Raw genomic sequence first — 72,089 nt, 5'->3', positions numbered from 1 at the left:
CTGCATTAACTTACTGTCTGGCCGCGAACACTTGGTGTGTTCGCAAACGCAAGCAATTACTGCGGCGTTACAGTGAGATGTTCGCAATCGGGCCACGAGGTCAAGTGGTTCGGGATGATTTGAGCGATTCATCTCAGCGAATGGGCCTCAAGTACTTGACACCTGCTAACGAATGTGGCACCGTACCCTGGTGGCAGTGTAGCCAGGAAATGATGATCTTAGCAAAAGTCCAAAGGTGACTCTGTCTCTGAAGGTGAATATTGCACCTGTGAGATAATTAATCAAAGATACTTACCGCAGCACAGAGGTGACATTACCAGCCGCAGGGGATACTAAGGGCTTGGACTGAGATGGCAATGAAAGTGACAATGGCAATTTGTATTAGAATCGCCCGTAGTGTCACTAAATGCTTCATATAGGGAAGATCTAAATCGAGCAATATTTCTGTGTTTTCAACATTCTTCTCAATAGATTACCTATTCAGCTCCCTTTTAACAGTGCCAGTTGTCTCCAAATTAAGTATCATAGAACCCCTACAGTGCAGAAGGAAGCCATTCGGCCCATCGAGTCTGCACCGACCACAATCCCACCCAGGCCCTATTCCTGTAACCCCACACATTTACCCTGCTAATCCCCCTGACACAAGGGTCAACTTAGTATGGCCAGTCAACCTAAACCGCACATCTTTGGACTGTGGGAGGAAACCGGAGCACCCGGGGGAAACCCACGCAGACACGGGGAGAACGTGCAGACTCAACACAGACAGTGACCCAAGGTCGGAATTGAACCTGCGACCCTGGCGCTGTGAGGCAGCAGTGCTAATCACTGTGCCGCCCCTCTAGAGATATTTGGTAAAACCACCAAAGCAACTACCCTTTAAAAGCAGAGAATTTGAGGATGAGATGTAGAGGGATCATAGAATCCCTACAGGGCAGAAGAAGGCCATTCGGCCCATCGAGTCTGCACCGACCACAATCCCACCCAGGCCTTATTCCCGTAACCCCACTTTTACCCTGCTAATCCCCGTGACACTAAGGGTCAATTTAGCATGGCTAATCAACCTAACCCGCACATCTTTGGACTGTGGGAGGAAACCGGAGCACCTGGAGGAAACCCACGCAAACACGGGGAGAACATGCAAACTTCACACAGACAGTGACCCGAGGCCGGAAGTGAACCTGTGACCCTGGCGCTGTGAGGCAGCAGTATTAACCACTGTGCCACTGGGGTGGCACAGTGGTTAGCACTGCTGCCTTACTTGTTCTTTAAAAAGTTGTTTTGCCTCAATGCCGTGATTGGATTGACAATTCTTGTTATCTATCCCGGTTTGAACCTATGTTCCCCCGCCAACACCATCACCCCACTCTTCCATTTCTGGACAGTAGCTCCCATCTTTGCGCCCATTTTGGTGAGGAGAGTCAGTGTCTGTCTCCAGAGGTCACGGGCAAACATAGAGAGAGATGTAGAGTAAAGTTTCCTGCCCTAGAAATATGCCCTGGCTCCCATTCTTAGAATGTCTCAGGCCCATCTAAGTGGCATTGCAAATTAGAGGCAGTTTTGCGCTCTGACCATGCACACTAGAAACTAGAATGAGACTGTCCGAACTCACTCAAAATAAAATGCTGCAGGCAGCAAACCACTTCTTTCATGTTTATGACTGCATATATTAATGATTCAGAATAGGGAACTAAATACAATACCTCCAAATTTACGGATGACACAGGTGGGAGAGTGAGCTGTGAGGAGGATGCAGAGTTCTTCAGTGTGATTTAGACAGGCTGAGTGAGTGGGCAAATGATTGGCAGATGCAGTATAATGTGGATAAATGTGAAGTTATCCACTTTGGTAGCAAAAAGAGGCTGGATAGACTGGGACTTTTTTCTCTGGAGCGTAGGAGGCTGAGTGGTGATCTTATAGAGGTTTATAAAATAATGAGGGGCATAGATCAGCTAGATAGTCAATATCTTTTCCCAAAGGTAGGGGAGTCTAAAATTAGAGAGCATAGTGTTAAGGTGAGAGGGGAGAGATACAAAAGGGTCCAGAGGGGCAATATTTTCACACAGAGGGTGGTGAGTGTCTGGAACAAGCTGCCAGAGGTAGTAATAGAGGCGGATACAATTTTGTCTTTTAAAAAGTGTTTCGACAGTTACATGGGTAAGATGGGTATAGAGGGATATGGGCCAAACGCGGGCAATTGGGACTAGCATAGGGGTTAAATAAAGAGGCGGCATGGACAAGTTGGGCTGAAGGGCCATGCTGTAAACCTCTATGACTCTATCAAAACAGGAAGGCAGATTACTATCTGAATGGCCATATATTACGAGAGGGGAGTTTGCAATGAGGTCAGGATGTTCTCATACACCAGTCGCTGAAGGTAAGCATGCAGGTGCAGCAGGCAGTAAAAAAGCCAAATGGTATGTTGGCCTTCATCGCAAGAGGATTCGAGTACAGGAGCGGGGAGATCTTGCTGCAACTATACAGGCCCTTGGTGAGACCACACCTGGATTATTGTGTGAAGTTTTGGTCTCCTTATCTAAGGATGTTCTTGCTCTAGGATGAGTGCCGAGAATATGTACCGCACTGCTTCCTGGGATCGAGTCGGTTAGGATTGCAATGGCTGGAGTTCAGAAGAATAAGGACAGATCTCATCAAAATCTATAAAATTCTAATAGGGTAGATGCAAGAAGGATGTTCCTGATGGTTGGGGTGCCCAGAACCACGGGTCATGTCTGTGGATGCAGGGTAGAATGTTTAGCACAGAGATGAGGAGAAATTTCTTCACCCAGAGGGTGGTCAGCCTGTGGAATTTGCTACCACAGAAAGTAGTCGAGGCCAAAATATTGAATGTTTTCAAGAAGCAGTTAGATATAGCACTTGAGGCAAAGGAGATCAAAGGATATGGGAGGAAGGTGGGATCAGGCTATTGAATTGGATAATCACCCATGATCATAATGAAGGGTGGAGAAGGCACAAAGGGCCGAATAGCCTACTCCTGCTCCTATTTTCAATGTTTCTATGTTTCTATTCCAATTCTTGGCCTTCAACTTTGAAGATCTTTTTGTACATGCGCTGTACTTTCAACGCATCAGTATGCACTAGATTCGAATCCAGAGGTGAACATTAAGCTTCAAACATCCAATGAGGCTCGGAACCCCTGGTCAGGCAGGAAGGTGTTCACTTATCTGCCTCTAATTTTTCCGGTCAATCTTTCAATGGAGGCTCCTGCAGAGCTCAGTCCATGCAGGAAACCACAGAGACATCATCAAGGTAATCGGCGCAAAGGCCACGCCCCCTTTTTGTGGAACTAGCTGCCATATTCTGGGAAGTAAGTGTTGAACTGTCACTAAGCGTCCTTGAAAAGATACAGAGAGAAAGTAAGTGGGTAAGAGAGTAGGAGTGCCGGAGAATAGGGTGGCTGGTGGTAAGTGGGTAGAGTGGTAGATTGGTAGGGTGGCAGGTGGGTAAGATGGCAAGTGGGTAAGGTGGCAGTTGTTGTGGGGTGTTGAGTATAGTTCGGTAGGTTTGAAGAAGTCTTTGTAGCTGTATGTCGGTTAACTGTAAGTCTTCAGTTTTTTAATTTATTTACAGAATGTGGGTGGTGCAGGCTAGGCCAGCATTTATTGCCCACCTCTCACTACTAGAGCCATTTACCAAGATATAGCACAAGTGAGGAGCTGCCCATGTTTGAGTCTGTAGTGGCTGTATCAATACCACACTGACCCTGGGTTTGGGTCATGTGGTCTCTTACATCATTGAATGGGCAGTATTGTACTTAGTCCCACATTAACTTAAAAGTATCAGATCCTTATAGTACACCTCGCCCAAGTCAATACCCAGTGTATTTAGTGTTATCCTACTTTACTTCATGTCTTACATTGTTATTATTACATTCTCAGTATAGCTGCATTATCACTACCTCAGCCATCCACCTTCAAATCCTTGAATTCAAAGGTTCAGATGGTGGTTGGGGAGGGGTGGTGGATGGTGGGACTTACAACCTTCCCCTATCTTGTTCTCACTACTGTCAGGAGAGTAGTAGACAATGGAAGACAGAGACTAGATTAGACTAGACTAGATTCCTACTTTCTCTCTGTATCTTTTCAAGGGTGGGAAGAAATCCATGTCCAAGATCTGGACAATATCCAAGCTTGGGCTGACAAGTGGCAAGTAACGTGCGCACCACACAAGTACCAGGCAATGTCCAGTGCCAACAACAGAGAATCCAACCATTGGCCCTTGACATTCAATGACATCATCATCACTGAATCCCCCACTGTCAACATCCTGTGGGTTACCAGAAACTGAACTGAACTAGCCATTTAAATATTGTGAAGGAACTCATCAAGGCTCCTTAAGTGGCATCTACCAAACTCATGACCACTGCCATTTAGTGGTAGTGATAAGGATTAAGGATTGTAAGGATCAAATAAGGATTAAGCTTAAGGCAGCAGATATCTGGGAGAACTGCCACCTTGAAGTTCCCCTCCAAGTTCCAGAAATTGGAAATCTGTGGTCTGAGAATCCGCAAGGGTAAGTATGAGTTTCTTCCAATCCTCTGTTGAGTATTTGAGACATATAATTGATGCCACTGGCCTTCACAAATCTCCTTTGAAGATTAAGACTCCAACAGAGGTACCTGCACCACTGAATATTAACCAGTTGTGATCCTTCCTAAGAATGTTGAAGTATTACAGAAGATATGTCCCAAACTTGGCAACAATTCTGAAACCATTACATAACCTCTTGTGCCAGGACAAGACGAGGGAGTGGTTGGATCAATGCAATAACGTCTTCACACAAGCCAAAGAAGCATTATTTCAATCTAAAGTTCTTACGCATTTTGATCCTACTTTATCTACAGTTAGTTTATGATGCAGCCCCATATGTTGTGTGAGTGGTGGTCTCCCACATCATGAAAACAGGTGAAGAAAGACACATTGCTTTTGTGTCTCAAACCTTGAGCAAGGCTCAAGATGGCTTAGTGGTATAATCGCTAGATTATTAATCCGGAAACTCAGCTAATGTTCTGGGGACCCGGTTCAAATCCCACCATGGCAGATGGTGGAATTTGAATTCAATAATCTGGAATTAAAAATCTATTGGTGACCATGAAAACCATTGTTGATTGTCGGAAAAACCCATCTGGTTCACTAATGTCCTTTAGGGAAGGAAATCTGCCATCCTTACCTGGTCTGGCCTACATGTGACTCCAGAGCAACAGTAATGTGGTTGACTCCCAACTGCCCTCCAAGGGCAACTAGGGATGGGCAACAAATGCTGGCCAGCCAGCGACGCTCATGTCCCACAAATAAAAAAAAACTATGCACAAATTGACAGGGAAGCATTAAGGATCATCTCTGGAGTAAAGTAATTCCATCAGTTCCTGTACGGGAGAGAATATACATTGCTGACAGACCATCGTCTGCTTACTACCATGTTTGCAGCACACGCAGGAATTATGTTGCTAAAAACAAGTAGAATGCAAAGATGGGCATTGCATTTTTCTGCACATACTTACACCATTAAGTATCGACAGTCAAGTCTACATGGTAATGCAGATAGCCTTTCAAGATTGCCACTGCCAGTTAGTTCATCAGACTGCTCAAGCAGGAATATCTTCTACCTGGAACTAGTAGACAACACGCCGGTCACTTCTAGGCAAGTGAGAGAATGGTCAAAGCAAATCTGTGCTCTGAGAAGTGATGGATATGGTTTTATGAGAAAAGGCTCACTGTGCCACCAAGGTGAAAAATCGAAGGCTGAAAATAAAGCCAACTAAATTAAGCCAAAGAAAATCAACCACCAAGTGACACTTCATCCCAGAAACTGAGCTGTTCTCAATTTCATTCCAATTGCTTTGACGTGATTCAGCCCAGAGGCTCCCCATCTGATTTGGACCCACCAGGGGCCTGTTCCCCACCCGTTCTTTGGTTGTCACTGCCTCCCTCCAGCGATACTTTATCCCAGAAATGATGCTGTTCTCCAAAGTGAGTGCTTCATTCCGATGGTTTCATACTCAGACGCAGGACTTGCTCGCACTTGTGACCTCCCACCTTTCCTGCTGTCTCCCAGGTGGGGGAATTGAGAGAGGATCTCCATTTCTCATAGAAAGAAGCACCAGGCAGCATTTATTTTAAAGCTCGCTCTGTGTGATATCACTCTCAGAGGAACTTCATTAAAGTAAGCATTCAGAAATTCAGAACGATATCATGGATCTACAGGCTGGTAGCTATAGGCTAATCACCTTCCTGTCTGGAGACCTGGCAAAACAAATTAGGTGTCAGTCAGGGTGTACATGTAAACACATGTTTATTCTTCGGTTTCCTGAAGTCATTAATCTTACAGAATCTATGCATTCTGGCCCTGTAATCCCTGTTCACTCGCCTTTGCATTCAGTCTCTCCATCCCTCCTCACATATAGCTGTGAAAACACAAAGCTCATAGATTATTGTGTATTATTGGTTGTATCACAGCTTGGTATGGCTCCTGCTCTGCCCAAGACTGCAGGAAACTACAAAGGGTCATGAATGAAGCCCAGTCCATCACGCAAACCAGCCTCCCATCCATTGACTCTGTCTGCACTTCCCAATGCCTCAGAGAAGCAGCCAGCATAATCAAGGACCCCACGCACCCCGGACATACTCTCTTCCACCTTCTTCCGTTGGGAAAAAGGTACAAAAGTCTGAGGTCATGTACCAACTGACTTAAAAATAGCTTTTTCCCTGCTGCCATCAGACTTTTGAATGGACCTACCTCGCATTAAGTTGATCTTTCTCTGCAACCTAGCTATGACTGTAACACTACATTCTGCACTCTCTCCTTTCCTTCTCTATGAATAGTATGCTTTGTCTGTGTAGCACGCAAGAAACAATATTTTTTGCTGTACACTAATACATGTGAAATAATAAATCAAATCGATTATTGATGGCACAAAGCATCAGATACTTGTTTAGCAACATAAGAAAAGGCAGCCATTCTGCCCCTTGAACCTTTTCCACCAGACAATTTATAAAATTCCTACAGTGCAGAAAGAGGCTATTCGGCCCATTGGATCTGCACCAACTCTCCAACAGAGCATCCGTCTCAAGTCCTATCCCCATAACCCCATGTATTTACCTCACTAATCTACAAGACTCCAATATGACTCATTAGTCGTGGAGCTTTGCTCTTAAAAAGGGCATTTGAACCTTGAGGACAGTACTTGGCCGAGCCTGGCTCTCCAAGGATTGAGCAAATCATTAATAGGGTGATCCTTCAGTTGGTCCAACAGAGGATCATTAACTCCTCCCACCCACTTTAACACCCCTCCCATAATGTTTCCTTCAATAGCTTTTTCGAACTGCGTTTTTACTTTTCAGACTCCAAGGTGGTTCGATTACAATTTGGGAGTTATCCCAACCTCCACCTGTCAACCAGCAAGTAGCTCCCATCGTCCTCCCCAGTCACCATCTTCTAACTCCCCTCCTTCCTATGACCATTCAGCATCCCTCTCCCCCTCTTTCCCGTTATCTTCGACCCCATTTTTATTTAAGCTGGTATTCCTTTAGCCCCCGTTTCCTTCAATGTTTACCGCCTCGTGCCCCTTGTGAACCTGACTCCTCCCATTCCCAAGCCAGAAGCAGCCTCATTTACAAAGATACCTCCCTCCCAATCTCTCCCCCTCACCCCCCACCACCCCCACCATGACATCATCCATTACCCACCATGGGACTTGAACTTCAACCGTACCAGGCATAATAAGTCCTTGGAGGCAGAAGTCCCTTCACCAAAATCCCTTTATTTACAAGTCTGACAACAGCATACAGAGTGCTTTCCATTAGCAGTCTACACTAGGAGTGCCAGAGGAACTGACACTCCTGGTTAAGTACAAAGCAAGAAGCTCCCTGATTGGCCCATCAATCTGGCCCTTAATCGGGGAGTTCATATTCTAACAGGCCCACCTCAATTGCCCAATTAAAGTTGTTGCACCAGGCAACTCAACTCTTCCAGAAACATGGTGGTGACAAGATTGGGAGCCATTTTACCCAGACCTGCCATGACTTCCTTTGGTCTTATGGTTAGGGAGATTAGCCAGGTAAATATGTGGAGTTAAGTGGATAGGGCACCGGTGGGATGCTCTGTCGGATAGTTGGTGCAGACTCGATGGGCCGAATGGCCTCCTTCTGTACTGTAGGGATTCTATGATTCAATGAAAGTCTTTGTTGTAGTCATCCCATTTCTATACATGGGCACTCAAATTAGCAACAACTTTGCCTCACTACTGGTGGAGGGGGCAAATTTCCCCGTTCCGCTCATCACGGGAATTGTAGCGGGCAAGGGGCGGAACACGGAAAGGTCCCTTGACCTCGGGCAGGATTTTCTGGTTTCAGGGAGAGCGTGGCCGGAGAATCCCACTCACATCTTTGTCCCAGTTGATGATGATGATGATGATGACCAATGAAAATAGAAATGCTGACTTATCATTGGGATTAACCTCTGTCTAGTGGGTGGCACGGTAGCATAATGGTTAGCACTGCTGCCTCACAAAGCCAGGGACCCTGGTTCGATGCCTGGCTTGGGTCACTGTCTGTGTGGAGTTTGCACATTCTCCCTGTGTCTGCATGGGTTTCCTCCGGGTGCTCCGGTTTCCTCCCACAGTCCAAAGATGTGCGGGTTAGGTGCATTGTCCATGCTAAATTGACCCTAGTGTCAGGGGATGTGTAGGTTAGAGAAATTAGCGGAGTAAATATGTGGGGTTACAGAGATAGGGACTGGGATAGGGATTGTGGTCCGTGCAGACCCAATGGCCTTCTGCACTGTAGGGATTCTATGTTTCTATGTTACAACAGACAGTGACAAGAGGTTGGAGATAGAAAGCTCCAAAGGTTTGAGAACTCTTTGCACAAACTAACACACTATGCTCACCATGGTGCATGTCTTAGATTACTCAATATTTTATCTCAAAATATGAATTTCTAAAAGAAATCTGTCTAATTGTTTGTTTGAATCAATGCCATTAGTTCCACCCCGTCACTCACGGGTCGCCACAGATTGCCCAAGATAAGTTGATTTAATTTATTGTCACATCATAGAATCCCTACAATGCAGAAAGAGGCCATTTGGCCCATCAAGCCTGCACCGACAGCAATCCCACACACCCAGGCCCTATCCTTGTAACTCCATATATTTACCCCGCTAATCCCACTGACAACAAGGGGCAATTTAGCATGGCCAATCCACCTAACCCGCACATCTTTGGACTGTGGGAGGAAAACTGGAGCACTCAAAGGAAACCCACGCAGGCCCAGGGAGAGTGTGCAAACTCCACACAGACAGTGACCTGAGCCGGGAACTGAACCCAGGTCCCTGGCACTTGAGGCAGCAGTGCTAACCACTGTGCTGCCCCTAAAAATGTGTTGGTTTACAGTGAAAAGTATTGTTTCTTGCGCATTATACAGACAAATCATACTGTTCTTAGAGAAGGAAAGGAGAGAGCATAATATAGTGTTACAGTCATAGCTAGGGTGTAGAGAAATCAATTTAATGCAAGGTAGGTCCATTCAAAAGTCTGATGGCAGCAGGGAAGAAGCTGTTCTTGAGTTGGTTGGTACGTGTCCTCAGACTTTTGTATCTTTTTCCTGGTGGAAGAGAGTATGTCCAGGGTGTGTGGGGTCCTTGATTATGCTGGCTCCTTTTCAGAGGCTGAGGGAAGTGTAGACAGAGTCAATGGATGGGAGGCTGGTTTGCGTAATGGACTGGGCTACATTCACAACCCTTTGTAGTTTTTTGCGGTCTTGGTCAGAGCAAGAGCCATACCAAGCTGTGATACAACCAGAAAGGATGCTTTCTATGGTGTATCTGTTAATGTTGGTAGGTGGAGGCTCAACACCATGATCGATTGGCCTCCTGACACACACAATGTGAGTAATGGCCTTCAGGGAAAGCATGGGATGGGGTGGAGGGGCTCAATTCAAGATGAAACTTCGATGATGTGGTCTATTCTGTAGCATGGTTTACGAAGCATGGCTTACAACTGAAACTCTAAGCCCAGCTTGAGGCAACGGCTTCAGTGGAAAGGCCAAAAGGAGGAAACATTAGTTTAATGAAAAGCACGATGTAAGCCAAAGGAAATGAATAAATCCACTCACAAACTGTATTCTCTACAGCTCAGTGTAAACAATGACCTGTCGAAAACCTTCCGATGACACCCATCCACAATGAAATTCTGCATTTATCATATAGTCTGAAATGTCGGTCCCCTTTAAAAGCTGTGCCATCTTATTCCCAACCCAACTAACTCCACAGGTTGCTATGGGCAACGCTGTGTTACTATTACAAGATGAAAAATGCTATTTTGGAAAGGTAGCGCACAATAACAACAACAGTTGCCATGGGGGTGAATACACTCTGCGTAGATCTGGCTCCCCAATGATAAATGCCTTAATTGTACCTCAGCATATCTCACTGCTCTCAAACATCATTATCTTCGCACAGAAGCCCTGTGGTGACGATTATTGTTTCAACAACCTTGCTTCAGGGCACTTTGAATTTTGTTATTTTCATAAATTACTTATGAAAAGTTTCATTAGCAATGTCATTTGGAAACTAATCCTTTCTTTCATCAAGGACACGCTAAGAAACATAAAAAAAGTGCAAGAAATAGAAGCTGCAGTAATTCATTCAGCTCTTTGATCCATCTCCACCATTCAACAAGATCATGGCTGATCTTCCGTGTTATCTTCACTTTCCCTCACTGTCCCCGCTTCGCTTAATTCCTCCTCACATTCAAAAACCCTACTACCTCTGTCTTGAATATTCTCAATGGCTAAGCAGTCACAGCCCTCTGGGAAAGGGGATTTCTAGAAATTTCTCCTAATCTCAGCCTTGAACGTTTGATTTTCAGAGACAATGGGTGAGATTTTACGGCCATGCTCGCCCGAAGATCGGAAAATCCCCCCGAGTTCAACAGAGATTTCTCTTGTCGGATCCTCGCCCGCTCCAATTCCATGGTGGGGGAGTTGGTAGACTTATGGCCTATGGGCGGGATTTTCCATCCGCGCTCACCTGAAGGCTGGAAAATCCCACCCCAGGTCAATGGAGCTTTCTGTGATCTGCACCACCTCCCCCCGCCCCCCCCCACCCACCCCCGCTCGCTCCGATCCCTGTGGCGGCCTGGATGGAAAATTTGGCCCAGTGACCCCATGTTCTAGATGCCCCAGCAAGAGAAAATATATTATCAGCATCCACCCTGTCAGCCCCTTTATTTGATTTGATTTATTATTGTCACATGTGCTGGGATACGGTGAAAAGTATTGTTTCTTGTGCGCTATACAGACAAAGCATACTGTACATCGAGAAGGAAAGGAGAGAGTGCAGAGTGTAGTGTTACAGTCATTGCTAGGGTGTAGAGAAAGATCAACTTAATGCAAGGTAAGTCCATTCAAACATCTGACAGCAGCAGGGAAGAAGCTGTTCTTGAGTCGGTTGGTACGTGACCTCAGATTTTTGTATCTTTTTCCCGAAGGAAGAAGGTGGAAGAGAGAATGTCCGGGGTGGTGTAGGGTTGATTATTCTGGCTGCTTTTCTGAGGCAGTGGGAAGTGTAGACAGAGTCAACGGATGGGAGGCTGGTTTGCGAGGAATATCTTAAAATTAGATCAATTCTCATTCTTTTAAATGTCAGAGAATATAGTTGTCATTGGGCCATCTCCTAATCACATGACTAGCCTATTGGATCTTCATTGTGCTCCTAGTAGACAGGCCCTTAAATGCAGGCCCCAAAACTACAAAAGTGGTTATTGTTTCTTTCCAATGTTCCTCCTTTTCTCTCCCGCTCTCAGGAAGATGTTGCAGGCACCTGTGTTCCACAGTATGTTCATAAATAGCGAGTGGCTGGGGCTATGAGTACTGGTGAGCACTAGGCGCAAGCCTGATTCCATTCATCCACAAAACCTGCACATCTTAAAGAGGCCGCTGTTCAGGGAATGGCCAATTTACCATGGCCAACACACCTACCAGCACATCTTAGGACTGTGGGAGGAAACCGGAGCACCTGGAGGAAACCCACGCAGACACGGGGAGAACGTGCACATCTCGCACAGACAGTGACCCAAGGCTGGAATTGAATCTGGGTCCCTGGCGCTGTGAGGCAGCAGTGCTAACCACTGTGCCACCGTGCCGCTTGTATGCATTCCTGCTCCAGTTCACTATCAGTGACCACTGCTCCGAAGTTTACCCCTGTGGAGGACGTGATTGGGGAACAGCTGTGATGTCCCATGGTAAACTCAAAGAATCAAAGAATGGTTACTGTGCAGAAAACCTCTTGTCCCATCATTCTCCCACCTTCTCCCCGTAATCCTGCACATTTTATGGGGCAGCAGGGACCCGGGTTTGATTCCCGTCTTGGGTTACTGTCTATGTGGAGATCGCACGTTCTCCCTCATGTCTGCGTGGGTTTCCTCCAGGTGCTCCAGTTTTCTCCCACAGTCTGAAAGACCTGCTGGTTAGGTGCATTGGCCGTGCTAAATTCTCCCTCAGTGTACCCAAACAGGCGCCGGAGTGTGGCGACTAGGGGAATTTCACAGTAACTCCATTGCAGTGTTAATGTAAGCCTTACTTGTGGCACTAATAAATAAACTTTACTTTACTTCACTTTACTTTTATTTTTCCTTCTCAGGTAAGCCTAATTCTCCTTTGAAAGCTTTGATTGATTTTGCCTCAAACCACACTCTCACTCTGTCAACTTTCCGTACTTACCCGTGAGGAGAATGGTGAGTTCAGAGGGCGACCTCTATCCGAAGGGCTACATCTCAAGCTGAGCCTCACTTCAGGGGCAGAATTTAAAACCCTTTCCCTGTGAAATGTTTCATACAGTCTAAAACCGGAGGCAATTCTGTGATCAATTTAACGACAGACTTTGCAACAATATTATTTTATTGCTTCAATCAAAAGAAGGAACACACTGTATTTATATGTTCCATGCTATCATCTCTTTCTCTAAGTGCGAATTGAAACATAAAACTCTCAATTTCCTCCCAAACGCTGGCGCCCACCCCTGAGATTGTTCCTCTTCTTCAGAGGCTCGTTAATATTCATTGACATAGGGTGACTCCATAGAGCCAGTTAAATTCACATCCCCATGGTTACAGCGAGCTCTCTGCTTCTGCACATCAACCCGCTGTGGTGTGAGTGACATGCATTTTGTCAGCTAGTCAGTCGCTAGCCTCTTCAGAAGCAGGCAAACCAGCAGGGCCACTTATAGGGCCTGGAGCTAAATTGCTTTGAACTCCAACAGGCCATGAACTGCCGCGTTTTCTGCTTCCAAGCTGCTTATTTACATTGATTGTGTGGCAGGTTAGGTCCCTGCAGGGCCAACCCTAGCAACTGACAGCGGACACAGAGTAAATTTTATAAGATTATATAAGTTTACATTTATCAGCGTCACAAGTAGGCTTACGTTAACACTGCAAAGACGTTACTGTGAAAAAACCCTAATCGCTACACTCTGCACCTGTTCGGGTACACCAAGGGAGAACTTAGCATGGCCAATGCACCCAACCAGCATATCTTTCGGACTGTGGGAGGAAACCGGAGCACCCGGAGGAAACTCATGCAGACACGGGGAGAATGTGCAAACTGCACACAGTGACCCAAGCCGGGAATCGAACGCAGGTCCCTGGCGCTGTGAGGCAGCAGTGCTAATCACTATACCACCATGCCACCCCGTACTGGGCAAGCAATGGATCAGCCCTTGTAAGTCCCCTGGCTCAGAATATCCTTCAGCTTTACTCAGTCCACCATGCTGACCTGATTTGATTTGACTTATTATTGTCACATGATTTGGTATACAGTGAAAAGTATTATTTCTTGAGCGCTATACAGACAAAGCATAACCATTCATAGAGATGGAAAGGAGAGGGGGCAGAATATAGTGTTACAGTCATAGCTAGGGTGTAGAGAAAGATCAACTTACTATGAGGTAGGTCCACTCAAAAGTCTGATGGCAGCAGAGAAGAAGCTGTTCTTGAGTTGGTTGGGATGTGACCTCAGTATCTTTTTCCCGATGGAAGAGGTGGAAGAGAGAATGTCCGGGGTGCGTGAGGTCCTTTTCTGGCTGCTTTTCTGAGGCAGTGGGAAGTGTAGACGGAGTTAATGGATGGGAGGCTGGTTTGTGTGATGGACTGGCCTATGTTCACAACCCTTTGTAGTTTGTTGCGGTCTTGGACAGAGCAGGAGCCATACCAAGCTGTGATACAACCAGAAAAGATGCTTTCTGACTTCCCTGGCAGTTCGAGGCACGTGTCACAAATAAGCCAAATGGATAAAGCAGCAAGGAACTGAGACGGAAACAAACTTCAAACTTAGCTCGTCAACAAGATCATAGGTTTCCAGGAACCACATGTGGCCAAATTCTACTTTGTTCTATTGAGAGGACGGTGAGTAGAAAAATTAACTTCCCAAACCCCCCCTCCTGCCGCCTTTCCTCCCTCCACAGAGGCTGAGTGAGCTACTGAATGTTTGCAGATATTTTCATTTGACTTGCCTTCATTCTTATTACACGGGCTGCAGAGATTGAGATAGAAGATCGGCTATGGTTGTATTGAAATGGAAAGGGACAGGATGATGCCAGCGAGAACTGGGAATTTGGCACTCAGCGAAAACTCCATTCACTGCAGCGGGACCGGTGAATCCCAGTCATGAGACCAAAGAATCCCAGCCACGGGACTGGAGAATCCCAGCAGCATAATCTTCCACTCTCGCCAGTGGCGACCCTCTCTTTTTGGTTTACCATTAGTGATGAGTTCATGAGTCTGTGTTTATTACGTCGGGTTTAAGGATTATTAGGAGTTTTGGAGGGAAAGTCGGGAGACGGGAATTACCAGTGGCGGGATCTTCCCATTCCACTGATGTCGATGAGATTTTGTGTGCCGCACATCCTACGCCGCTGGCGAACGCTTGGCAGAGGGTCGCCACTGGCGAGAGTGGAAGATTATGCTGCTGGGATTCTCCAGTCCTGTGGCTGGGATTCTTGGTCTCATGACTGGGATTCACCGGTCCCGCTGCAGTGAATGGAGTTTTCGCTGAGTGCCAAATTCCCAGTTCTCGCTGGCAGCGGTGGCGTACAAGACCAGTGAATTCTGGCCTTTATGTTTTTTTGCAAAGTCTGCAGTTGTAGGCCCAATTGACCCATGAAATATGGTTCTGGATATTGTAATGACTTCAGTCAGGCCATTGAGATTGGCCTATTGGAGTATGAACTCCCTGATTAAGGATCCAATTGATGGGTCAATCAGGGAGTCTTTGCCTTGTGCTCAGTTACTCTGACACACCCAGAGGTAGACTGCTAACTGCTAGCACTCTGTATTGCTGTTGGAGTTTGTAAATAAAGGGATTTTGGTGAAGGGACTTCTGCCTCTGAAGACTGATTACAGATACAAGATTGAGAAGATTATTCAAAAAGCAACAGTAAGGTGATACCAATTTTGTTTTAAGTTCTGTAAGATCAGAGAGAGAAGGGAAGACTAGGGGAGATTTAAAGGTCTCCGGTTCCGATGTCCTGTGAAACATTGCAATAGATTTTCAACTCGCTGCTTCAGTGTACAACCATGTTGTGGATTGGCTGACTAATATAATAACCATCCAGCTTTCGTCTGTATTAATAGAAACCATAGAAACCCTACAGTGCAGAAGGAGGCCATTCGGCCCATCGAGTCTGCACCGACCACAATCCCACCCAGGCCCTACCCCACTTACCCTCTAACCTACGCATCTCAGGACTCTAAGGGGCAATTTTTAGCATGGCCAATCAACCTAACCCGCACATCTTTGGACTGTGGGAGGAAACTGGAGCACCCGGAGGAAACCCACGCAGACACGAGGAGAATGTGTAAACTCCACACAGACAGTGACCCGAGCCGGGAATTGAACCCAGGACCCTGGAGCTGTGAAGCAGCAGTGCTAACCACTGTGCCACCGTGCCGCCCTTGCAATCCTGGATTGCAAGACCATCCCAATGAGTAACAACAGGCAAGGGCCTGATCAATAGTGACTATCAATAAACAAATTGCAGGCTTCCTTGTGCACAATCATCGAAAGAGTTTGTTGTTGTGGGCATTAGTATATCCATAAGCCAGTTGAAAGGAATAACCTTGTGTGAACACAAGAACATTCCATCAGGCTTTTCAATGTGCCCATCCCTTCAATTAGATTATAACAGATCTGTGTCTCAGCCGCATTGCTTCCCTTACTACACTTGCCTAACAAAACTCTAACAATTCCATAATGGGACATGGAATGCATTTCATGTCACAGACCAGGATTCTACATCCCCATCACAACGGGAATGGGGCTGGAAATTGCATCAAGTTGTTCACTGACTTCAGTGGGACTGGAAGATCCCACCAGGGCAGTAAAATTCCACCCACAACCATTTTGAAATAATTTGTTTTTAATTTATTTATTAGTGTCACAAGTTGGCTCGCATTAACTCTGCATTGAAGTTACTGTGAAAATCCCCTAGTTGCCACACTCCGGTGCCTGTTCGGGTACACTGAGGGAGAATTTAGCATAGCCAATGCACCTAACCAGCACATCTTTCGGACTGTGGGAGGAAACCCACGCAAACACGGAAAGAACGTGCAGACTCCACACAGTCACCCAAACCAAGTATCCCCATAACCCCATGTATTTACCTATGCTCATCCTCCCTGACACTAAGGGGCAATTTTGCTTGGCCAATCATGGCCAGACACCATGCAGACACAGGGAGAATGTGCAAGCTCTGCTCAGTGACCCAAGCTGTGAATCAAACCCAGGTCCCTGGTGCTGTGAGGCAGCAGTGCTAACTACTGTGCCATCCATGTTGTGACGATACTATGCCTTTGAGAAATGTACATATGTTATGCTTCTTGTAAGGGGTATGTTTAAAATTCAGCTCTGTTTTATACGGTGCCGCTTTGTCTGCATCAGGCAGCTCACCTGCTGAGAAGGCAGGCTAATGATCAATTTTAGCTCGAGATGTGTTTGTTTTAATCTGAGTTCATGTATTTTTGTTTATTTTGGTTACTCCCCAGAGGTTTCAGAGTAAGGTTTTGATTAGGCTGATTGACAGATCAGAGTCATGTGATTGGGAGGGGGGGGGGCTGAACTTGCAGGGAAAACACACTATTCACTTCTATTTTAAAGTTTCTGTTTGGTCCTGAAGGAAGCAAAAGGTGTCTTCTCTCCTCTTTCTGGAGGCTGCTGCTTGGGGCTGTCAGAAGACAGGTATTCATCTGTCTTTGTCTCTCTGTCTCTCTCTGGAGGCTGTTTGGGTTTCAGAAGCAGGTCTCTCTCTCTCTCTCTCTCTCCAGAGGTACTTAAAACACTCTAAAACTGTTAATAGGTACAAGCACATAAGCCTGGGGTTTGCTAACTGATTTTGAAGAGGAGTTTAAGTCTATAAGAGGAATATTGCTTGAATTGGAATGAGGTTAGCAGTTAAGAACCGTATCTTGTCATGTTTAAGTATTTCAATTGGTAGAAGTTAAGTTAATTCATTTGTTGTGGTTAAGCTGTATTGTTAAATAAAGTTTGTTTTGATAAAAACTTCCTAGTGTGTCAATAGAATCACACCTGGAGTGAAACACCTCATCCTCGCACTAATGCCAAAATATAAAAAAACTGTTAGGGTCTTGTCAGACTTCATGACATACTCTGGGTTTCTGCTCTGGTAACCTAACAAAATGCACGAGCTAATTGGCTGTAATTAATTTAGAATCATAGAATCACTACAGTGCAGAAGGAGGCCATTTAACCCATTGAGTCTGTACCGATCACAATCCCACCCAGGCCCTATTCGCATAACCCATCATATTTACCCTGCTACTCCCCTGATACTAGGGTCAATTTAATGTGGCCAATCAACCTAATCCATACATCTTTGGAATGTGGGAGGAAGCTGGAGCACCTAGAGGAAACCCATGCAGTCATGGGGAGAATGTGCAAACTCCACACAGTGACCTGAGGCCGGAATTGAACCCAAGTCCCTGGCACTGCGAGGCAGCAGTGCTAACCATTGTGCCACCGTGTCGCAAAAGGGAGAGCTGACTGGTGGTGATTTAGCTTGAGGATCACCACACTTCAGGCAAGAGGTTGAGAAGGTGGGGCCTTCATGAATAACCTCAGTCAGTACGGGAATTGAACCTGTGCTGCTGGCGTCACTCTACACCACAAAACCTGCTGTCCAGCCAACTGAGCTAAACTGACCCCCATAATCTAGCTTGGCCAATCCACCTAACCCACAGCAGACACCACACAAACACTGGGAGAATGTGCAAACCCGCTTTGGCAGACACCCATTATAGGAATAAATGTTGAGCAGGACACGAGGATCCATTGCCTGCTCCCCTTTAAACTGTGCCATGGAATCTCGCAGTTACCCAAACAGGGCACCAGCTGAACATCTGTTGTGAAATACAGCACTGAAAAGTGTCAGCCTGGATCATGGGTTCAAGTCCTGGAGTGGTACGTGAAGCCCTGACATTCTTCCCAAAGGCAAAAGCGCTACCACTGGGAATAAGTTGACATTAATTGGTGCTACATGCCACGGTTCTCTGTGTCTCTGCAGTGGAGTTGCATCTATTTCAGCCCCAGATTATCTGTTCTGTCACAAGCAATGGACTCCACTGGCTGGCAAGGTCTTTGATGATAATGATTGGAACATTCTTGACTTTGTATTTGGTGGCCTGTGATTCTTTTGTCAACTCGTTTTGACAGATGAAAATAATGGGTTAGCATCAAGCCCTGAAACAGAACATCCCGACCAACCATCTTCCACGGGAATTAACCCTTCAGACCGCCTGTACATTTGCAGTAAACTCTGTAAAGAAAAATGGACTGCAACTGAACTATTAAAGAGTGAGCCCTTCGAGCAGTATGGGAATCTAGATCAAATACTGCCGTGAGTCCTGAAAGAGAATGGAATTCATCTTTACATTGTTCTTTTGTGGCTCTGCATTGCTACTTTAGTGTGGAACACATTGCACGAAAGAGTAGAAACATATCTGAAAAGAAAGTGTAGATATATTTGCAAAGGAAATTGTTGCAGAGCTAAGAGGAGAGAGTGGGGCTGTAGGACTAATTAGATAGCTCTTCAGAAGAGCCAACACCAGCAGAATGGGCTGCATAACCTCTATCTGTGCTGTATGATTCTTTGTGCTCGTTACATGCTTTGTAATAGGATGTGTTCACATATAAAGCAATCGCACAAAGCCTGCAAACACAGCTTAAAGAGTAAATTTGGGACTATTGGATGCAAAAGAGTGAGGAAGTTACTGGGTGGAATTTTCCCATTATGAGACCAAGCCCCGTAGCAGCGGCAGGAATGTAGAGTATTTCCCGCTGCGGCAGTCTGCAGGAACACACACCAAATCCAGGCGCCACGTTGAAAAGGTGCCCAACATCACTGATCCACTATCGAAGAAGGTGGACCTCCTAAAATGGAAAGGGATCTCTCCCGATCACTCTGAGGCTGGAAGATGGACCTGCTGAGAATGAAGATGGATCTTTAGGAAGATTCTGTAGCTGGAAGATGGACCCCCTTCAAACACCTAATTTGGAAGGTCCATCTGCAGATGCTCCCCCAACCCACTGCTGTGGTGCTCCAGGGTTGCAGGCTGCCTTCATCCTGAACTCCAGAGGCAGCTGAGTCCTGACATCTGCACGCCATGCTGTTCCAGCGGTGTTTCATGCTGGCACGTTTTCCACGGAGAATCTGGCGCCGGGTTTGGGCACCAGATCCAGCTGTAAATTCACACGCGTGAAACTGATTTCTACCCTTCCCGCCATTTTCTCCCCTCATTAAAACTGCCAGTGGGAGCTTGGGAGAATTCCATCCATTGAGGTAGTTTTAAGTTTGTTATGTTGACCAGGTTAGGGCACGTAAGTAATTGCTGCAGGGAACTGGGTGTTCCACTAAGCCATAACTGGAGTACTGTGTGCAGTTCTGGTCACCACACTCTTGGAAGGATGTGATTACACTCGAGGGGGTACAGAGGAGGTTCACCAGAATGTCACCTGGGGTGGAGCATTTGAGCTATAAGGAGAGACTGGATAGAATCATAGAATCCCTGCACTGCAGAAGGAGGCCATTCAGCCCATCAAGTCTGCACTGACCACTGTCCCCCCACCCGGCCTATTCCTGTAGCTCAACATATTTACCCTGATAATGCCCCTGACACTAGGGTCAATTTAGCATGGCCAATTCACCTAATCTGCACATCTTTGGACTGTGAGAGGAAACTGGAGCACCCGGAGGAAACCCACACAGACACGGGGAAAACATGTAAACTCCACAAAGACAGTCGCCCAAGATTGGAATTGAACCCGGGTCCCTGGCGCTGTGAGGCAGCAGTGCTAACCACTGTACAACCACTCCACCCTGGCTTGGATTGTTTTATCTAGAGCAGAGAAGGCTGAGGGGGGACATGACTGAGGTGTGTAAGATTATGAGAGCTATGGACAGGTGAGTAGGAAGTAGCTGTTCCTCTTGGTTGAGGGGTCAGTTACAGGAGGGCATAGTTCTAGGGTAAGCGGCAGGAGGGAATTTGAGAAAAACCTTTTCACTCAAAGGATTGTGGGAATCTGGGATGCACTACCCCGGAAAGTAGTGGAGGCTGGAAACCTCACAACCTTTAAAAAATATTTAGATGAGTACTTGAAATATCATAACATTCAAGGACACAAAAAGAGAAAATGCTGGTGAACCTCAGCAGGTCTGGCAGCATCAGACATGCTGAGATTTTCCAGCATTTTCTCTTTATGTTTCAGATTCCAGCATCCACAGTGTTTTGCTTTGATCATAACATTCAAGGATATGGAACAAGTGAAGGAAAATGGGACAGCGCCCCTTTGATGGTGGGTATTGTCAGTGCAGACACGATGTGCTGAAGGGTCTTTTCTGTGTTGTATGACTCTGTGACTCCATAACAAAGGTCTTCCAACTCCAACAATGGTCTTCCAAATAGGCAGCACAGTGGTTAGCACTGCTGCCTCATAGTGCCAGGGACCCGGGTTCAATTCCCAGCTTGGGTCACTGTCTGTATGGAGTTTGGACGTTCTCCCCGTGTCTGTGTGGGTTTCCTCCAGGTGCTCCGGTTTCCTCCCACAGTCCAAAGATGTACGGGTTAAGTGGATTGGCCATGTTAAATTGTCCCTTAGTGTCAGGGGGCCAGCTAGGGTAAATGCATGGGGTTATGGGGATGGGGCCTGGGGTGAGATTGTGGTTGGTGCAGACTCGAAGGGCTGAATGGCCTCCTTCTGCACTGTAGGGATTCTATGAGTCTATGAACTCAGGGGGAGTGGTTGGGTTCAGTTGAGATTGTTGGGTTGAAGATCTCTCCTGTCTCTGGACCATCGGGGTTTAATGTAAATCAGTGGGGTGCTGGCCCACAGTGCAAAAATCTGGCCCAAACTGAGGACCAATTAGCAAACTCACTCAGAGGTGGTTGGTGGCACCAATGGAGCTCCAGTCACTCAGCAAAGGGACCCTCATAAAATCCTACAGTGCAGAAGGAGGCCATTCGGGCCAATCGAGTCGGCACTGACCACAATCCCACCCAGGTCCTTTCCCCATAACCCCATGCATTTACCCTAGCTAGTCCCCCTGACACTAAGGGGCAATTTAGCATGGCCAATCCACCCAACACGCACATCTTTGGACTCGGGTAGAGAACTGCAACAACTGGTCCAGCAGTGGTCAATGCTCGCATAACATTGGGTGACCAAGCTGTTTTATTTCTCACTTGTAACATTTCTCATCTTAGAGGGAACTAGTATTGCAAAATAACTATGAATATGGAGAATTCATACTCCGAGAGGGGACAGTCTTCCCTCAGCCAGCCACCACCCTCAACCTCTCGTCCGCAGTTGGACAACTGCCTATTTCCTTGCAATGAAGCAATGTTTGTGCAATGTTTCAACTGGAGAATTAAAGAGTAAAACTGCAGAAAATTCTGACAAACTGATATAATGCAGGTTGGGTAGAATCCTCTTGCAATCAGCAGGGGGTTTACTGTACAAGAAAGTCTGCTGCTATGGCTTTGCAATTCCTTTCATTTCAATGTCAGGAGAACAAAAGATGAGAAAAATTCCCTCACCCCATCGAGTTTTTATCCGACTGGTACATTAATTCTCCCATTGTGGCATCTAATTGTATTCTCAATGAACTCTATTACCTTACTTGGTAGATTATTTCAAATGTATTGTGAAGAACGTTTTCCTGGTACTTATTTTAAATTTACTTCTTACTCATTTCCATTCATTCCCCTAGTCTTACTTCCAGGCACTTTTCGATTAATTTGGATTTATCTATGCAATATAATATTTTATAGACTTCAATGAGACTTGCCCTTAACCATCTGTATTCCACACAATGAAATCTCAGCCTAGAAGCTGATGGTTTTTGGATAAACACATTTGAGGGCAAATCAAGTAGAATCATTGGTCCAGGCTCTTTCCATGGCCTTCTCCTTTAGTACCCTGTTGATTATCAGGTCTTGGGAATTCAGGCCCATTAATTTCTTACACATTTACCCTGAATTAGCACAACATCACACATCTGGTCTCATGCATGTGTGATGCTACTGGACCTTTAAGAAATGCATTTAAAAATAAATCATGTTCTCTGCAGTTATAAGCAGGGACCGAGCTGTCTGCTTAGCAGTCCTTCTATTGCTGCTTAAATGGGGTTTTGTTTATTTTTACTCTGGGCCTCATGCAGTGTCCAGGATTGTTCTAGTAAGAAGTCTCAAAACACCAGGTTAAAGTCCAATAGGTTTATTTGGAATCACGAGCTTTCAGAGCGCTGCCACTTCATCAGGTGAGTGGAGAGGTAGGTTCACAAACACGGCATATATAGACAAAGACACAATTGCAAGATAATCACAGATTGTAATGTGAAGAATGGTTGGAATGCAAGTCTTTACAGGTAATCAAGCCTTTACAGGTACAGACAGTGTGCAAGGAGAGAGGGATTATTGCACACTGTTTGTACCTATAAAGGCTTGATTACTGCATTTGTGAACCTACCTCCACTCACCTGATGAAGGAGCAGCGCTCCAAAAGCTCATGATTCCAAATAAACCTGTTGGACTTTAACCTGGTGTTGTGAGACTTCTTGCTGCGCCCACCCCAGTCCAACACTGGCATCTCCACATCAGCATTGTTACGGTTCGGAATTGTTGAAGAAAGAATGATGGATAGATCAGGTGCCTTTGGGCAGTTTATAAGTTTCACTTTCCATTTGGGCCGATAGCTGCTGCTTTAGTTCAAAGGTGTTTTACTTCAGGCTGGATGCAGTGTTCTGTCTCTCTCTCCCCCTGGTGCTTTGGGGTGTGAGTGTGTGTGTGTGCCAAAGGACTAAGTTCCAGCATCATGTGAGCATTCGTATTTTCTGTGCTAAACCTGTGGGAGGTGTTTGTCTTTGGGATTTGTTTGGTTGAAGCAGTATTTAGTTAAGGTTTATTATCATGGTTTTATTTTCTTGTTTGTAATTGGTAAAAGTTATTGCTAATTTTCTTTGTGTGTGTTAAATGTAAACTTTGTTAGATAAAAGCTCCCTAGTGGGTCATTTGAATCATATCAGCCTGGAATTAAATATTTCATGCTCACCCTCGCCAAATTTGAAGTGCAACACTTATGGTCCAGGCTGACTTCACAAAATATCTTGGAGTTTCTGACCTGGATTATAACACATGCACGCATACAAAGGATGGATACATAGAGCTGTTGTGGGGAAAGTCACCACTCGGAGATCAGACTTGAGATTCAACATGTAGTTTATTAAATCGAAGCTTCGGGAGGATCTCTGGGCAGAGTTCCTCAATTTGGCTTGGCGGCAAGTGCATTTATATACGTTAAAACTTCGCAAACATCGGCAGTTTCGCATCAAGCCGTAGGCGGTTACATACTTTGGCCAATTGGGCCCCTTGACAATAGTTAGTTATCAATGACTCCCAATCACATTTTGTTGAAAATACCTCACTGTTCCAGTTCCCCTTTTCATGCCATCTGCCCCTGAGGTACCTGACTATTTCTGTCCTTTGCTGTCTGACTATTCCTGCTTGCTTTGCACTTTTACACTAAAATGAGACAAAGCTCACCCCAGCTTGTCACTAGTCAGGGCTCGAGTGTTTGTGGTTAACCACAGAGTGCAAAGTCACATACACAGCATTTCTTGTCTGAAAAAGTTTTACATTCACAATAATGGCTTGAACAGTCTCAATTTTACTCCAACAGAGCGATATTATGCCTTTGCAGCTTACAGTTAATTTATCTCTGATTCACTGTTTACAGTCTCCATTGTGGCAGGCCTGTGGTTTCTTAAATGATCTTGGTAATTTAAAGTTAAAGTGAGGGTTTTGCAATGTGAAGGGGGGGGGGGTCGCAGCAGATTGTGATGACTTTTCTACTCGAATAGCTAGGAGGTTGTTTCCCAGGTGAAATCTGAAACCGGAAAAGGTTAATTACTTTGGCTGCTTTGGGCGGCACAGTGGCATAGTGGTTAGCACTCACAGTGCCAGGGACCTGGGTTCGATTCCCGGCTTGGGTCACTGTGCGGAGTCTGCATGTTCTCCCTATGTCTGCGTGGGTTTCCTCCGGGTGCTCCAGTTTCCTCTCGCAGTCCGAAAGACATGCTGGTTAGGTGCATTGGCCATGCTAAATTCTCCCTCAGTGTACCCGAACAGACGCCAGAGTGTGGTGAGCAAATGGTAAGTTGGTCTTCATAGCGAGAGGATTTGAGTACAGGAATAGGTATGTTTTGCTGCAATTGTATAGGACGTTGGTGAGGCCACACCTGGAATATTGTGTGCAGTTTTGGTGTCCTTATCTGAGGAAGGATGTCCTTGCTATAGAGGGAGTACAGCAAAGGTTTACCAGGCTGATTCCTGGGATGGCAGGTCTGTCATATGAGGAGAGACTAAGTTGGTTAGGATTATATTCATTGGAGTTTAGAAGAGTGAGAGGGGAACTCATATAAACTTATAAAATTCTAACAAAATTAGACAGAGTAGATGCAGAAAGAATGATCCCAATGGTAGGGGAGTCCAGAACTAGGGTCATAGTTTGAGGATAAGGGGTAAAATGTTTGGATTGCCATGATGTGGAGATGCTGACGTTCGACTAGGGTGAACAAGATGAGAGGTCATAGGACACCAGGTTATAGTCCAACAGGTGTATTTAAAATCACAAGCTTACAGAGCACTGCTCCATAAGAAAGCTTGTGATTTCAAATAAACCTATTGGACTACAACCTGATGCTGTGTGACCTCGCACATTTTAGGATTGAGGCGAGGAGAAATTTCTTCACCCAGAGAGTGGTGAATGTGTGGAATTCACTCCCACAGAAAGCAGTTGCCATCGTGATATGGGATGCATTTCCCATCCAATATCATTGTGAAGAGGTTATCTTGTCATTATCACTTTGCTGTTCATGGGGCATTGGTATGCGCAGATTAGCCACTACATTTCCTTCATTACAACAGTAACTATATTTCAAATGTACTTGGGGACAGCATGGTGGCACAGTGATGAGCACTGCTGCCTCACAGCGCCAGGGACCCGGGTTTGATTCCCAACTTGGGTCACCGTCTGTGTGGAGTTTGCACATTCTCCCTGTGTCTGCGTGGGTTTCCTCCGGGTGCTCCGGTTTCCTCCCACAGTCAAAAGATGTGCGGGTTAGATGGATTGGCCATGCTAAATTGCCCCCTCGTATCAGGGGGATTAGCTAGGGTAAATGCATGGGGTTATGGGGAGGGGGCCGGGTGGCATTGTAGTCGGTGCAGACTCGATGGGTCGAATGGCCTCCTTCTGCACTGTAGGGATTCTATGTGTTCTATTCTACTTCATCGACTGTGGAGGATTTGGGACTTCTTGAAGGTGTTATTTTCTGGAAGTCCAGAACTAGAGGTCATAATTTGAGGATAAGGTTTTGAGGGGAAATTTCTTCACCCAGAGGGTGGTGAATGTGTGGAATTCACTGCCACTGAAAGTAGTTGAGGCCAAAACGTGTGATTTCAAGAAGAAATTAGATATAGCTCTTGGGGCTAAAGGGATCAAGGGATGTGAGGGGAAGGGGGGATCAGGATATTGAATTTGATGATCCGCCATGATCATAATGAATGGTGGAGCAGGCTCGAAGGGTCGAATAGCTTACTCCTGCTCCTATTTTCTATGTTTCTATGAATCTTTTACACCCACCTGAGGGGGCAGTCGGGGTCTCAGGTCAGCATCATATCAGAAAGACAGCACCTCCAGCAAGGCAGCACTCCTTCAGTCTTATACTTGGAGTGTTAGCTTCTCTCAACGTAGAGTCATTGAGTCATAGAGGTTTACAGCATGGAAACAGGCCCTTCGGCCCAACTTGTCCATGCCGCCCTTTTTTTTAAACCCCTAAACTAATCCCAATTGCCCACATTTGGCCCATATCCCTCTATACCCATCTTACCCATGTTACTGTATAAATGCTTTTTAAAAGACAGAATTGTACCCGCGTCTACTACCACCTCTGGCAGTTTGTTCCAGATACTCACCAACCTCTGTGTGAAAAAATTGCCCCTCGGCACACTTTTGTATCTCTCCCCTCTCACCGTAAACCTATGCCCTCTACTTTTAGACTCCCCTACCTTTGGGAAAAGATGTTGACTATCGAGCTGATCTGTGCCCCTCGTTATTTTATAGACCTCAGTAAGGTCACCCCTAAGCCTCCTCCACTCCAGAGAAAAAAGTCCTAGTCGATCCAGCTTCTCCTTATAACGCAAACCATCAAGTCCCGGTAGCATCCTAGTAAATCTTTTCTGCACTCTTTCTAGTTTAATAATATCCTTTCTATAATAGGGTGACCAGAACTGTACACAGTATTCCAAGTATGGCCTTACCAATGTCTTGTACAACTTCAACAAGATGTCCCAACTCCTGTCTTCAATGTTCTGACCACTGAAACCAAGCATGCTGAATGCCTTCTTCTCCACTCTGTCCACTTGTGACTCCATTTTCAAGGAGCTATGAACATGTACCCCTCGGTATCTTTGTTCCATAACTCACCCCAACGCCCGACCATTAACTGAGTAAATACTGCCCTGGTTCAATCTACCAAAATGCATCACCTCACATTTATCTAAATTAAACTCCACCTGCCATTTGTCATCCCACTGGCCCAATTGATCAAGATCCCATTGCAATTGAAGATAACTTTCTTCACTATCCACTATGCCACCAATCTTGGTGTCATTTACAAACTTACTAATCATGCCTCCTATATTCTGCTCCAAATCATTAATATATTTGACAAATAACAGTGGGCCCAGCACTGATCCCTAAGGCACACCGCTGGTCGCAGGCCTCCAGTTTGAAAAACAACCCTCTACAACCACCCTCTGGCTTCTGTCAAGAAGCCAGTTTTGTACCCATTTAGATACCTCACCCTGGATCCCGTGAGATTTAACCTTATGCAACAACCTACCATGCGGTACCTTGTCAAAGGCCTTGCTAAAGTCCATGTAGACAACATCAACTGCACTGCCCTCATCTACCTTCTTGGTTACCCCTTTCAAAAAACTCAATTATATTTGTGAGACATGATTTTCCACTCACAAAGCCATGTTGACTGTCCCTAATCAGTCCTTGCGTCTCTAAATTCCTGTAGATCCTGTCTCTCAAAATACCTTCCAACAACTTATCCACCACAGATGTGAGGCTCACTGGCCTGTAGTTCCCAGGCTTTTCGCTGCAGCCCTTTTTAAACAAAGACACAACATTTGCCACCCTTCAACCTTCAGGCACCTCACCCGTGACTATCGATGATTCAAATATCTGTGCTAGGTGACCCATAATTTCCTCCCTAGCCTCCCACAATGTCTTTGGATACACTTCATCACGTCCCAGGGATTTATCTACCTTGATGCACTTTAAGACTTCCAGCACCTCTTTTTCTGTAATATGTACACTCCTCAAGGCATCACTATTTATTTCCCCAAGTTCCCTAACATCCATGCTTTTCTCAACAGTACTGATGAGAAATATTCATTTAGGATCTCACCCATCTCTTGTGGATCCGCACATAGATGACCTTGTTGATCCTTAAGAGGCCCTACTCTCTCCCTTGTTACTCTTTTGCCCTTTATGTATTTGTAGAAGCTCTTCGGATTCTCCTTTGCCTTATCTGCCAAAACAATCTTGTGTCCCCTTTTTGCCCTCCTGATTTCTCTCTTAACTCTACTCCGACACCCCCTATATTTTTCAAGGGATTCACTTGATCCCAGCTGCCTTTGCATGTCATTTGCTTCCTTCTTCTTCTTGACCAGGGCCTCAATATCCCAAATCATCCAGGGCTCCCTACTTCTGCCAATCTTGCCCTTCACTCTAAGAGGAATGTGCTTACCCTGAACCCTGGTTAACACACTTTTGAAAGCCTCCCACTTACCAGACGTCCCTTTGCCTTTCCACAGACTCCTCCAATTAATTTTTGAAAGTTCCCGCCTGATACCATCAAAATTGAACTTGCCCCAATTTAGAATTTTAACTTTTGGGCCAGACCTATCATTCTCCACAGCTATCTTAAAACTAATAGAATTATGGTCACTGGTCCCAAAATGATCCCTCACTAACACTTCTTTCACCTGCCCCTCCATATTTCCCAAGAGGTGGTTAAGTTTTGCCCCCTCTCTAGTCGGGCCATCCACATACTGAATGAGAAATTCCTCCTGTATACACTCAACAAATTTCTCTCCATCCAACCCTCTAATACTATGTCTGTCCCAGTAAATGTTGGGAAAGTTAAAATCTCCTAATATTACCACGCTATTTTCTTGGAGCTATCTGTAATCTCTTTACATATTTGCTCGTCAATTTCCCGCCGACTATTTGAACTTGGAACCTTGCGACCCAGATACAAGCATGCTATGAATTGAACACAGCTGACACAGTTGGGTAAATCTTTAACATCACCACTACTTGGGCAGTAGACAGTCTGAGCAGATTGTCGACTTATTACAGAGCCAGCTTGATGTTCATACCTTATTGGTTTCAAGCAGTGAAGGTGAAAATCATTCATTGATTTATTTTTTTCTGCATCCTTTTTACACAGATGTGTCTTTATTCATTGCAATGGTCAAAATTGAACACAAAAGCCTCAGCGTGGTTCCGCCAATGTACTCGAGGTGAAAGGGGCCAGTTTTACGGGGTCAAATCATTTGAATAACCAAGAGAGAAAATGCTGGAAAATCTCAGCGGGTCCGGCAGCATCTGTAAGGAGAGAAAAGGGCTGACGTTTCGAGTCCAGATGATCCTTTGTTGAGCTTTGACAAAGGATCATCTTGACTTGAAACGTCAGCTCTTTTCTCTTCTTACAGACGCTGCCGGACCTGCTGAAATTTTCCAGCATTTTCGCTTTTGGTTTCAGATTCCAGCATCTGCAGTAATTTGCTTTTATCCCTTTGAATAACTAGCCTAATCTCCCAATATAGCCGAGGCCTTGCAACAGCAACGAGTTCAATTGACGAATGCGCAACATCCAGCTGACACCTCAAATCAAAAGACACATGACCGCTTAAAGATAATTATTGGTTTTATAAAGCTTGAAAATTAATTGTAATTATTTACCAGATTTTTCCAAGACTCGGAATGTTGAAACCAGCAACAGAGAGAAGGAAAAGTGACAAGAAAAATAAATGTTGGAGAATGAAATGGAATCTCTGGGCACATGATGGATCAGTTCATCACTCAACGATGATATCTATTGCTTAGGAATTTCGCCACATGGAACTGATGTGAGGACGTTGTCCTGTTCAGTACTTTAGGCAACTTCTTAGAGGACATACCTCTCTGGCTACTTAAAGACCTCAGCCAAGCTTAAAGGCCCTTGTAACTAATGAATGGCATGACCCCATCTCTAGTGAGAAGCCTTTGTTGTCCTTGCAAGATATGGATCTATTAGAAGGCCTCCAGGCTGCCTGAAACTTTGAATTCAAGGACCTGAAGGGGAGAGCTAGGGCAGCGATAATGGCGTAATACTGAGAATGTAGTAATAACAATGTAAGACATTAAGCAAACTAGTATAATACATTGGATAAAGACTTGGGGGAGGTGTAGTCTAAATGTCTGGCACATATAGAGTTAATATTCGACTGGGTTTAGTACCACCCACACAGTGATGTAAGAGAACACATGACCCGCAATTTGGGGCCAGTGTGACATTGGACAGATCCGTATGTACCAGCGAGCATGGAACCAGCTCTTAGCTTATACCTATCACTTTATGTTTGTAAATCGTTCCAGTGGACAATAAAATCCCACAGTTAACCTGCTAAAGATTACGAAGACTTCATTCAACCTACCGAGGTGTAAACAACATTAGCCAACCCTCATATTTTTATAACACTCCACATGGCAGGGAGCGGTTAAAATCCAGTGCATTGGCTATTCTACCAGATCACTGGCATGAAATGTTGGCCAGAATTTTCTGCCCATTCGCGCCTTGCCGCTGCTGCCAGCGGGGATGAAGAATTGGGCGCTCAGCTAAATCTCCCTTCGCCACATCGGGACCAGAGAATCCAGCTGGCGTGAACAGCAGGGAAATTTCATCCGTTAACTCTGTTTCTCTCTCCACAGGCGCTGGCTGACAAAGCAAGTGTCATAGAAATCATAGAAACCCTACAGTGCAGAAAGAGGCCATTCGGCCCATCGAGCCTGCACCGAGCACAATCCCACCCAGGCCCTACTCCCATATCCCTACACATTTATATGCTAATCTCTCTAACCTACGCATCTCAGGACACTAAGGGGCAATTTTAGCATGGCCAATCAACCTAACTCGCACATCTTTGGACTGTGGGAGGAAACCGGAGCACCCGGAGGAAACCCACGCAGACACAAGGAGAATGTGCAAACTCCACACAGACAGTGACCCAAGCCGGGAATCGAACCCAGGTCCCCGGCGCTGTGAGGCAGCAGTGCTAACCACTGTGCTACCGTGTCACCCAGATGGATTGGAGTGTGTCTAACATTTTCCAGTCTCAGATCATTCAACACCACGGCATTTTGCTTTTTTTGGTAAAATATTTTTTTGTGCTGGTTTTGAGGGAAAGGCGGAGGTAACTGAATTTAATCTTTTGAAACAATTTAAGGAGGTGACCTCCACAATAGGCCGTCATTTTGGGAACATTAGCACGAGTGAAATAGTCATTTTTTGAAAAATTCATCTCCACTCCCCTCCTGGGTGTTTGGCTTAGAATATGTATAAGAGACAGAGAAAAATAAGTGGAGAACTGTTATCACACATTGTATTTCAAAGATAATTGAGAGAGATCCAGTTTGTTACCATATCACGACATGCCATCTACCCAGTAAATTACAGCAATTATATACAGCAATGAAAAACGAATTCACCATAATTTGTGATCATTAAACTAATGATAAGTGAGTTATGACTAAATTAGAAACTTTAACAAGCTGCGAGGAACATGTTGACTTAATTCTGAAGATTTCAATGTATCTGAGATTGCGGAAGTCTGGGGAGCAGTGACTGAAATTTAACAAGAATGTTCATTAAAGGAAGGAAGGTTTCTATAACACAGGAACTAGAAGCAGGAGTAGGCCATTCAGCCCTTTGAGCCTGCTCCACCATTCATTTTGATCATGGCTGATCATCAAATTCAATATCCTGACACCCGCCTTCCCTTGATCCCTTTAGCCCGAAGAGCTATATCTAATTCTTCTTGAAATCACACAACATTTTGGCCTCAGCTACTTTCTGTGGTAGTGAATTCCACACATTCACCACCCTCTGGGTGAAGAAATTTCTCCTCACCTCAGTTTTAAAAGGTTTACCCCTTATCTTCAAATTATGACCCCTAGTCATAGCCTGGGCGGCAAGGTGGCACAGTGCTCAGCACTGCTGCCTCACAGCACCAGGGACCCGGGTTCAATTCCGGCCTCGGGTCACAGTCTGTGTGCACGTTCTGCCCATGTTTCCTCCGGATGCTCTGGTTTCTTCCCACAGTCCAAAGATGTGCGGGTTAGGTGGAAAGTCCATAGTAAATTGCCCCTTAGTATCAGGAGGACTAGCAGGGTAAATAAGTGGGGTATGGGGATAGGGTCTGGGTGGGATTGTGGTCGGTGCAAACTCGATGGGCCGATTCAAAATAAAATGGCTGAGTGAGGATGGGTTTATCATAGAATCATGACAGTGCCATTTGGCCCATCAAGATTGCATCACTAACAATCCCACCCAAGCCCTATCGCTGTAACTCCACGTAGTTACCCTGTTAATCCCCCCGATGCTAAGGGGCAATTTAGCACTTTAACCCACACATCTTTGGACCGTGGGAGGAAACTGGAGCACCCAGAAGAAACCCACACAGACACATGGAGATTGTGCAAACTCCACACAAACAGTGGTTAGCACTGGTGCCTCACAGCGCCAGCGACATGGGTTCGGCTTGGCTCACTGTCTGTGTGGAGTTTGCACTTTCTCCCCGTGTCTGCATGGTTTTCCTCCAGGTGCTCTGGTTTCCTCCCACACTCCAAAGATGTGAGGGTTAGGTGGATTGGCCAGGCTAAATTGCCCCTTGGTGTTAGGAGGTCTAGCTAGGGTAAATGCATGGGGTAATGGGGATAGGGCCTGGGTGGGATTGTGGTCAGAGCAGACTCGATGGACCAAATGGCCTCCTTCTGCACTGTAGGGATTCTATGATTCTAGTTCTGGACTCACAGAAAATAACACCTTCAAGAAGTCCCAAATCCTCCACAGTGGATGAAGTACTTTTGAAGTATAGTTAGTATTGTAATGAAGGAAATGTAGTGGCCAATCTGCGCATCCAATGCCCCATGAACAGCAAAGTGATAATGACCAGATAACCTCCTGATAGTGATACTGGATGAGAAATGGATATTGGTCAAAACTCCCTGATTCTTCTTCAGAATAGTGCAGTGGGATCTTATGTTTCCCAGAGGCTGTGTTGCTGGCCTGATGCCAGGGTTAAGGACATATTCTCATGCCTGGAGAGGAACTTGGACTGGGAGGCCATGGATCCATCTGTCATGGTCCACATAGATATCAACAACATAGGTAGGACTAAGAAAGAGGTTCTGCTGAGGGCTTCTGAGTAGCTAGTGGTTAAACTGATAAAGCAGAGGCACAAAGATAATCAAGGTCAGAATTATCACCTGAGCCAGGAGAAAATTGGCATTGGACAACTAAAATCAGAGGGATTGGCGTGGAAGATTTACCGGGCACTGGCACCAGTATTGCAGAAAGCGGAAACTGTGCCATTAGTGCTGCCTTCACTGGAACCAAGCTAGGACCAGTTTCCTGCCACATCATATTACCAGGGCTGTAGACAGGGCTTTAGACTAAACAGTGGTGGACAATGTTGACGTGAGGGGAGATTTGGAAAGTTAAGGAGAAGGGGCAAGCCAATACTGCAGGATAGTGATACGAGTAATGATAACAAGAGTGTGACAGAAAGGGACAGAGTGGACAAATATAAGCATGCACCAGCAAATAAGGTCAGAATTGGGAAAATCTTTATCTGAGTGCATGCAGTATCCACAACAAGATGGATGGACTGAGAGCACAAGCAGAAATAAATGATTATGATATTATAGCCGTTACAGAGACATGGGCTGAGATTTTCTGGCCCCTTTCCGGCAGATGTGGGAAAGCCAGGCAAAAGTCCATTGACTTTGGCGGGAACGGAAAATTCCACACATGATTACCAAGTGACTGTGGCTGCGAACTGAATGTTGAGGAGTATTGGACTTTTTGGAAGTACATGAAGAAAGAAAAAGGATATGGGGCAGCTTTGTTAATATGAGATCAGTACAATAGTGAGCAATGATCTTGGTTCAGAGGGTCAAGATGTAGAATCAATTTACATGGAGCTAAGAATTAATAAAGAAACTAAGTCATTGTTGGCAGTTGCTACACTGTAAGATACAGTACAAATCAAAATACAATGAGGATGTGTAAGGTATTGCAATAATCATGGGAGATTTTAATCTTCATATAGATTGAATGACTCAAATTGGCAGGGGATACACGAGAGGATGACCTGATAGAGCATATTTGGAACAATTTCTTAGAAAAATACATTCTGGAGACAGCAGGAAGAAGGCTATTGTAGACATGATAATGTGTGTTGAATCAGGATTAACTAATGACTTCATAGTAAAAGATCCTATAGGTAAGAGTGATCATAACATGATAGAATTCCACCTTAAGTTTGACGGTGAGAAATGTGGGTTTGAAAATAATGTAGACTATTGGAAAATGTGAGTTTGTCCATTTTTGCATGAAGAATAGAAAAGCAGAAAAGTGTTCAAATGGAGAGAGACTGAAGAATGCAATGTTAGATAGGGATCTGGGTGTCTTTGTACATGAATTACAAAAGGTTACCATGTGGGTCCAGGAAGACAAATGGAAATTTATTGCAAGGGAAATGGAGGCAGGTACAATGGCTACATTTATAATGCATTTGGATAAATACATGGATGGGAAAAGATTAGAGGGATATGGGCCAAGCGTGGGTAATTGAGATTGGCTGGGAGGGCACCATGGTCGACATGGACCAGTTGTTTCCATGCTGACTCTATGGGCGGGATTCTACAGCCTCACTCAACCCGAGACCAGAAAATCCCACCCGAGATCAACAGACATTTCCATTGTCCGCCCCTCGCCCGCTCCGATTCCGTGACGGGCGGGGTGGGACAATTCCGACATATGACCCTATATAAGTAGGGAATCTTGTTACACCTGTACAGGCCATTAGTGAGACTGTGCCTAAAGTACAATGTACAATTTCTGTCTCCTTACTTAAGGAGGCATATACTTGCAGCGGAAACAGGCCAGAGAAAGTTCATTAGTCTGACCCTGGGATAAGGGTTGGGCCTGCAATCTTTGGAGCTTAGAAAAGCGAGAGGTAATCTTATTGAAAAATATAAGATTCTGAAAAGACTTGACAGGGTGTATCCTCATGGGGAAATACAGAACTGGGTGCACAGTTTAAAAATACATGGTCTCCCATTGAAGATGGGGATTAGGAGGAATGTATTCTCTCAGAGGGTCATTAGAATTCTCTTCCACAGAGATTGATGGAGGCTGTGATATTGAAAAGACTCAAGGCTGGGTTAGACAATTTTTTATTCAAGTTTGTATAAAAAAGCCCACTAAAATCTTCATGGAGACTATTCCCAAAAGGCGAAAAACAGGTGATGAATGAGCATCGCATTAATAAGATGAGGCTGTTTGAAAGTCTGGATTTACCACAGTTTTTGTCCTGATTGCCATAATTGGAACATGCCTTGAGAAATTGAAAGGTTCTGAAATATTGGTGTTCAGAGCAGGAGTCAGCCATTTGGTCCTTCAAGCTTGCTCTGACACTCAATATGACCCTGGCTGGTTATGGTCTCAGCTCCACCTTCCTGTCTGTCCCTTCCCCATAACCCTCAGCACCCTTTCGTCTCTCAAAAATCTATCTAAGTCAGCCTTGAATAAATTTAAGGTTCTCCACTGCTCTCGAGGGAAGAGAATTCTACAGACTAACGACCCTCTGAGAGAAAAGAATTCTCCTCATCTCTGTCTGAAAAGGTAGGCCTCTTATTTTTTAAATCGTGACCCTCAGTTTTAGCCCTCCCCCGCCGTAACAGGAAGACCATACAGTCCCCTAAAGATCTTGGGTGGCATTTTAGGTCCTCGCTCAACCCAAGACCGGAAAATCCCGCCCAAGGTCAGCAGACATTCCCATTGTCCGCCCCTCGCCCGCTCCGATTTGTGTGGCGGGCGGGGCAGTAGATTTTCCGGCGCTTATGCTTCAATAAAATCTCTTCTCATTCTTATAAACTCCAATTGGTGCCGGCCCAATCTGTTCAACCCTTCTTCAGAAGTGTTAGTAGCGTGGCCCTTGAAGGAGGGTAGGGCCTGTTCCGAGGGCCATGTGACTGCCGAAGGCCTGATGGATCGCTCTGGCAGGAAGCTGGGCCAACCGGAAGGAGGGTGCGGACCACGGATTGACGAGGGGCTGGCGTTTGGAGCCTGGGAGTCCAGAAAAGCAGTCATACTTTCAGTCTAGTCTTATTTGCTGTGCATGTATATATAGACTCTGTTGGCAATAAAACCTTTATGATAAAGGTGCATCGATCGCCCTCGATCTATGACAATAAGAGAAGCCTCTCACCCCAGGAATGTGTCAACGTTCTGCAAACTGCTTCGAACACAATCATTTCTTTTTTCAAATAAGGAGACCAAAACTATACACAGTATTCCAGATGTGATTCTCCCCTTCCCGCTGCGTTAATCCCAACACTGCATTGGGATCGATGGGGGCAGGAGGGAGGCCAGCAATCCGGGCGGGCTGGGGAGGGGATCTGCCGGGAGTAAAGGAGGGTGGGTATGCTGGGTGGGGGAGAGGTCTGCCAAGGGTGTTGGGGGTGGGGGGCAGCACTGCGGGGGTCCCAGGCTAGCCAGCGATCGAGCTGGCCACAAATGGGAAGTTGACAGACTGGTGCCAGTGCGCATGCGCAGAGCCCCACTGGTTTCAGCTTCCTGGGGGGGAATAGGCCCCGCTCCCTGAAATCTACCGATATACACGTTGGTGGCCTCCGCATTGCACAGAGTGTGGGAGATTCTAGTGTGAACTCCCACAGAAGAAACCAGCATGAATTACTCCAATTTTCCTGCAAATTTAACACGTTTGGAGGAATTCCACCCGTGATCTCACTCAAGGCCCTGTGTAGTTGCAGTAAAACTTCCCAGCTTTTATATTTAATTTCTCTCGCAATAAATACCAGCATTCAATTTGTCACCCTTGTCATAGAATCCCTACAGAGCAGAAGAGTCTGCACTGACTCTCTGAAAGAACACCTTACACAAGCCCACTCCCCCACCCTATCCCTGCAAACCCACATATATACCATGGCTAATCCATCTAACCTGCACATCTTCGGACACTATGGGGCAAATTTTCCCATTCCGCCTGCCACGGGAATGGTAGCGAACGAGGGGTGAACCAGGAAAAGCTCCTCTGACCTCAGGTGGGGTTTTCTGGTTTCAGTTGGAATGCATCTTGAGGGGCAATTTACCATGGCCAATCAACCTAACCCACACATCTTTGGACTGTGGAAGGAAACCGGAGCACCCTGTGGAAACCCACGCAGACGCGGGGAGAATGTGCAAACTCCACACAGTCACCCAAGATGTACTTCTGAGGCTTTATAAAGCACTGGTTAGGCCCCATTTGGAGTACTGTGAGCAATTTTGGGCCCCACACCTCAGGAAGGACATACTGGCACTGGAGCGGGTCCAGCGGAGATTCACACGGATGATCCCAGGAATGGTAGGCCTGACATACGATGAACGTCTGAGGATCGTGGGATTATATTCATTGGAGTTTAGGAGGTTGAGGGGAGATCTGATAGAAACTTACAAGATAATGAACGGCTTAGATAGGATGGACGTAGGGAAGTTGTTTCCATTAACAGGGGAGACTAGGACGCGGGGGCACAGCCTTAGAATAAAAGGGAGTCACTTTAGAACAGAGATGAGGAGAAATTTCTTCAGCCAGAGAGTGGTGGGTCTGTGGAATTCATTGCCACAGAGGGCTGTGGAGGCCGAGACGTTGAGCGTCTTCAAGATAGAAATTGATAAATTCTTGATTTCTCGAGGAATTAAGGGCTATGGGGAGAGAGCGGGTAAATGGAGTTGAAATCAACCATGATTGAATGGTGGAGTGGACTCGATGGGCCGAATGGCCTTACTTCCGCTCCTATGTCTTATGGTCTTATGGTAAGACCGGGATTGAACCTGGGACCCTGGCGCTGTGAGGCAGCAGTGCTAACCACTGTGCCACCATCACTTGCTGTAACTGCAGACTAACTTTATGTGATCCATGTACCAAGAAACGCGGATCCCCTTGTACCATCGAGTTCTGTAATCTCTCTCCATTTAAGTAATATGCTGCTTTCCTATTCATCCTGCCAAAGTGGACAAGTTCACATTTTCCCACATTATATTCCGTCTGTCCGTACCACCTTGCAATCACTCCACCTCCTCTTACTTAATTGCAGCCTTCACACGTGATAGCTGAAATTTTCCAGTCAGTGAATTCCAGCCAAAATGTTAGAAAAATATCCAGCCCTATTTCTTTTCCATTTATTTCCTACTTTTTCTTTGTTTGTCCAAGACTGAGATTGATAGACTTCAACAGATTAAACCTTCAAGGGATATGGGAAAATGGCGGTGTTGAAATAGAGGATCAGTCATCATATGGGTGGCACGGTGGCACAGTGGTTAGCACTGCTGCCTCACAGCACCCAGGGACCTGGGTTCGATTCCCGACTTGGGTCACTGTCTGTGATGAGTCTGCACACTCTCCCTGTGTCTGTGTGGGTTTCCTCTGGGTGCTCGGGTTTTCTCCCACAGTCCTAAGATGTGTAGGTTAGGTGGATTGGCCAGCTAAATTGCCCCTTTAATGTCAGGGGGGGTTAGCAGGGTAAATACATGGGGTTACGAAGATAGGGCCTGGGTGGGATTGTTGTCAGTGCAGGCATGATGGGCTGAATGGCCTCCTTTTGCACTGTAGACTTTCTATGATTCTATCACCTCACTCAGTTGTGCAGTGGACCAAAGGTCTGACTCCTGCTCCCATTTTTTTATGTTCTTACGCTCTTTACGTTTAGGTTAGTTAGGTAAGAAAGTTGACAGGGTGGCAGGGAGAAAGTAATTGTTAAAGGAAGGAAGACTTGCATTTATGTAGCACCTTTCGCACCCTCAGGAATTTTCAAACCACATTACTGCCAATGGTAGTTATGTAGAAGTGTAGTCGCTGTTTTCATGTAGGATACAGGACAACCAATTGTGCACAGCAAGCTCCCACAGACAGCCATGTGGCCTGCTGCCACAATCAATTTTTGAGATGTTGATTTAGAGATTAATATTGGCAGGACACCGGGGGATCTTTCCTGCCCTGCTTCTGAACAGGCCATGGGATCTTTAACATCCACCTGACAGGGTAGAGAGTGCCTCGATTTAATGCCTCATCCACAACATGGCATTTTCAATATGCAGCACTCTCTCAGTACCGCATTGGAAAGTCAGCCTAGTGTTTTGTGATCAGACCCACAACCCTCTGACTCAGAAGCATGAGTGCTACCCACTGGGTCAAGGCTATCACCAACATTGTGACTGTGTTGTAACTGAGGAGGGGCTGTAGACTAAAGATTAAGAATAAAGGAAAGAAAGACGTTTACACTGAGAGTTATTGGAACATGGAATGCTTTTCCACAAATGGTTATTGAGGCAGAGAGAATAATATCATGAAAAAGCAAATCGGATAAGCATTTGAAAATCTAATAAGTCTGCGGAGGCAGAAATCCCTTCACCAAAATCCCTTTATTTACAAACTCTAAGAGCAGTACACAGAGTGCTCGCAGTCAGCAGTCTATCTCTGGGGGTGCCAGAGGAACTGACACTCCCGGGTAAGTCAAAGGCAAAGACTCCCTGATTGTCCCATCAATTGGATCCCTAATCAGGGAGTTCATACTCCAATAGGCCAACCTCAATGGCCAGATTGAAGTCATTACAGAAAAGAAATAGGGCTTTGTGGAATAGACGTGGATAAGGAATTAAAGTAAGGAGCTCCAGGTGAAGTTAATTCTGGCATCAAAAGGATGGGCCAATTTTCTTCTGACAATGTTATTCCATTTTAAGTATCAGAGACAGAAGTAGAGGCGGGTACAATTTTGTCTTTTAAAAAGCATTTAGACAGTTACATGGATAGGATGGGTACAGGGGAATATGGGCCAAATGTGGGCAATTCGATCTCGCTTAATTGTAAAAACTGGGCCGAAGGGCCTGTTTCATAGAATCATAGAATCACTACAGTGCAGAAGGAGCCCATTCGGCCCATCGGGTCTGCACTGACCACAATCCCATCCAGGCCTTATCCCTATTACCTCATTCATTTACCCTAGCTAGTCCCCCTGACACTAAGGGGCAATTTAGCATGGCCAATTCACCTAACCTGCACCTCTTTTGGACTGTGGGAGGAAACCGGAGCACCCGGAGGAAACCCACGCAGACACGGGGAGAACGTGCAAACTCTGCACAGACAGTGACCCAAGCTGGGAATCCCTGGTGCTGTGAGGCAGCAGCATGTACCACTGTGCCACCGTGCCGTTTCATATGCTGTAAAGCCCTATGACTACAACTGGGAGAACCATCTCCTTGCTTCAGTTGCAGTGAGTTGATTGGATGAAGAATGATGGACAGAAGATACATCTCTCCCTCCCACTCCCACCACTGCCCCTGCCCCTGGAACCACAACCTCAGCGGGTGCCACTTTTGAACAGAGATCCACAGAAATCCTGAAGCAAGATTGAAGTAAATAATGAAGGTTGGGCACTGGGTTATGCTGCATTCTACGGTGAGACAAATAGTTGGCAATTTTGTTAGCACATTTATGCCAACTTTGATGCTCGCAGTCAATGTAGCTTCTGATCACATGCAGGGAGGTTGAATCTATAAAGAGCTGCTCTCTGCTGGATTGCGATGAACTCCTTTATTCTGCTTGCAATGTTGTACTGGAATGATTAAATTGGTGCAGTGCAAATTAAAAGCAAGCTTAGTTGCTGCAACGTTTTAATCCCAGCAATTTTATCATTTTGTTTTAACTGGCGGACCTCTGTATGCTTCTCTGTGGGATAGTTGTTGTTGCTCTTCCCTTGAATGGACTCCAAGTTCATTCAAGCAGCCGACTTGTTGATTACTGTGACACGAAGGCCCAAGGTAATGTGACTCTACTTCAGTATGGAGCCTCCCTCAATGGGATTGCACGGTGGCACAATGGTTAGCACTGCTGCCTCACAGCGCCAGGGACCCAGGTTCGATTCCCAGCTTGGGTCACTATCTGTGTGGAATTTGTACATTCTCCCCGTATCTGCGTGGGTTTCCTCTGGGTGCTCCGGTTTCTTCACACAGTCCGAAAGGCGTGCGGGTTAGGTGGATTGGCCGTGTTAAATTGCCCCTTAGGGTCAGGGGGACTAGCTAGGGTAAATGCATGGGTTATGGGGATAGGGCCTGGGTGGGATTGTGGTCGATGCAGACTCAATGGGCCGAATGGCCTCCTTCTGCACTGTAGGATTCTACGATTCTATGAATGCAGATGACCAAAGAGGTCAGCGGTCTCCTGACTTGGGACACTGGGCATGATCCTTGAATTTGTGCTCCCAATGGCTGGGGTATCACACAACCAGTGGTGCCTCATAGTTTTGCAGCAACATATTTGTGATAGTCAGCTGTGACTCAGTTGTCACACTCTCGGCTCTTGAGACACTGGCCAGAATTCTCTAACTTCGCTGGCGGCTGGGATTATCCAGTCCCGCCGCAATGAATGGAGATTTGGCCAAGCACCAAATTCTCCATTCTCGCTGTTAGCAGTGGCGGGAGATCTGAGAATCCCAGACAAGGTTTTTTGGGTCCACGTCAGAGACTGAATGCTGCACTGTCTTTCTGATGAGACAGTCAAACAAAGGTACTAAGGTAAAGGCAAAATACTGCGGATGCTGGAATCTGAAGCAAAAACAGAAAGTGCTGGAGAAACTCAACCGGTCCAACAGCATCTGTGGAGAGGGAATTGAGCCAACGTTTGGAGTCTGGATGACCCTTCATCAGCACTCAGGTCATCCTGACTTGGAATGTTGTCTCTATTCTCTCTTCACAGATGCTGTCAGAACCGTTGAGTTTCTCCAGGATTTTCTGTTTTTAAACCAAGGTACTTTCCGCTCTCTCTCAGATGTCAAAGATCCCACGGCATGATTCAAAGAACAGCATCCAGGAAATCTTTACCCCTCAACCAATCCCTAACACAGATTATCTGCTTGTCATCGTGTAGCTGTTTCTGGAACCTTGTCTTACTCAAATTGTCTTCCACATTCGCTACAGTACAACAGTGATGGCCTTCCCAAAAAGCATTTTGTTGGCTGTGAAGTGCTTTTGGGATGTCCTCAGATTGTTTTTTATTCATTCGTGGGACATGGGCGTCGCTGGCTGACCAGTACTTATTGCCAATCCCTAGTTGCCCTTGAGTAGGTGGTGGTGAGCTGCCTTCTTGAATCGCTGCAGTCCACGTGCTGTGGGTTGACCCACAATGCTGTTCGGGAGGGAATTCCAGGATTTTGACCCAGCGACTGCAAAGGAACGATGATATATTTCCAAGTCAGGACGGTGAGTGGCTTGGAGGGGAACTTGCAGGTGGTGGTGTTCCCATTTATCTGCTGCTCTTGTCCTTCTAGATGGAAGTGGCCGTGGGTTTGGAAGGTGCTGTCTAAGCATCTTTGGTGAATTGCTGCAGTGCATCTTGTAGATAGTACACACTGCTGCTACTGAGTGTCGGTGGTGGAGAGAGTGAATGTTTGTAGATCAAGCAAGCTGCTTTGTCCTGAATGGTGTCAAGCTTCTTGGGTGTTGTTGGAGCTGCACCCATCCAGGCAAGTGGGGAGTATTCCATCACACTCCTGACTTGTGCCTTGTAGATGGTGGTTAGGCTCTGGGGAGTCAGGAGTTGAGTTACTCACTGCAGTATTCCTAGCCTCTGACCTGCTCTTGTAGCCACTGTTGTGAAGTTGTATGAACTAAGGAATAGCATGATGGGAAGATTGGTCAGCTATTTGGTACAATATAAGAACGGCTGACCAAAGCTATTTCAAAATGCCAGACCCCTGTAAGACTTGATAAGGCTGACTCCGCATACTTAAGCCTGTATGAATAAGACAAGATAAGGTCAGGGATGAAGGAGTCACCGACCTTTTTCTGTTCCATCAAAGGACAAGATAAGGGTATGAATGATGAGACAAAGAGTTCTAGGAGGTCAGCAAGTTATGACATGATTAATGATATTGCTTATGATTCTATTACTAATCGAATTCCTGAATATGCTCTGGTAACGCAAACTGTTAACGATTATGAATAAATACTGAACTGATTCTTTGTGTAAGTGCGGACTTGAGGAGGAATTAGCAAGTTGTACCAACTGCTCTCTGAACTCAAGTTTTCAGCCAAAACTGCATGCAGTCTTTTGTAAATAAAGGCTAGTTATTTTGTCTGAACGAACTTTGTTGAGTTTTTCTATCACAGTCAAGAAGCAGGAGAATTTCCACTTCAACAATGTGTTTATGTGGCGAGTCCAGTTGAGTTTCTGGTCAATGGTAACCCCAAGGATGTTGACAGTGGGGAATTCAGTCATGGTTACGCCATTGAATGTCAAGAGGTGGTGGTTAGTGTCTCTTGTTGGTGAAGGTCATTGCCTGGCATTTGTGTGGCATGAATGTTACTTGCCACTTGTCAGCCCAAGCCTGGATATTGTCCAGATCTTGCTGCATTTGATTGTTCAAGGTGCCATCTAAATGCAAATTCTCTCTTTAAGAAGAACGGCCTGATTTTCTCTTTCCAAATATGATGGTGACGGAAGAATAAAACAGAGACATATGGAATGTAATCTGCAGAAAACCCACACATTCTGATTCTTAATAAATTCTCCAAACAATCACCAACTCACCCTACTTCAACAAATATTGCAAGGTTAGATCTTCACAGATGTTCTACCTTTGAAAAGACAGAATAACCCAACCCAGGTATCTTGTCCGGGTCTGTTCACCTAATACCACATCCCAGAGGCCAGCTGTCAAGAGATATTCTTAATTGGATCCATAAGGCATTCAGTTTATCAGTGCCAGTTAGTGCAATCATACATCATAAGTGAACATTGATTTAGATTCACAGAATCATAGAATCCCTACAGTGCAGAAGAGGCCATTCGTCCCATCAAGTCTACACTGACTCTCTGACAGATTATATTACTCAAGCCCTATCCCTGTGACCCCACACATGTTTAATCCATCTAACCTAATAAAGGACAATTTAGCTTGGGCAATCCACCTAACCTGCACATCTTTGGACTGTGTAGGAAACTGGAGCACTTGGAGGAAATCCACGCAGACACAGGAGAATGTATAGACTCCACACAGACATTCACCCAAGGCCGGAATTGAACCCAGGTCCCTGTCGCTGTGAGGCAGCAGTGCTAACCAGTGTGCCACCATGCTGCCCGAGTTTAAGATCTTAATAACTGATGGGTCCTAATTCTCCTTTGAGTCATAAGCCTTACATAGTTTGAGTTAATGGAAAAATTAATTTCATGGGTTTAATGGATTACTAGAAACAAGGGTATCTCTAAATGATGATCTGTGCTCTGTCTATAGTCTCTGAGCCACAGACGGTGAAGCCCAAGCAAGCTTTACTCTGCTGACTGTTCTGATTTATTTGATTTTTTTGTGGCTGTAGGATTGGAAAGGGCAAATTTTTTTTAAACTGTTGCCTCATTGTTGGATAAAATGCAACTCCGAATACTGAGGTATGTTGGCAAATGTGTTGAGAAACATTCTACAAAGCTGTTCCAGGTGTGTCTGATTTTCTGCCCATTATGAATGTACTATCTCAGAAACATCACACTGCAATTCTCAAGGGTGGCAATTCTCAATGTTCAAAGTATGCCATGTGCATAGGATTCCATACTATTCACAGCAAAGAAAAAGGCCATTCAGCCCAATAGTTCCCTGACAGAACTTATACCCTCTCACAGGCCTTCTCCCATCTAGCGTCTTCTCATCCCATCAACATATACTTCCATTTCTCTTTTCCTTCCTTTGTTTTTGTCTAGTTTCCACTAAATACCTCAGTGCTATTTGCCTTAATTTCTTAAGACCGTAAGACATAGGAGCAGAATTAGGCCACTCGGCCCATCGAGTCTGCTCTGCCATTCAATCATGGCCGATATTTTTCTCATCCTCATTCTCCTGCCTTTTCCCCATAACCCCTGATCCCCTTATTAGTCAAGAACCTATCTATCTCTGTCTTAAAGACACTCAATGACCTGACCTCCACAGCCTTCTGCATCAAAGAGTTCCACAGACTCACCACTCTCTGGCTGAAGAAATTCCTCCTCATCTCTGTTTTAAAGGATCGTCCCAGAGGTTGTGCCCTCTAGTTTTTCCTACTAGTGGAAACATCCTCTCCATGTCCACTCTATCCAAGCCTCGCAGTATCCTGTAAGTTTCAATAAGATCCCCTCTCATCCTTCTAAACTCCAACGAGTCCTCAACTGTTCCTCATACGTCAAGCTCTTCATTCCAGGGATCATTCTTGTGAATCTCCTCTGGACCCTTTCCAAGGACAGCATATCCTTCCTTAGATATGGGGCCCAAAACTGCCCACAATACTTCAAATGGGGTCTGACCAGAGCTTTATACAGCCTCAGAAGTACATCCCATGTATTCTTGCCCTCTCGACATGAATGCTAACATCGCATTTGCCTTCCTAACTGCTGACTGAACCTGCACCTGTGGCACCTTGTCAAAGGCCTTCTGGAAATCTAAATAGATCACATCCACTGGCTCTCCTTTATCTAATTTCCTTGTTACCTCTTCAAAGAACTCTAACAGATTTGTCAGACATGGCCTCCCCTTGACAAGGCCGTGGGACTCAGTCCTACTTCATCATGCGCTTCCAAGTACTCTGCGATCTCATCTTTAATAATGGGCTCTAAAATCTTGCCAATGACCGAAATCAGGCTAACCGGCCTATAATCTCCCGTCTGCTGCCTCTCTCCCTTCTTAAACAGCGGTGTTACATTAGCTACTTTCCAGTCCTCTGGTACCCTCCCTGCCTCCGGTGATTCCTGAAAGATCACCACCAATACTTCCACACTTTCCTCAGCTATCTCCTTTAGAACCCTGGGGTGTAGTCCATCCAGTTCAGGCGATTTATCACTATCTGTGGTAGTGAGTTTTAAATTCTCAGCACTCAGTTGGCTGGACAGCTGGTTAGAGGGTTCAATTCCCGTACCGGTTGAGGTTATTCATGAAGGCCCCATCTTCTCAATCTTACCCCTCGCCTGAGGTGTGGTGATCCTCAGGTTAAATCACCACCAGTCAGCTCTCCCCCTCAGAGAGGAGAGCAGCCTTTGGTCATCTGGAACTATCGTAACCTTACCTTTAGCTTTTTTTTTGACGCATTTGAGTTGCTGTGTGACTCCACTCCAACTCTCACTACCATCTGCCATCATTGCCCCAGCAGTCATCAACTATCCTTTCATCTCAGAGGCTGAGACTCTCCTCCTCATTGTATTTGTGTCTTGCTTACTTTGGGAATTTTATCTCTGAGTTAGCAATGCCAAATGTGCAAATCAAATGTTCTACAATTTTCAGTCAGTAGTACTGAGTAGATAATACTCTTTGACCTCCTCTGGAGGTTTCCAGCATTACAGATGCCAGATTCCAGCCAATTCGATTCACTCTATGTGATATCAAGAAACAGCTGAAGGCACCAGATACCACAAAGGCTCTGGACTCTGATAATATCCTGGCAGTAGTATTGAAGACTTGTGCTCCAGAACTTGCTGCTCCCCTAGCCAAGCTGTTCCAGTACAGCTACAACATTGGCATCTACCCAGCAATGTGGAAAATTGCCCAGATATGTCCTGTACAAAAAAGCAGGACAAATCCAACCCAGCCAATTACCGCCCCATCAGTCTACTCTTGATCATCAGTAAGGTGATGGAAGGGGTCATCAACAAAGAACAAAGAAAATTACAGCACAGGAACAGGCCCTTCGGCCCTCCAAGCCTGCACTGACCATGCTGCCTGAGTGAACTGAAATCCCTACTCTTCGGGGGACCATATCACTCTTTTCATTTATTTATTTATTCATCCCTCTATTCATTCCATTCATGTGTTTGTCTAGATGCCTCTTAAAAGGCACTAACGTATCTGCTTCCACGACCTCACCTGGCAGCGAGTTCCAGGTACCCACCACCCTCTGTGCAAAAAACTTGCCTCGTATGTCTCCTTTAAACCTTGCCTTGCTATCAAGAAGCACTTGTTTAGCAATAACTTGCTCACTGACGCTCTATTTGAGTTCCGCCAGGGTCATTCAGCTCCTGACCTCATTACAGTCTTGGTTCAAACATAGACAAAAGAGCTCAACTCCAGACATGAGGTGAGAGTGACTGCCCTTGACAACAAGGCAACATTTGACCGAGTGTGGCATTAAGGAGCCCTAGCATAACTGGAGTCAATGGGAATCAGGGGGAAAACCCTCCACTGGGTGCAGTGTTACCTGGCACAAAGGAAGATGGTTGTGGTCATCGGAGGTCAGTCATCTCAGTTCCAGGACATCACTGCAGAAGTTCCTCAACCATCTTCAGCTGCTTCATCAATCAACTTCCTTCCATCATGAGGTCAGAAGTGGGGATGTTCACTGATGACTGCACAATGTTCAGCACTATTCGTGACTCCTCAGATACTGAAGCAGTCCGTGTCCAACTGCAGCAAGATCTGGACAATATCCAGGCTTGGGCTGACAAGTGGCAAGTAACATTTGTGCCACACAAATGCCAGGCAATGGTCATCTCCAATAATAGTGAATATAACCATCGCCCCTTGATATTCAATTATATTACTGAATCCCCCACTAGCAACACCCTGGGGGGTTACCATTGACCAGAGAGTGAACTGGACTAGTCATGTAAATACTGTGGCTATCGGAGCAGGTCAGCGGCTGGAATAACTGGTTGTAGATAACTCACCTCCTGATTCCCCAAAGTCTGTTCGCCATCTACAAGACACAAGTCAGGAGTGTGATGGAATACTCCCCACTTGCCTGGATGAATGCAGCTCCGAAAACACTGAAGAAGCTCGACACCATCCAGGACAAAGCAGCCCACTTGATTGGCACCACATCCACAAATATCCATCTTCTCCACCACTGACGCACAGTCGCAGCAGTGTGTACCATCTACAAGATACATTGCAGGACTCACCAAGGCTCCTTAGACAGCATGATCCAAACTCACGACCACTACTATCTAGCAGGACAAGGATAGCAGATACCTGGGAACGCCACCATCTGCAAATTCCCCTCCAAGGCACTCACCATCCTGACTTGGAGCTATAATGTTGTTCCTTCACTATCACCAGATCAAAAGCCTGGAACTCCCTTCCTAACAGCACTGCGGGTCCACCTACATATCAGGGACTGTAGTGAATCACAGAATGATAGAATCATTGAATCTATGGCACAGAGAAAGGCCCTTCAGCCCAAACTGGTCCATGCCAACCAAAATGCCCATCTAAGCTAACTCCATTTGCCTGCATTTGGCCCATATCCCTCTAAACCTTTCCTATACATGTATCTGTCCAAATGCCTTTTAAATATTGTCAATGTCCCTGCCTCAACCATTTCCTCCGGCAGCTCATTCCACACACGTACCACCCTCTGTGTAAAAAAGTTGCTCCTCAGGTTCCCATTAATTCTTTGCCCTCTTAACATAAACCTATGCCCTCTCGTTCTCCATTCCCCAACCCTGGGAAAAAGACTGAGTGCATTCACCCTATCCATGCATCCCATGATCTTATACACCTCTGTAAGATCATCCCTCAGTCTCCTACGCTCCAAAGAATAAAGCCCTAGCCTGTCCAATCACTCCCAATAACTCAGTCCCTTGAGTCCTAGCAACATCCTCTTCTGCACTCTCTCCAGTTTTATAACAGCTTTCCTAAAGCAAGGCGACCAAAACTGAACACAATACTCCAGGTGCGGCCTCACCAACGTCCTGTACAACTGTAACGTAACTTCCCAACTTCTATACTCAAAGCTCTGACTGATGAAGACCAGCATGCTAAAAGCCTTCTTCACTGCCCTATCTATCTGTGACTCCACCTTTAGAGAACCATGCACCTGAACTCCAAGGTCCCTCTGTTTCACAACACTCCCTAAGGTCCTACCATTCACCGTGAAAGTCCTACCTTGATTTGACTTTCCAAAATGCAACACCTCACACTTATTTGTACTGAACTCCATTTGCCATTTTTCGGCCCACTTCCCCAGCTGATCGAGATCCGGAAGCAATCTTTGATAACCTTCCTCACTGTCTACAATACCACCTATTTTATTGGCTCAAGAAGGCAACTCACCACCACTTTCCCAAGGGCAATAAGGGATGATAATAAATGCCGGTCTAGCCCGCAATGCCCACATCTCATGAATGAATGGAAAAATGGTGACAAGGATTCAATTCAGTGGGATAGTCAGTAATAAAACAGCACCAACAGGAATTTCTACAACAGGTTAACAAGTATGCCATAAATAGCACCCAGACAAGTAAAAAATCCCAACATAAAACAAAATTAATAAGCACATTTCTGACGCCAATCTCACAATAATCCCACACATCCAATTGGATTCCTGGTGCATTGATCTAAAATTTCACACGTGCGTTTGGATCACATTTCTCTGAAGTTCAGTATTTATTGAGGCAATGTACAGTCAGGTGAATTATACATGTCACACATGCTGTATTTGGTATCAATAGATAAAACATCATGTTGATTTGCCTGCAAAAATCCATCATACCTTTCAGTGCAACAACAACAGAAAATCACATAACAAGTGCATGAAATTGGAAAAGGAAAGTGGTGCCGGTAAAGTAACGAATGGGATAATGAGAGAATGAGCTTGTTGAACTTCCAACAACTGTAAATCATTAACAATACTCCCGTTTTCTCAATTCCCGGGTACAAGTAATAGTTCTGCTTTTACCGTTAATTCCCTGCACGGTGGCACAGTGGTTAGCACTGCTGCCTCACAGTGCCAGGGACCCGGGTTCGATTCCCGGCTTGGGTCACTGTCTGTGTGGAGTCTACACGTTCTCCCCGTGTCTGCGTGGGTTTCCTCCGGGTGCTCCGGTTTCCTCCCACATTCCGAAGGACGTGCTGGTTAGATGCATTGGCCATACTAAATCCTCCTTCAGTGTACCCGAACAGACGCCAGAGTCTGGCAACTAGGGGATTTTCACAGTAACTTCATTGCAGCGTTAATGTAAGCCTACTTGTGACTAATAAATAATAAACGTTTCACTGTTACTTCACTGGCTTCAGCATCATTCCATTTTGCCTTGCCATTTCATGAATCCTGCCCTTCACCTCATTACTGATCTTCTCCTTTGTTCATCTCTCCTCTTTCCCCCCCGGCATCTTCAACATGTTCCTTGCTTTGTCCTTCTAATCTCTTAAATAGCTAACTTCACCCAGTGTTTTGAAAGGACATCGACCTAAAGCGTTAACTTGCATTTCTCTCTCTGCACAGATGCTTCCTTAGCTGCCGCTCTGTTCCAGTGTAAGCTGTTAGCGATCGCCTTTGAGTAGGATTACATCAGGCCGTCTCCATTGCACTTGCCTCTCCGCTGTTTGTGCTGCATCTATCTGTAAGAATTCAACGTCACTTCATTTTCAAGGGAACTCATCAACCATAAGCAGTTCCATCAGTCATGGAGCTCAGTGTTTCTGTAGTATTAAGTGTGTGAGTGTGCAACATCATTCATTACATTACAATAGCTGCCACTCTGTTCCAACGACCACTTACCACTAGCTGCCCTCAAGCGATGAAGCTTAAGTTTGTCACTTTGAAGTGATATGTAATACACAGGTATTTACTAATTTAAGACTTCTTACATTCTGTTATGGTGTATCATCTCATTTTCCTTTCACTCCTCAACCAGCCTTTACTGCAATTTTAACAGAACCATAGAATAGGGGAGGTGATGGCCTAGTGGTATTATCGCTAGACTATTAATCCAGAAACTCAGCTGATGTTCTGGGGACCCAGGTTTGAATCCCACCACGGCAGATGGTGGAATTTGAATTCAATAAAAAATATCTGGAATTAAGAATCTACTGATGTCCGTGAAACCATTGTCAGAAAAACCCATCTCGTTCACTAATGTCCTTTTAGGGAAAGAAATTTGCTCTCCTTACCTGGTCTGGCCTACATGTGACTGCAGATCCACAGCAGTGTGGTTGACTCTCAGCTGTCCTCCAAAGGCAACTAGGGATAGGCAATAATTGGCCAACCATGTCCCACAAATGAATTTTAAAAAAAATTATGCAATGAACTTCCACCAGCTTTTCCACAGAACTTTCCAGAACCCGAGTACTCTCTGACGAAAATTTGCCTCTAGACCATTTTCCAATGATTTTGAACCTGTGACCTCTATTGATTAACCCAGAGGGAATGATTTGTTATCTACCACCTCTATCAAATCCTCGGGTAATCTTGAATATCGCAACTCGGTCACCTCTTAGCCTTCTCTGTGCCAAGGAGATCAGTCCTAACAATTCCAACCTCTCAGAACTGAACTCTCTCATCCCTGGTAAACCGCCTCTTTTCTGAGTCTAAATCAGGATTATTTTTGATGAAAGAATATTTACAGGCTGTAAGAGGTATTTAGGTTCAGCAACACCATTCCTTTGTGATACCTTGATCTTTAAACGTGGATCATACGGATGAATGGTCAGCTTAAATATCCTGGATGGATTTTGCACTTAATGACAGTTGAGGAACAGAACGCTTTCCTGTTATCAGGGTAAACTATTAAATTGATTTATATAGATCTACAGCACAGAAACAAGCCACTCACCCTGAACAGTCAATGTGTTTATATTCCACATCATCTGGATCATGTTCCTTCAACCCCCCTTTCAACTCATCCCAGCATTATCCTTCTATCCCTTTCTCCCTCAGCTGTTTATCCAACTTTCCCTCAAATGCCCCTCTGCTATTTTCCTCAACTACTCCACCTGCTAATGGCTTCCGCAATTTCACCACTTCCTGTGCAAATGTTTCTCCTGATTGCCTATTGGGATTTATTCGTGATTATCTTTTATTTATGGCTCCTAGTTTTTCAGGTTTAAAGTTGATTTATTATTGTCACAAGTAGGCTTACATTAACACTGCAATGAAGTTACTGTGAAAGTCCCCTCGTCGCCATACTCCGGCCCCTGTTCGGGTACACTGAGGGAGAATTTAGCATGGCCAATGTACCCTAACCAGCGCGTCTTTCAGACTGTGGGAGGAAACCAGAGCACCTGGAGGAAACCCACACACTCATGGGGAGTTCAAAGATGTGCAGGTTAGGTTGATTGGCCATGCTAAATTGACCCTAGTTTCGGAGGTATTAGCTGGGTAAATATGTGGTGTCACTGGGATAGGGTAGGATTGTGCAGGCTTGATGGGCCAAATGGCCTCCTTCTGTACTGTAGGGATTCTATGATTCTATGAGAACGTGCAGACTCCGCACAGACAGTGACCCAAGCCGAGAATTGAACCCGGGTCCCTGGCATTGTGAGGCAGCAGTGTTAACCACTACGCCTTACAAGTGGAAACATATTCTCTATGTCCACTCAAACCCCTTCATGATTTTAAAAACCCCTCAGCTTTCTCCCTGCCAATGAAAAAAATTCCAGCCTGTTCTGTCTTTCCTGGCTCAGCTGAAACCTCAGTTCGGCATCATTCATGTAAGTCTTTTTTGTACCGTTATGTATACCTCTTTTTCATAACTTGGAGGCCAGGGGCGGGATCTTATGGTCGTTCATGATGATATGATCTTCTGGTCCTGCTGACAACACAGCACCCCTGCTGCGGGTTTCCCGGCGACTAGGGTGTGGATTCAATGGGAAATCCCATTGACAGACGCGGAACCAGAAAATCTTGCCACCGGCCAATGATGGGCTGCCTCCCACTGCTGAGAAACATGCTGCAGAGTGACCAGAGAATAACACCCCAGTCCTCCAAGTGTGATCTGACTAAGCTTCTATACCCTGCTTTCCAATTATTCCCTCCAAAAATAAACCCAATACTTAGTTTGCTATTTTAATGGCATTATTAGCTAACATCACGACTTGTAGTGACTTATATATCTGTACCCCCGATTCTTTTTTGTCTCTATACCCCATTCACATCCCGGCATGGTGGCACAGTGGTTAGCACTGTTGCCTCACAGCGCCAAGGACCCAGGTTCAATTCCCGGCTTGGGTCACTGTCTGTGTGGAGTTTGCACATTCTCCCTCTCTCTGCATGGGTTTCCCCCGGGTGCCCCAGTTTCCTCCCACTGTCAAAAGATGTGTGGGTTAGGTTGATTGGCCATGCTAAATTGCCGCTTAGGGTCAGGGGATTGGTAGGGTAAATACATGGGGTTGCAGGAATAGGGCCAGGGTGGGATTGTGATCAGTGCAGACTCGATGGGCCGAATGGCCTCTTTCTTCACTGTAGGGATTCTATGATTCCATTATCCAAGCAATGTGCGACCTCCTTATTCTTCGTGCCAAAATCACCATCTTACACCTATTTATATCAAAACTTATTTTCAAATTGAACAGCCATTCTGAAAGTTTAATTATGTCTTTTTGCATTTTGTCATCACACTCTATTCCTTACAGACCCTTCTCCAATGTGGTGTTCACCACAAACTTAGAGACTGTGGATGGGATTCGCTGGCCGCGTCACACCCATGGCAGATCGCTTTGGTGCCGCACAGGGAGGGGAAATCACGGGAGAGAGGACGAGTGCATGTAGCGCCGGTGAGAAACCCCTTTGGGATTTTCCCAGCCCCGCGTGAAGAATTTGGATGAAGAACTTGGCGCTCAGCGGGAGCAGAGACTCCCGCTGGTGTGGATGGTCAGAGAATTCCAGCTGTTCATTTGATTCCAAGTCAGATCCTCCCTGTGCATGGAATTCTCGACCCCTCGGATGCAGCGGGAACCCTGCGAGAATCCACAAATCTACAAGCAAAGATCAGGCATAATAGCCATGCCGCAGGGGGAAGGGGGGTGGCGAATGGACTCAGAGGACTTTGAAGCCCTCAGGTGGTCAGGGACAAGGGTGGGCTTTGCCATCTGGCAGTGCCCCCCGGGTACCTTGGCAGTGCAACTGGGTGCCGGTGGATAGCGTCAAGGTGTTGGGGCCTGATGGGGTGTGGCCAGAGGGGGGCATGAAGTGGGGGAGCATGAAGAGGGGCCCATTAGGAGGGCCCCAATACCAGCGAAATATGTTCAGGGTTGGTGGGAGGGAGGTCAGGCCGATGATCTATATCGGGGAGAGGAGGGCGGGAAACATGCCTTCAGTAAGGCAGGTGGGCGGGGGACCTTTAAAAATGGTGCTTAATCTCTGTGAAGCTGGGCTTGTTGGCGTGTGTAGGCCCCACCCTTTCAGAATTGGCGCCATCCCTCTCCCAAAAAATGACCAAGTGTGGGAAGATGGTGATCATTTTCTTGGCTTAAATTATATTTTCAGTTTTGGGGAAAATTCCGGCCGATGTTTCTGAATCCAGATCATTAATGTAAACTGTGAACCATACAGTTTGCTATCCCTGACTCCAAGTGCTTTGATCTTGTGTCGCAAGTCTGCCGGTGGCGCCTTATCAAAAAACCTTTTGAAAATCTAAATACATTACACCTTACTGTATTACCCTTATCTACCCTCTTTGCTACTTCTTCATAGAACCCAATAAGGTTGGTCAAATCCTCCAAAGACCAGTTCACTTCAGGGATACGGCTCCCCCTTGTTCGTCACCAGAGATATGCAGTCTGTCTAATGAGACCACTGTGTCAGTCATTAAATTGGAGGTGGAATGTGTCTCCGGGAGAGACTGCAGCATTTACTCAGCGAAGAAACAAAGCAGACAAGTGTCGCTTGAATTGCAGCAGCAAAACACAGTAAAATGGATCCCAGAAACTTTCAACCATGCAGTCTCCTAACAAGAATGACAGGAAAATTATTACCTCCATTCTGGTCTGGAATAGTGTTCTCACGCAATACATTCATACCTAGGGCACCCAATCTCATTCCTTTAGGGCTACCTCTGAAGATCTCCCACGAATGGTCCAATGTGAGATTTTTATTGATTCCCGCACCAGCCATCCGGATGCCCCCATGAGCAACATTGTCAATTTTCAGCTCATTAGTGTCAAACCAGTTTAGTGTGTGGACCCCAGCAGCAGAGGAAGTCCTGACCAGGAGCTGTCACCTGTTATGTTAACCCGTCCTTTCTCCAATTAGATATGGTAAGAAGTCTCACAACACCAGGTTAAAGTCCAATAGGTTTATGTGGAATCACAAGCTTTCGGAGCATGGCTTCTTCATCAGCAGTAAGACAAAGGCACAATTGCAAGATAAGTACAGATTGGAATGTGAAGAATGTTCGTAATGTGAATCTTTACAGGTCATTAAGTCTTTACAGGTACAAACAGTATGCGTGGAGAGAGCGATTATCGCACCTGTTTGTACCTGTAAAATTACTCAGTCTTCATAGAAAGAAGAACGTCATAGAAACCCTACAGTGCAGAAGGAGGCCATTCGGCCCATCGAGTCTGCACCGACCACAATCCCACCCAGGCCCTAGCCACACATATTTACCCGCTAATCCCTCTAACCTACACATCTCAGGACTCTAAGGGGCAATTTTTAGCATGGCCAATCAGTCTTGTTCTGAGATGATGGTTCTTCCAGGGTTCCTTGTGACTGCTTCTTTAGACCAGGTGTAAAAGTTTGGATGGCTCGCTCAACCAGCCAATGAGTTGCAGGGTGGTAAGGCACAGTCCTCATGCGCATTATGCCGTTGAGTGTGAGGAAGTTTTGAAACTCAGCTTCTGTGAACACTGTTCCATTGTCAGACACTATGGCTTCAGGTATTCCGAGAGTAGAAAAGCATTGGTGTAATTCTTCAATGATAGTGTGTGATGCAGGGCGGCACGGTAGCACAGTGGTTAGCACTGCTGCTTCACAGCTCCAGGTACCTAGGTTCGATTCCCGGCTTGGGTCACTGCCTGTGTGGAGTTTGCACATTCTCCTCGTGTCTGCATGGGTTTCCTCCGGCTGCTCCGGTTTCCTCCCACAGTCCAAAGATGTGCGGGTTAGGTTGATTGGACATGCTCAAAATTGCCCCTTAGTGTCCTGAGATGCATAGGTTAGAGGGATTAGTGGGTAAATATGTAGGGATACGGGGGTAGGGCCTGGGTGGGATTGTGGTCGGTGCAGACTCGATGGGCCGAATGGCCTCTTTCTATACTGTAGGGTTTCTATGAAAAAGGAGACTTCAGGCGGAATTTTACGAGAATGATTCTAAGTGTCCAGCAAGTTTTCACGCCCAATCTTCTGCACTTAATCATTGAAAATATAGGCTAAGCTGTTTCTAACTGCTGCAGGCAGTGGGCTGGGCTTAATTCATCAGCTAGCCTGCAGAGCAACTGTAGGGGGAGCTGTTGCGCACGTGCAGGCCTCTGCTGCTGGGCATGCGCAATTCCAACAGCACGGTTCTGACAGACAGAGAGAGAGAGCTGCGGGCAGCCTGAACCAACCCCCCACTCCATCGAAATCGCAGTGGCCTGCGGCCGATTGCGAGCCACACACCGCCAGAGATGCAGACAGTGAATAGTGCAGTGCTGCAAGGATCAGTGCTGGGATCTCAGCTATTTACAATCTATATTCATGACTTTGATGAAGATACAGAGAGTAATATATCAAAGTTTGCTGATGATACCAAGCTAGGTGGGAAAGTAAGCTGTGGGGGTGGAAAAGAGAGACTGCAAAGAGATTATAGACAGGTTAAGTGAGTAGCGACAAGATGGCAGATATAATGTAAAGAAGTGTGAAGATATTCACTTGCTTAAAAGAATAGAAAAGAAGAATATTCTTTTTCAAAAGTGTGAAACTTGGAAGCATTGGTGTTTAAAGAGACTTGGCTGTGCTTGTACAAGGAGCACGGAAAGTTAACATGCAGCAAAAACCAGAAAATGCTGGAAAATCTCCGCAGGTCTGATAACATCTGTGGGTGGAGAATAGAGCCAACGTTTCGAGTCTAGATGACCCTTCGTCAGGGCTCTGAGCTGGACTCGGAACGTTGGCTCTATTCTCCCCCAAAAGTTGCTGTCAGACCTGCTGAGATTTTCCAGCATTTTCTGTTGACAAAGGCTCATCTGGACTCGAAACGTCAGCTCTTTTCTCTCCTTAAAGATGCTGCCGGACCTGCTGAGAATTTCCAGTGTTTTCTCTTTTGGTTCCAGCATTTTCTGTTTCTGTTTCGGATTCCGGCATTTGCAATATTTCGCTTTTAAGCTAACATACAGGTACAGCAAGCAATTAGGAAAGCAAGTGGCATGTTGCCTGTTATTGCCAGGGGATTGGCATACAAGAATACAAAAGTGTTGCTGTGATTGTACAAGGTTCTGTTGAGGCCACATCTGGAATACTGTGTGCAGTTTTGATCTCCACATTTAAGGAAGGATATACTTGCATTGGTGGAGGTACAGAAAATGTTCACTAGATTGTTCTCTGAGATGAGGGTGTTGTCCTGTGATTAGAGACTGAGTAAATTGGGTTTCTATTCAAAGAATGAGAGGTAATCTCAGTGAAACATGTAAAATTCTGAAGGGGTATGATAGGATGGATGCTGAGAGATTGTTTGTGCAGGTCAGGGGATCTAAAACACAGGGGCTCACTCTCAGGACAAGGGATCTATCATTCAAGATGAAGATAAATTTCTTCACTCAATGGGTTGTGAATCTTTGGAATTCTGTACCCCAGAGGGTTGTAGAGGGTCGTTGAGTATATTTAAAGCATATTTTTGGTCTCTCAGGAATTAAGGGATCTAGGGAATGAGTGGGAAAATGGAGTTGAAGCCCAAGTTCACCCATGATTGTATTGGCTGGTGGAGCAGATTCACTGGGCCATATGGACTACTCCTGCTCCTATTTCTTGTGTTTTTGTGTTCTCAGGGGAATGTGTGACACATTCTCTGTGACTAGGGGACTTTCATGGTAACTTCATTGCAATGTTAATGCAAGCCTTATTTGTGGCTAATAAATAAACTTTAACTTTTCCGGCACCTGTTCGGGTACACTGAGGGAGAATTTAGCACGGCCAATGCACCTAACCAGCACGTCTTTCGGACTGTGGGAGGAGCCCAGAGCACCCGGACGAAACCCACGCGGACACGGGGAGAACGTACAGACTCCGCACAGACAGTGACCCAAGCTGGGAATCGAACTCATTTAGCTGGCGCTGTGATACATCTTGGAACACGGAGGGACAATTTAGCATGGTCAATCCGCTCAACCTGCACATCTTTGGACTGTGGGAGGAAACCCACTCAGACACGGGGAAACTCCACACAGACAATCACCCAAAGCTGGAATTGAACCCAGGTCCCCTGGCACTGCTAGTGCTAACCACTGTGCCACCGTGCCATTCCAAATGGAGCAAAATTACAGGAAGATTCAAAAAGATAACAGAATAACTGCAGATGTGTTTCTTGTCCGTTCAGTTTCTTTTTTGATCTCTGAGATTGAATCTAATTATCCTGTGATCACGGCCCCCTGACTGTTCACTTTTAAGGCCTCCTCTTATTTAGCCAGAAACAGGTGAAATGATACTTCATCACTTGTTGGAGGGATAACAAGCCAAGGGAGCAGAACGATCCTGAAAACTGTGCAGGAGACCCACCCCCCACCCTTTCTCACCACATTTTCTCCACCCACTCCACTTTTAGGCAGTTAAAACCTATAATTATAACATGTCTTCCAATCTGGCTGCAAACCTCATGTTCCTTCCTTTTGCCATTCTGTCACTTTCAGTGTAACGGGGGGGCTGGAATCAGACGCAACGTTTTCCAAGTGCAGTCCGACCGGTGCGTTGTTAAACCCTTTCGCGCAATCCCAGTAGACCTTTATTCGACAACTCTGGCTAATATCCCAGCACACTGTTTGCTTTTAGAATTTGGTGCTGCACAATGCATGGACACTGAGGGAGATAAACCCAGCAGTAACTTTGTGTTCACCTTGTGATAAATCTGTTCCATCACTGTACGCTTTTGTCTCATGTTTTCATTGTGCAATACTCTACATTTTACCTGCCCAACTTCACAACTTTTAACGTTTAAAGTTTATTTATTAGTGTCACAGGTAGGCTTATATTAACACTGCAATGAAGTTACTGTGAAAATCCCCGAGTTGCCACACTCCGGCGCCTGTTCAGGGACACTGAGGGAGAATTTACCATGGCCAATACACCTAACCTGCACATCTTTTTGACTGTGGGAGGAAACCGGAGCACCCAGAGGAAACCCACGCAGACACGGGGAGGACGTGCAAACTCCACACAGACAGTGACCCAATCCGGGAATCGAACCTGTGTCCCTGGTGCTGTGAGGCAGCAGTGCTAACCACTGTGCCACCGTGCCGCCCCTAGGGATGGGCAATAAATTCTGGCCAGCCACTGACACCTATGTCCCATGAATGAATAAAAAAAATAATCCCAACCAGAGTCCAACAGGAGCGGAACTTTCCATTCCTGAATGTCTTGTGTCATATCCCAAATAGAAGGAGGATTCAAAAACAAGATTTGTTCTGGAAGGAAAATCCTTAATATGTCACTGCTGGCTGTGGCATCAACACTCCAGTGGCTGTAAATTACCTCAGGATGTCATCTCTCCAGATTCAGGACAATGGCCGGGACTCTCCCATCCTGCCCACCACTGGAATTTTAGTGGGCAGGTTGCGGAGAATGTGAAACGCGATTGACGGTCGGACGGAAAGTTCCGGCTTTTAGACCTGCGCGGCCAGAGAATTCGGCCCTATTTCTTTTCCAGTCTTGGTCTTGCAGATGTGTGCAATTTAAGATTCCGTGCCATCATTTGAACCCTCCTTCGAGAAACAGAGCATCAGATTACTTTCATCTTGTTAAAGCTGACGATTAGTTAAGCGCAGCGACAGGTTTTCGACCAGCTAGAAATGGTTCTGCTGTTTCCACATCCCCGTGGCTGCCAGCACTTGGAGACGTGACACAGGCTATCTTGTCACTACAGGAGTGCGCAGCGAAATGCTTGGTTCTAAAATTCCTCACCGGCACAAGACTGTTCACTTCCGATTCCCTTCAAAGAGAAAGTTCTGCCTATCCCTGTCGGCCTTCATCAGATGTGTTGCAAATTGATTAATGTGGAAAGGTAGAACTGCACAACGACATTGGGATAGATGGTGAGGGAGCTGTTCTGAGTCAGCTGTGCTGCTGAAGAATTTAAACAATACATCATGTCAGAGGGGCAAAACTTAAAATGGTTTCAAAACATCATGAGTGTGCCTTAATGGGCAAACGCACCCACAATGTGATAGTGAGTCAGATTGATTCCAGGACGGGGGAGATTGGGGGGGTGGGGGGAGGGTGGTGGGGGTGGGTGGGGTCCAAGTTTGGACCTCTGCTCTGTACAGTGTGGGCTGAATTTAGCTGCCTTAGAGTGGATATTATATCACTGGCTTCAACGTTTCTTAGCGGCACGGTAGCAAAGTGGTTAGCACTGCTGCTTCACAGCTCCAGGGTCCCGGGTTCGATTCCCGGCTCGGGTCACTGTCTGTGTGGAGTTTGCACATTCTCCTCGTGTCTGCGTGGGTTTCCTCCGGGTGCTCCAGTTTCCTCCCACAGTCCAAAGATGTGCGGGTTAGGTTGATTGGCCAGGTTAAAAATTGTCCCTTAGAGTCCTGGGATGTGTAGGTTAGAGGGATTAGCGGGTAAAATATGTGGGGGTAGGGCCTGGGTGGGATTATGGTCGGTGCAGACTCGATGGGCCGAATGGCCTCCTTCTGCACTGTAGGGTTTCTATGATTCTATGATATGGTTTACAATCGTAATCACCCGTTTGAGTCAATTACTGCATAAGAGTAAAGATTGATTAAATCAGCCTTTCAAAGAGCTAGCACAGGCAGCTTGGGCCGAATGGCCTGCTCCTGTGTGTTTCATCATAAGCAACTCTTCAAATGCAAACAATAAAAATATAACAAAACTTACTCCAGCTTATAAATCAAAGAAAGGGTTGAATAAAGAAACTTAATTACTCCAAACTTGGGGCCTCGCCCTGGGCCAATCCAAGCTCCCCACAATTCCCAATGGGTTCTTATTTATAGTGAGTCAACTGGTCAGCTGACCATCACATCATTTTGTAATTGGTTCCATGATTTACTGGGTCAGCTGACTCTTACAGCTTGTTACCATTGGTCACATTACATCCGACACAAAGTTGTCACCGGTTACATCCTAAAACTATCAATCTATATTTTGAGGATCCGATGAAAACTGTATCGCAATGAACGGGCTGTCACTCAAACATTTGTCTCAAGTGTGGACAGTTTTGTCTCGGTCATTCCATCTCCACTCTGGGTGATCTGGGGTGGATGGGGGTTAAAGAGGAATTTCCCAAATTACCTTTGCCTTTTATTGGTCATGGATATTTCCTTGGCTCTCCTGCCTCTCCCAGGAAGTTACATGGCTGCGGGTGTAGATGGTTGTGAGGGTAGAAGAGGGAAAGTTGCTTGAAAGGGGGGACGGGGGGAGGAGGTAGTGGGATGCATCTAATCTTAATGACCCAGCCATTGTGGTATTGGGATATTTAAGTGGTTTTTCCTGCTCATGGCCGGAATTCTCTGGCCGTTCATGCTGGCGGGATTCTCTAATCCCACTGGCAGCGCACCCCCGCCCGCGGGTTTCCCGCTGGCGTGGGGTGGCATCAAAGGGAATTCCCATTGACCAGAGAACCCAGCCGCTAGCAACCAAAGTGCCACTTCTTGTCCCAGATGTTAGGATCTTTTTTGACATAATTAGTTAATTCAGGATAGAGAAAATTAAATGGTGGAAAACTGATCAGCTTGAGTACTCTTTAAACTGTTACTTGGGGGCGAGATTTTAAGGCCTTGCTTGAGCGAGACTGGAAATTCCTGCCTGAGGTCAATGGACATTTCCATTCTCCGCCCCTCACCTGCTCCGATTCCATGACGGGCAGGGTGGTAGAATTCTGGCATTGATCTTCTCACATCAGTGTAATAAGTCTCCGGAGGCAGAAGTCCTTTCACCAGAATCCCTTTATTTACAATTCTAACAGCAGTACACAGAGTGCTCGCAGTCAGCAGTCTACCTACAGGGGTGTCAGAGGAACCGACACTCCTGGTTAAACACAAGGAAGAGACTCCCTGATTGGCCCATCAATTGACTCAACAATCAGGGAGTTCATATTCCAATAGGACAACCTCAATGGCCTGATTGAAGTCATTATAATCAGCTTGCTCAGCATTCCCCATTTCCATTGCTGCTCCATCAATAGCACAGTCTTCAACCATGAGGTTTGGGTGGGATCAAAGTTTTGAAGCAGCGTTGGGAACCCAACAGTCAGATTAACTCTGGGTCTCCATCTTACACCTCAATCATGTCACTCTTATGATGCCTTCATGACCAGGCGGTGAGCTCAATGCCCATTTAGAGACATTGAACTCCTCAAGGAGGCAGGAGCTGCCTGCCTGGGACCAGTGGCAAAGGCAGGCGGCAGCCATATTGGGGACTGCTGGCATCTTGCTTATTTGAACAGGCGGCTCCTCAGAAGGCCATAAGGATAAATGATTACTTAAGGGCATGACTGAGCCAAACCAATGCATGGTGCACATTTGACGGAGTGTGCCATTAAGTGTGATGCATTTTGGTAGAACTAACGTACAGGGGAGCTATATAATAAATGGCAGAACCATAAAAGGGTGTAGATAGGCAGAGGGACCTGGGCGTGCAAGTCCACAGATCCTTGAAGGTGACGTCACAGATGGAGAAGGTAGTGAATAAAGCATACGGCATGCTTGCCTTTATAGGACGGGGCATAGAGTATGAAAGTTGGGGTCTGATGTTGCGGTTGTATAGATCGTTGGTTCGGCCGCATTTGGAATACTGCGCCCAGTTCTGGTCGCCACACTTCCGGAAGGACGTGGAGGCTTTAGAGAGAGTACAGAGGAGGTTTACCAGGATGTTGCCTGGTATGGAAGGGCTTAGTTATGAGGAGAGATTGGGTAAACTGGGGTTGTTCAAACTGGAAAGACGGAGGATGAGGGGTGACGTAATAGAGGTGTATAAAATTATGAAAGGCATAGATAGGGTGAACGCTGGGAAGCTTTTTCCCAGGTCGGTGGTGACGTTCACGAGGGGTCATAGGTTCAAGGTGAGGGGGGGGAGGTTTAACACAGATATCAGAAGGACGTATTTTACGCAGAGGGTGGTGGGGGCCTGGAATGCGCTGCCGGGCAAGGTGGTGGAGGCGGACACACTGGGAACGTTTAAGACTTATCTAGATAGCCACATGAATGGAGTGGGAATGGAGGGATACAAAAGAATGGTCTAGTTTGGACCAGGGAGCGGCATGGGCTTGGAGGGCCGAAGGGCCTGTTCCTGTGCTGTATTGTTCTTTGTTCTTTGAGTCTGAGCAAAATTGGAGTTAATGGGAATCAGAGGGAAATCCCTATGCTGGTTGGCATCATCTCTGGCATAAAGGAAGACGGTTGTTGTTGTTGGAGGCCAATCATCTCAGTTCCAGGACATCACTGCAGGAGTCCCTCAGGGAAGTGTCCGAGGCCCAACCATCTCCAGCTGCTTCATGAATGACCTTCCTTCCATCATAAGGCCTGAAGTGGGGTGTTCGCTGATGACTGCACAATGTTGAGTATCATTCGCGACTCCTCAGATACTGAAGCAACCCATGTCCAAATGCACCAAGACCTGGACAATATCCAGACTTGGGCTGACAAGTGGCAAGTAACATTCACATCACACAAGTGCCAGGTAATGGCCACCTCCAACAATAGAGAATATAACCATCATCCCTTGACAACCAATGGCATTACCATTGCTGAATTCCCCATTATTAATATCCTGGGGGTTACCATTGACCAAAAACTGAACTGGACTAGCCATATGAATACTGTGGATACCAGAAAGGGTCAAAGGTTAGGAATCCTGTGGTAAATATCTTGACTCCTGACTTCCCAAAGCCTGTACACCGTCTATAAGACAGAAGTCAGGAGTGTAATGGAATGCTTTCTACTTGCCTGGATGTGTGCAGCTCCAACAACACTCAAGAACTCGACATCATCTAAGACAAAGCAGCTTGATTGCTACCCCGTCCATATTCACTCCTTCCTGCACTGACGAACTATAGCAGCCGTGTATACCATCTACAAGGTGCTCTTCTAAAACTCTCCAAACCTCCTAAGGCAGCACCTTCGAAACCTGACACCACTACTATCTAGAAGGACAAGGGCAGCAGATATCTGGGAACACCACCACCTGGAGGTTCCCCTTCAAGCCACTCACCATCCTGACTTGGAAATAAATTGCTGTTCCTTTACTGTCGCTGGGTCAAAATCCTGGAAGTTCCTCTCTGTGGGTGCACCGACATCTCAGGGACTGCAGTGATTCAAGAAGTGGAGATGCCGGCGTTGGACTGGGGTAAACACAGTAAGAAGTTTAACAACACCAGGTTAAAGTCAGGAGTGTAATGGAATGCTTTCTACTTGCCTGGATGTGTGCAGCTCCAACAACACTCAAGAACTTGACATCATCTAAGACAAAGCAGCTTGATTGCTACCCCTTCCATATTCACTCCTTCCTGCACTGACGAACTATAGCAGTCGTGTATACCATCTACAAGGTGCTCTTCTAAAACTCTCCAAACCTCCTAAGGCAGCACCTTTGAAACCTGACACCACTACTATCTAGAAGGACAAGGGCAGCAGATATCTGGGAACACCAGATACAGGCTTTGGGAAATCACAGAAGGGGCTTAGAGCTCCGAAAGCTTGTGTGGCGTTTGCTACCAAATAAACCTGTTGGACTTTAACCTGGTGTTGTTAAACTTCTTACTGTGATTCAAGAAGGCAGCTCACCATCACCTTCCAAAGGGCAAGAAGGGACAGGTAATAAATGCTGCCCTGATTCCGTAAATGAATTTTTAAAAAGATGGGCTGTTTAAAAGTAAAAACAAAAGTTTATTTATTAGTAGTCACAAGTAGGCTTACAATAATACTGCAATAAAGTTACTGTGAAAATCCCCTAGTCGCCACACTCTGGCACCTGTTTGATACACTGAGGGAGAAATTAGCATGGTTCAATCCAGCTAACCAGCATTTCTTTCGGACTGTGGGAAGAAACCGGAGCACCCGGAGGAAACCCCGCAGACATGGGGGGGAGGGGCTTGCAGACTGCGCACAGACGGTGCCCCAAGCCAGGAATCGAACCCGGGTCCCTGTGAGACAGCAGTGCTAACCACTGTGGCAGCAAAGGGGTGTTCACTTTATTCCCCTGCTTGTCGTGTGAACATTTCAAACTGTCCCAGAGATGGCGGGACTTTGGGACGACCTCAAGGATACAGCTTTCCAAATCTGACCCGCACCCAGGCACCAACCCCATGGGCATTGGAAAATCTGGCCTCTAAGTCTGGACCTCCCTCCCTTCCCTTGTTTCCTCTCTCCCCAAAGCATATTTACCAGCTTTTTTTTAATGACAATTTAGTGTCTTTGTTCTCCTGTGTGAAGCAGTTTGGAGCATTTGATTGGAGTAAAGGCACCGTGAAAATGATTGTTGCCATGAAAATTGTGTAAAGTGCACAATGGCTTCCACACAAAATCTGATCAAATGTTAGTTTCGAGACGAATTATGTTTCAGAACAATTATCCGTCTACTTGAAGGATCAAGTTATTGAGTTGAGTTGCAGTATAATCAAAAATGATGTAGAAGCTTTGTGACAGGAGTAAATACACAGTACTAACAATGTGACCGATAGCAAGCCATTAAAATAACATATGCTCTCTGAGCAATGTTCACTGTGTTTAGGTACAGTTAAACAAGTCGAACACTTAGTTCATCAAAGTGTTGGATTCCCAGCTAATAAAGCAGTTTTGTTGGGAATTTGCCATTCATGATGTTATTGGATGTGCCAATATCAATCCATTCCGCTTACTATTTTAGCAGATTCAGCAACACATTCAAATTAACAGATTGACCTTTGTTTTGTTTTGGTTTGTGGTTTGGGGATTGCCGAGTTTCCCAAGAAACTACAAAGAGTCGAGAACGAAGCCCAGTCCATCATGCAAACCAGCCTCCCCTCAATTGATTCCGTCTACACTTCCCTCTGCCTCGGAAAAGCAGCCAGTGTAACCAAGGACCCCACGCACCCTGGACATTCTCTCTTCCACCTTCTTCCATCGGGAAAAAGATACAAAGGTCTGAGGTCACGCACCAACTGACTCAAGAACAGCTTCTTCCCTGCTGTCATCAGACGTTTGAATGAAACCACCATATATTAACCTGATCTTTCTCTACAGCCCGGCTATGACTAGCACTACATACTACACCCTCTCTATGACCGGTCTTCTTTGTAGAGAGTGCAAGAAACAATACTTTTCACCATATCCCAATATATGAGACAATAATAAATCAAATCACATCAAAAACATATAGGGCGGCATTTTCCAGCTGCCTTCGCCCCAAAACCGGAAAATCCCGCCCGAGGGCAACTGACCTTTGTATGGTCCACCCCCCACCCCGCTTCCTCCCACTACGATTCCCGTGGTGGGCAAGATGGGAAAATTCCCCCCATGGTGCTCAAGTCCATAGTTTTTTTAACCAGACTTATTTATCTACAAGTATTTGCACATTTGGATCTCTGCACAAGGTTTTGGTCTTTTCAAGGTCTAGCCTACTTCCCAGTCCTGTGTTCTGATATCATTATTACATCCACATATGTATGTTTCTGGTGTTAATGCTTCACTCTACAGCCCTCATATTAAAATAACAGCCATGGACGTCCGACACTTGTCAAGACTCAGACCATTGAGTTTCACCCACTCTAATTGCAGATACCTGGCTGACCTTATCTCTTGTCAGGAGTCTGCTCCAAGTCAATGGTAGCAGACAAGACTACAGCCAAGCAGCACTGACATGAAGCTCGCGGCCTCTTCAAAAGCAGCTCCTGTGGGAGTTAAGATCGACAAATTCACCCTTTTCTTGTGCTGCATCTTTTAAACATGCTGAGCTGCGAGTTTTGAGGGAGTCTCTCTGCCTCTCTATGTAAGCCACAAGTGCAGAGTGATTTATCAACTTGCAGCACATCCCCAAGGAGGGATATCTCCTCATGCTCCCCATTGTCTACCTGAGAACAATCTTGGTTGGCAAGGTGACAGATTGAATGAAAGGCACAGAGGATTGCTTTATTTGCTTGTTTTGTAGGGAGTGAATAAAGCTGGCTGCCTATATGATGTATCACACCTTTTAGCCAGTCCTGCAGCCAAAGATGGTTAATTCCTATTTGGCAAAATCATTGTTTGAATGGCAAGACTCCTGGATGGGGGAAGTTGACAACCAGTAACTGCAAAGTATCTGATCATGGGTTTGGAAAGTGCATTTGAAGGAGCTTTGGTGATTTGCCACAACGGATCTTATAGCCGCTACACATTACAGCCTCTGTCAATGGCGGATGGAGAGATTGTTTAAGGTGGGGATGAGATGCTAGTTGAGTGGGCTGCCTAGTTTGAGATGGTGTTGAACTTCTTAAGAATTGCTGGAGCCGCACTCATCCAGACAAGTGGAGAGTATTCCGTCACACCCCTGACTTGCACCGTGTTTATGTCTGAAAAGTCTTTGGGGAATCAGGAGGTGAATTATTCCCCACAGAATTTCCAGCCTCTGATCTGCTCTTGTACCCACTGTATCTATATAGAACATAGAACATTACAGCGCAGTACAGGCCCTTTGGCCCTCGATATTGCGCCGACCAGTGGTACCAATCTAAAGCCCCTCTCATCTACACTATTCCAATATCATCCATATGTTTATCCAATAACCACTTGAACGCTCTCAACGTTGACGAGTCCACCACTGCTGCAGGCAGGGCATTCCACGCCCTTACTACTCTCTGAGTAAAGAACCTACCTCTAACATCTGTCCTATATCTCTCACCCCTCAATTTAAAGCTATGTCCCCTCGTGCTAGTCAACACCATCCGAGGAAAAAGGCTCTCACTATCCACCCTATCTAATCCTCTGATCATCTTGTATGCCTCTATTAAGTCACCTCTTAACCTTCTTCTATCTAACGAAAACAACCTCAAGCCCCTCAGCCTTTCCTCATACGATGTTCCCACCATACCAGGCAACATCCTGGTAAATCTCCTCTGCACCCTTTCCAACACTTCCACATCTTTCCTATAATGCGGCGACCAGAACTGTACGCAATGCTCCAAATGCGGCCGCACCAGAGTTTTGTACAGCTGGCACAATAAAATATATACAGCTGGCACAATTAAATTTCTGGTCAATGGTAACCTCCAGGATGTTGATGGTGAGTGAATTCAGCTATGGTCCTTGTCTTTGAATGTTAAGAGGCGATGGTGAGCTTCTCTTTTATTTGAGATGGTCATTGCCTGACACTTGTGTAGAAGAATCATCATAGAATCCCTAAAGTGCAGAAAGGGGCCACTTGACTCATCAGGTCTGCACTGACAGTCCGCCAACGATCCCACACATGCCCTATCCCTGTAACCCCACATATTTACCCCGCTAATCCCCCTGACCTGCATATCTTCTCACTGAAATGACGGAGGTTGAGGGATGATCTGTCAGAGATTTACAAGATTATGAGTGTCATGGACAGAGTGGATAGTCAGATGTTCTTTCCTAGGGTAGAAAAGTCAAGTACTAGGGGACGTAGGTTTAAGGTGGGTGGGGAAAAGTTTAGAGGAGACGTGCGAGGCAAGTTTTTTACACAGAGGGTGGTGGATGTCTGGAATGCGCTGCCTGGGGAGGTGGTGGGAGCAGGTACGATAGCGGCATTTAAGGGGCATTTAGACGATACGTGAATAGGATGGGAATGGAAGGATACGGACTCTGTAAGTGCGTACGGTTTTAGTTTAGGCGGGCATCATGGTCGGCGCAGGCTTAGAGGGCCGAAGGGCCTGTTCCTGTGCTGTACTGTTCTTTGTTCTTTGGACACTAAGGGGCAATTTAGCATGGCCAATCCATCTAACCTACATATCTTTGGACTGTAGGAGGAAACCTGGGCGCCCGGAGAAAACCCCATAGACCCAGAGAGCAAATGCAAACTTCACACAGACAGTAACTCAAAGCCGGAATTGAACCCGGGTCCCTGGCGCTGCGAGGCAGCAGTGCTAACCACTGTGCCACCGTGTAACTTGATCGTTACTTGCCATCTAGCAGCCGAAACTAAATGTTGTCCACGTCTTGCAGCATGTGGGCAGGGATTGATCCAATTCCTGAGGGGTTGAAAATGGAACAGAATGTTGTACAATAATCAGTGAACACCCCCCACTCTGGACCCTATGATGGAGGGAAGATCATTGATGGAGCAGCTGAAGATGATAAGGCATGGCAGGCTCCTTCCTGGTGCTGAGATGACTGTCCTCCATTAACCACAACCTTCTTCCTTTGTGCTGGATATGACTCAAACCAGTGAAGCACTTTCTCACTAATTCCTATTGACTTGGTTTTTCACTACTGCTGCTGGATGCCACAGTTGGTCAACTTGCCTTGATGTCAAGGCCAGTCACTCTCACCTCACCTCTGGATTTCAACTTTTTTGTCTCTGTTTGGACCAAGGTGGTAATGAGGACAAGAGTGGTCTCGGCATATTGAATTAAAATCGTAGAATCATAGAATCCCTACAGTTCAGAAAGGGGCCATTCGGCCCATGGGGGCTGCACCAACAACAATCCCACCCAGGCCCCATCCCCATAACCCCACACATTTACCCTGCTAATCCCCCTGACGCTAAGGGGCAATTTAGCATGGCCAATCCACCTAACCCGTGCATCTTTGGAATTACTGGTCAGTAACTGTTGATGATATCTTCCATCACTTTGCAGGTGATTATGAGTGGACTGATAGTAATTTTAAGTCTTCGATTGCATTTATCCTGTTTTCTTTTTCTGGGTGGGACATTCCTGAGCAGCTTTTCACACTGTTTGATGGATGCCAGTATTGTACCTGTCCTGTAGCAACTTGGTTAGTGGCACAGTTAGTTCTGGAGCACAAATCTTCATCTTCGCAGTTGGGATGTTCTTGGGTCTCATAGCCTTAGACCTTAAGACATAGGAGCAGAATTAGGCCACTCGTCCCATCGAATCTGCTCTGTCATTCAATCATGGCTGATATTTTTCTCATCCCCATTCTCCTGCCTTTTCCCCATAACCCCTGATCCCCTTATTAATCAAGAACCTATCTATCTCAGTCTTAAAGACACTCAATGACCTGGCCTCCACAGCCTTCTGCGGCAAAGAGTTCCACAGATTCACCACTCTCTGGCTGAAGAAATTCCTCCTCATCTCTGTTTTAAAGGTTCGTCCCTTTAGCCTAAGGTTGTGCCCTCTGGTTCCAACCTTTCTTACCAGTGGAAACATCCTCTCCACGTCCACTCTATCCAGGCCTCGCAGTATCCTGTAAGCCTTACCTGTGTCCAATGCATTCAGATGTTTCTTGATGTCACATGGAGTGAATTGAGTTGGCTGAAAAACCTGTGAACATGAGACCTTCAGGAGGAGGTTGAGATAGATCACCCACATGACATTTCATGCTGAAGATGGTTGAAAATGCTTCATCCTTCTCTTTTATACTGATTTGCTGCGCTCCCCCATCATTGAGGATGGCAATGCGTGTGTGTGGTCTCCTCCTCTCATTAGGTCTTCCATTATTCATCACCATTCTTGTCAGGATGTGACAATACTTCAGGTTTTGATCTGATCCATTAGTTGTGGGATCACTTAGTTCTATCTATCATGTGCTGCTTCTGCTGTTTAGCATGCGTATACTGCTGTGTTGTAGCTTTATCAGGTTGGCGCTTCAGTCTCAGGTTTGCCTGGCATCGCTTGTAGCATAGTCTTCTTTACTCTGCATTGAACCAGGGTTGATCCCTTGACTTGATGCTAATAATGGAGTGAGGCGTATGCCAGTCCTTGATGTGGGCGGCACAGTGGTTGACACTTGTGTTTCACAGCAGCAGGGAGCCGGGCTCAACGCCTGGCTTGGGTCACTTCCTGTGCGGAGTCTGCACGTTCTCTCCATGTCAGTGTGGGTTTCCTCTGGGTGCTCCGGTTTCCTCCCACAGTCTGAAAGACGTGCTGGTTAGGGTGCACTGGCCATGCTAAATTCTCCCTCAGTGTATCCTGAACAGACGCTGGACTGTGGCGACTAAGGGATTTTCGCAGTAACTTCACTGCAGTGTTAATGTAAGCCTACTTGTGACACTAATTAATAAGTAAATAAATTCATAAATAAATGTTACAGTAGAACATAATGTTCATTACTGATAGCTTCGCAGAGCCTCATGACTGCCCAGTCCTGATCTGGTAGACTTGTTCTCAATCTGTCCATATGATCTGGTGATAATGCCACAGAAGACAATGGAGGATATTGTCAGTATGAAGGCAGTGAAGATTTCATCTCCACAAGAACCGTACACTGGTCACTCCCACCAATACTGACACAGATAAATGCATCAGCAACAGGTTGATTGGTGAGGAGGAGGTCAAGTACATTTATTTCTCATGCTTTACATGGGATAAGTGATGCAGAAGCAGGCCATTCAGCCCATCTATGCCAATGTTGGTTCTCTCGCCACCTGCCACAGTCCCAGACTGTCCTTCAGGACATGGTCAACGATGGTGCTATCAGAACACTGCTGGTGATGTATCTTGAATTCCCCAAACCCAGGATAGAATGAGTGCATCGAAGTGTACACCCGAAATGTGGATTGCTGTATATTCCGATTTTCTCTTCCTACCTGAGATACGCGACGTCTCCTGCCCCCTCGGTGGAGAACAATGGGAGACCACGAAAGAACTGACATACAGGCAAACACAATATGACTCTAAGTCCCAGCATTCACAATTGCCGGAATCTTACTGGCACGCTGGCCCAAGGCTTGTAAGATCCTGCCCAAGGCCAACAGAGAATGCCGTTCTGCGAGCCAAGCCCACCCCAATTCCAGGGCAGGCGTGCCGGTAAAATTCCAGCTAATGACTTTGTGCACACAGATGCAGATATCTACACATTATTACAATGTGAACAGTTGTATTGAAATTTGGGCTGAGATTGTGGTCCTCAGAAGCGTAACGGTTCTTTATGCAGTAACTTCAACATGCAGCTTGCAGAGGCTAACAAAAAAGAACAGTGTCTCCTCAGCATAGTTTCTGTCACCTCTCCGAGGATTAACACTGCTTAGTGGAGGATCAGCTTTGAATAATCAGCCCTTGGCACTTGTCAGCGTGTGTTGTGTTTCTCTTCTGAAGACTCTCTGCTCAGGTTGCTGCTACTTTATACAAGTAAATGGAAATTCTT

This window comes from Mustelus asterias, chromosome 13 (assembly GCF_964213995.1).
Source record: "Mustelus asterias chromosome 13, sMusAst1.hap1.1, whole genome shotgun sequence".
NCBI lineage: Eukaryota > Metazoa > Chordata > Chondrichthyes > Carcharhiniformes > Triakidae > Mustelus > Mustelus asterias.
Note: the sequence above shows the minus strand (reverse complement) of the source record.